Below are 72,089 nucleotides of genomic sequence, written 5' to 3' on the forward strand. Positions count from 1 at the left end.
TTCTGTAATGTTAGGATTAAGTTTTATTTGAACTTTTATGTATGTAACAGTATTCAAACACTGATATTATTTGGTATAATTTATAAACTCTATGGTGTTTTTCATTATTTCAAGACTCCTCAGTCTACGCTCTGTATCCTTTTGCTCTAGAACACCATATATACCTATCTTAAATCTGGGACAGGTAATGAGAACTAAGTGAACCAGCAGATGCCACTTAACAGTCCCTATCAGGAATAGTATCTGCTAACAGTAGAAGTTTCAGGAAGACATTTCCAATCCCTTACATCCCTATACTTAGTACTGGGAATATGGCTGCTGCTGTTCAAGTTTTTAACACAACTGAAAGTTTTTAATGGTGATCGCTATACTTCATTATCCAGTTATAGATGGCAGAAACCAGATCCAAACTCTCCTCAGATTCAACAGTTTTCTGATCCAGGGTTTGGGTTCTGCACAATATAGAGATCTGGTTCCTAATCCAAACTTCGAGAACGTTCAGATATGGAGTTTTGTTCCAGGTACATGTCTAATATTTTTCAAAACTCTACAGTAAAAAGGAAGTGATATAATTGCCTTAAAACGAGTACAAAAATCTAAGTAATCACAAGTTTTTTGTGACTTTAATGTTTTAGGCAGTACATATCTATAATTATTTTGAATATTTACTTGACATCTTTAGCATGCTGAAAACCCAGCTTGTTTTTCCACTATAGCTTCCCTCCAGTCCTCCTAATAATGGAAACAGATTTGTTTCGTCCTGCCATTGCCTCATTAAAAATGAGACTCATCCTGAAAATCCCAGAATACAGAGTAAATCATCTGCAATCCACATTTGAAGCCAATTATCACATGGTCCCCTGGATGGCTAATCATTTTCTTTGCGTGAAAGTGAGCATTTTCCTTTTGCAAATGTTTATTCCAGTCATTGAAAACCTTTCTCATTTACTTCTAGAGAGAACATGATTAAGATAACTCTGCAGCCAAGAGAATTTGTCTTTGAGAATGGCAACGCTTGATACCCGTTTATGCTAATGAATTGCTAATTTAATCCAGGGTACTAGCATCAACAGTCAAATCAACCCAAACATGTGTGCATGATTTTTTAAATCATTTCAATTAATGATATTCTACTTTTCTCCTCAAAGCAAAAATCCTTATGAGTCAGGTGGTCACACCGTTGAGATTTTCCCCCATGGTTTGTGGAGCTGCAATTTGTTAAATAATTCTGTCTGGAGGAATATGCATTCCTAACATTTCCCTACCTTGGGCCAAATCATGAATCTCTTTCCCATCCTTAAATGATAGATTTGTATGTGCACAGAATGAGGATGGAACCTTATAGTATTTTCTCTTTATGGTGATGCCATATGAACATCAATCCCAATGCCTGAATTGGTGGGAGGCTGGAGAAAATGATTTTGTCAAACACTCACTTGTTGCTCCTGCCACCAGATTTTGAGTCTGGCATCCTATCTCTTCCCGTTGAGCTCAAATCAGATACAGGTTAACCCTATCTAATTAGATGTCAGTACTCTGTATATGAAGAGTGGATATTCTCTCTGTTGGGAGAACTGGTGAGACAACAAACACTGAGGTATCAGACATAACTGGGTAACAACCAGCAGCTCTATTCAGCCAGCTTGCTTATGGTCAGTTAGAATCACTACCCGGATGTAGAGCAGCTGACTAACACTGTATTTGGGTGAGACTGAAGTGATGCTCCCAGGTAGAGGAAGACACCTTGAAGAACGTGTTTTAGCTATTGCATCTATTGAAGGTATCTGTCCTCAGACTGTAAACTTGGTCTGCAGACTTGAGATTGTTTGGCACAGTGATAAAAAAAGCCCACCCATTTCATTTCTATTAGTGACTGGCCAGAAAACTGCACCCATTCTACCTACTCATGGCAAATCTCATTCATACCTCCATGCTTGATTATTGCAACTCATACATAGAGATGAAACCATGCACCCAAAGAGTGCTAATTAGCACCCATGCTAATCTCATCACATTCAGAACAAAATGCAAAGTTTGCTTTCCCTCCAAAGTTCTTCTTGCTCCCAAACACAACGCAACCCAAAATATAACTATCATGTTCCTTTCTACTTCGCTGTGGAGGAAAGCAGAGATATAGTCATCTCTTTTTTTTTATTCTTGGGAGACACTCAACTATAATGGCATGGGCACTATGGGAGAACCTATACAGACAGACAGACTGGAAGGGTGGCTTTGGAAGAGGTAGGACTGCAAATCAAGTCTATGAACAAACCTGCTGGTGCCAAACAAACAACTGTGACTAAAGAATTCATTTCCCTTGTATGTAGAAACAGTAATATAGAGATTGCATTCCTAATATGACTCATATGAAAATATCAGGCAAGTTTTCATGGATTTTCTAGTGAGTAGACAAGGCTACAAGTGTGGGAATAAATCTGGATAGTCTGTGCATGGAGTGCTACTCTTCTAGATAAGAGGGATTATAAACTGCTGCTAATATTACTTTTGCTTGATAACCATAAATATTATGCTTCATTGCTTGGTTTATGTTGAGTTTCTTTATGCCAGACTTTAATGTCTTCATTAATAGAAAACTTTAGATGCTCTGAGATGTTTTGCATACGTATGTGAATTATAATTTCATTACCTTCTCCTTTTCAATCTATGTGGCACTTATGCATCAGCATGTGCTATTTAATGGTTAACATCATAAAATAGAGAAGCATTTGCATAACCCACAGGATAGAAGACGAGACAAGTGTGTTTGAAGTCCTCATTTAGTATTTCATTATTTTATTCAAATTATACTCATTCACTTTGTTGTTTAATTTTTTTAGTTTCCTTCAGAATCTTCTTCACTTTCTGTTTTTACACATATTTAATTATCATGTATTTGTATATTTGGACATTGAATTCACTTCTTTTTCAAATGGTTCATAGATAGGCATTTTCGTGGTACCTGGAGTGCATTCATAGAGGGAATAGTTAAGTTATTGGCAGATAGTCATTCAGAGACACTGCTCTTATTGAAGGACTTAATGTTTTGCTACTTTTTTATTTTTGAAGTGTATTTACAGGTAACTTTCATATGCTATGTTTGTACAGTGCCCAGCACTGTGGGGTCCTGGTCCATGACTGGGGCACCCAGGTGCTACTATGTTATAAATATAGAGGAAAGAGTAGCATAAAATTCCTCCTTGGCAGCTGTATTAAATTGCTTTACCTGTAACGGGTTAAAAAGATCAAATAACCTAGCTGTCACCTGACCAGAAGGACCAATGTGGAAGGAAGATACTTTCAAATCTGGGGTGGGGGAAGGATTTGTTTGGTCTCAATCCAGACGGAGGAAGAGATCAAGCAGGGACAACATCTCCTGAAAATATACCTGGAATAATCCATCTAAAATTACAGAAATTGTAAGTCGGGCAAGGAATTCCATTAGGTTATCTTTTGTTTTGGCTTGTGATATTTCCCATACTTTCGAGGTAGTTTTATTCCTGTTTTTGTACCTGTGAAGCTGAGTCCAGAGGGGAGTCCTCTGTATTTTAAAGCTTTTTATTACTCTGTAAAGTTACCTTCCATCCTGATTTTGCAGGTGTGATTCTTTTACTTTTTTCTTTATAATAAACTTCTTCTTTTAAGAACCTGATTGATTTTAGTGTCCTGAAGATAAAGGGGTCTGGTCTGTACCCACATTGCTAAGTTGGTATATCATTCTCAAGCCTCCACAGGAAAGTGGGTGAAGGGGTTTGTGGGGATAGGGATTCCAAGTGACCCTTTTCTGAATTTTTGTATAAATCACTTGGTGGTGGCAGCAATACCATCCAAGGACAAGGAAAGGAATTTGTGCCTTGGGGAAGTTTTAATGTAAGCTGGTGAAATATAAGTTTAGGGAGTCTTTCATGAGGGCCCCACATCTGTACCCCAGAGTTCAGAGTGTGTGTGAAGGGAGAAACCCTGACACGACAAAGGTAATAAGAAATAATAATTTAATAAATATATTTAAATATATAAAAAATTAATAAATAAATAAAAATTAAAGTATAGGGAAGGTTTACATTTGATGTCCATCCTGCTATGAGGAACAGATTTTCTCTGCACTATGCCCCTGATCCTGCATGCTGAACCTGTGGTTGGATTCCTGTATTGGTGCAAATCTCCACGGATTTCAGCCAGGCTCTGCCTGCACAAAGCCCCATTAAAGTTAATGCAGTTCTACCTGCAGATCATGATGTATGTGTGAGTAAGGAGAGCAAAAGCAGGTATTTAAAAGAATGGCATAGCAATGCTGTAAATGGTGGTTGACTGACCGTCCAATATTCTTAGGTGGGATTTTTAAAAGCTCTGAGTATTGGCTTAATTCTGCTGTAAAGTCACTGGAAGTTCTAGCACTGATTTCAATGGAACAGTTAGGCCAATGCTGAGTGTGACAGACTGACACTATCCTGAATGAACTTTACCAAATTATGTTAAACCTGACTGAATTAGCTTTAATACCTTTGGGGTCCCTTGTATTAGAAATGCACATGTGGGTGTGTTATTGTATATCTGGGACTTCTCCAGAATACTGACTAATGCAATCTCTCAAATGGCTTTTTGAAACGAATACCTGTGAAGCAGATTTACTAGGAAGTACCTTGGAATAAGGGGAATGCAAATGACGTACTGTACTTCAAGACTTTGGAAACAAAATCCTTTTGAAGCTATGCCCTGGGGTGTAAAACCTATTGTCTACTAATTACCTGCTCCTGGAAACTCCAGATCAAAGACCCCTGAGAACTGGATAAAAGGATGGACTAAACATATAATGAGTTTGCTTGTTCTGAGCTGACCTGTGATGAACTTATGACCACAAGGTGGAGTTTGGAAGGACTGCTCCAGCCAGAGCCCATGTTACAGTTGGAGTGCTTTCTAGTAAGCTTATAAGGATGTGTGTAGGTTATTTTATTGTTATCTTTGGAGTGTTTTATCTTCAGAATAAAATAGGCTTGCCTAGAAAAAAACTTGCTGGTAGCTTATAACAGTTGACAATCACTCCGTTACCAGTCTAAAGAGAAAGATGCAGGTGTGCTTGGGCAGCCTGTCTCTGCTGGGAATAATACAGTGAAGGCAGGAAATGTACAGCCTGGAACTATCCTGGTCAGCAGGGAATGAGACAAGAGTCCCCACCCAAGAAAGGTAACGGCTGGGAAGCTGGATGCCTGGGAGTGAATGCCCTTGGGCCATTGAGTGAAAATACAGGTGCATTTGCCTTGTACGGTGATACTGAGTATTTCAAACCTAGAAGCACTTCTGGCTTTTCAGCTCTGCAGTGAGCGTGTCTTTGGGTGCTCATGGATAGTGGTATGTACTCTTCTTGCAGTTTACATTCCACTATTTGTGCAAATAAGGTCTACTCAGTGCAAGTAATGGAGTCAGAATTGGGCCCTAATGCTAATGTTGTTACTTTTATATAGCACTGTTCATCAAAGTGCTTTTTAAACATATACATAGACTATAAACTGGGATTACTTCATTCACCTCTGAGAAATGTAGCAGCAGTTTAAAAACATACAACAGCTCTACCCAACATTCTAGGAAAGGAAGTGAAGAATGCCTTTTCATTTGAAACTGCAGAGGCACTTAAAGCAGACAGAATGCCTAAGTTTGAATGGGGTCAAAACACAAGTCCCTCATTCTTACAAAAGGGCTTGGAGTCTTTAGTTACCATAATGGTAATGATCTCAGTTTTATGTCATCTGAAAGACAGCTCCTCCAGCAGCAGTGTTCCCTTAACATCATGCTGAGACAATTGTGATTAAGAAGGTAAGGATCCACCTGCTGAATCACTAACTCCTTACAATATCACAGTGCTTCTTAGAAGTTTCCCATCCAGTGGTCCAGTGAGACTACACATAGTGTGTGACAGTTTGCAGGTATAAGTTACAAGGGCATCATGACTGCACACTAAAAGTGTAATGTATATAAAAAAGCAAAAAGAAAAAGGAGTACTTGTGGCACCTTAGAGACTAACAAATTTATTTGAGCATAAGCTTTCGTGAGCTACAGCTCACTTCATCGGATGCTCATGAAAGCTTATGCTCAAATTTGTTAGGCTCCAAAGTGCCACAAGTACTCCTTTTCTTTTTGCGAATACAGACTAATACGGCTGCTACTCTGAAACCTGTCAAAGTGAATTAGGTTATATTGTATCTACAAAGTCTGTTTACAGAGCAGAATAGGCAGGAATATCAGAGGGAGAGTAGCAGGTTTATATTATGACATATGGCAAAAGAGAACATTATTACAATAGATAGATAACAAAATAATGTTATACACAATTACTATATATTCTTGGTTAACATTTGAATATCTATTGTAGTTATTAATTTATGTACAGTATATTATTGGAATAATGAAGTTGAGAATATTAAGAAGTAAATAGTACAGTCACTTCTTATCAACTGTCAGGTAATGGTTATGTTAAATGGACTATAAAAATCACATTTCCCTTTATTTTCATATTTCTATTGAGCATTAAGACAATTAATAATCTATTGCTCAGTGATAAGTTGAATAAAAGATGTTGGGAAGGAATTTTCTCCCAGGTCAGGTTAGCAGAAACACCTTCTGCAGCATGGGGGCACAGATCACTTACTGGTTTGAACTAGAGTAAATGGTGGATCTTTGTAACATGAAGTCTTTAAACCAAGATTTGAGGACTTCAGTAACTCATCCAGGGATAATGGACTACTACAGGAGTGGGTCAGTTAGGTTCTGTGGCTTGCAATGTGCAGGAGGTCAGACTAGATGTTCACGACGGTCCCTTCTGGCCTTAAAGTCCCTATGTCAATTTGTAAAAGTTTTATATTGGGTTTTCCTAATGATTAATTAACCACTGTTTGCTTGTTTATTTTTGAGACTGATGTATATCATTGGCTAGAGATAGTTAAAGGAAATTAGCAATGCATACTATAGCATGAAAGTTAAATTTACCCATCCAGAACGTCGTCTTCATTTATATTCAAATCTGTACACAGATTCTTAGGATTTAAGACTTTGGAGAATACCATATTCTAAACATGGACATATTCATCAGTTTAATGTTCCCACATGAGGTGAATTAAATGAGGAAGTGAGCAATATTTAGGAATTGGTATTAACCACACGCTGGATATTATAGTTTTATAATTACATTTCAATCTGTTCTCCCCTTGCTAGCAAGTGAGCAGATACTGCCTTGCTTTGAATGAGATTACTGAGTCATGGCATTCCACTATACTGTGAAGAGCATTTAACTGAGTGAATCACTTAGACTATTCTTCAGTCAAGGTTGTCAACAGACAATGGCATCTAAACAATAAGGAACAACCTGATTGAGATGAATCCAGCAGTCTTCAGGTAAAAATTCCTATTATCTGCAGTGGGAGTGACGCCTAGCTATAGACTTCAGGATTTGCTTTGCAGTTTTAATGTAACAGCAGAGGAAAAGGTTTATTATGCAAAGAAACTGTGCTACAGGGTATGTGTTCAATAAAATAAACAATCCGGGGGCGTGGTTCGGTGCACAGCTGCACAGACATGCTTTACTCTGACTGCTTACTTCCATTACGATTTTTTAGTGGATTCAGGGGTTATGCTTACCTTGTTGGCTGCCAATTCTGGGATCGACCTTCCCTCTCTGCAGACCCCCATTAGGAGCAAAAGAGGCAGCAAGGGAAAGAATAAGCCACTGCAAGCAGAGTAGCAAATGATTTCCTGCCAGAAATGTCTGCCTCAATAGACTGAACTACTCCAGTTTCCTCAGAGCTGGCACAGGGCCAGGAAACACTGGAAACCACCAATGGTAGTATTCTGAAGTTTTTAGAGGAGATTCATTTAATACGAGACCACAGTAACAGTTATGGCTAATAAACTGCAGCATGTGGGTTACCCACATGGATAGTGATGAATAGAAACCTGACCTGCACTAGGATTCCTAGCAATTCTCATACTGTTGGTTCCTTCCGCTGGCTGACAAGCTCCAGTCTTGCAGGTAGTCTGATCTGGCCCTGAAAGCCGTTCCTGTTCATGCCTATATCTATATAACAGCAACCTCGAGTGAAGACAGCTACTGGCTTTTCCCTTTTGATTCCTCCCTACATGCAAGTACTCTGCCAACCTCAGATTGAGAGCTTCCTCCCCAACAAACCTGCACAGTGTCTTGGTGCTATCTTTTGTGCTCTCTCCTCAGTTGGTATCTGAAGCAGAAGTGTGCTTCAGAATGGAGAGACAATGAGGTAATTCCTGCAACACGGATACAGAAGTGATCAAGATGTGTGCACCTCTCAAGGTACATTACCTACTGCAAATGTTGAGAAATTTGCTGTCTCTACATCTCAGAGAAGATGGGGGAAGACTCACACTTAGGAGGGGCTGTACCCATTTGATATCAAAGAACAGAAATTATAGTCAACAGTGTAAGACTGGTTTTAATTGGATGGTATTTCCTAGTCATGTTAGTAATTGTACGCAGAGGGCTGTAGCTGACTTACTGGAGGTAGAAGTGCAGGGCCGTGTGTCAAATGGATACATGTTGCAATCATGCATGTTACTGGTGCCCATGGTAACTGACAATTGAATGGAAGCGCTGAACATTGCTTCCCTATTCTAGTTTTTTTATCAACATAATGGGCCTGATTCTGATCTCACTTATAGCAGTGAGAATCAGGAATATCTGAATCAGAGGAGCTACACTGTTGTAGATCTGTTGGAAGTGATAGCAAGAGTAGGCCTAACACTATGTATAATTATAAAACAAAAATCCATGCATAGCAATTTGGAGGGGTTTTTTAGGGCTGTCAAGTGATTGAAAAAATTAATCGCGATTAATCACACTGTTAAACAACAAAGGAATACCATTTATTTAAAAAATTTTTTGGATGTTTTCTACATTTTCAAATATTTCAATTACAGCACAGAATACAAAGTGTACAGTGCTCACTTTCTGTTTATTTTTATTACAAATATTTGCACCGTAAAAAACAAAAGAAACATATTTCAATTCATCTAACACAAGTACCATACTGCAATCATGAAAGTTGAATTTACAAATATTGAATTATGTGCAACCCTTCTGCCCATCAGAGTTGGCAGCGACAAGGGCCGGGTTCAGTATCTAGGGGTTCCGTTCCAATAACGGAATGCAAAACTGGCTTGAGCCCCCACCCAGTGACCTGGGACAAATATATACCACCCCCCCCCCGGTGCCTCTAAGAGGCAATACTTCCCCTCTCGCAAGCGCAGAGTCTGAGTGTAACAAAAGCCTTTTAATAACAAAGAAAAATAATGTAGAATTATGCTGGGGAAACACCAACAGGATTTATAACACAAGCCATGAGCAAAAACCCACCCAAGGCAAATTGGGCCGTTTCCTTTCCCCTTGGTTCTTGAGTCCAGCAACCCAAAAGTCACCCAAAGTTCCAAAAGTTCAACATCCCAAAAGTCTTTGACCCTGGTCAGGGCTGCCCCAGAGATCAAAAGTTTATCTGCAGAGTTTTACCTCCCAGCCTGGGTGGAAATGGGGCACTTTACGTGGTCCCAAGCCGACTGCCCTGCCTCTCTGTGGGGCTCTGCTCCGCTCCGCCAGCCATCTCACGAGTCGCTCTGCTCCACCAGCCACTCTGCTCCACTCCACCAGCCATCCCACGAGTCGTTCCGCTTTGCCAGCCATCCCACTCGACTCCGCCAGCCGTGCCACGAATCACTCCGCTTTGCCAGCCATCCCGTGAGCCGCTCCAGCCATCCCACAAACTGCTCCTCTCTGCCAGCCATCCCGTGAGCCGCTCCAGCCATCCTGCAATATATCTTCAGCCCCCCCACTACTTAACACAGTGCTCAGTGACTTTAGCTCTTTACTGATTTCAGCTCAGCAACCTGTAACTAGACTCTTAATAGAATCAAAATTAGTTCTGATATTCTACTAATTCTAAAGAGAGGAGACAGTGCAATTGGTATTTCAGACCCTCACCAGGGACCCATACCACCAGGTAATAATACTGTTTCTAGCCTCTCTTAGTTCACTGGGTTTTGGAACCCTTGCCTAGCAAGTGCTGCTTAGTTGATGGCAAGTCCCTCCATCATAACAAAAGGCCAAGTACAGTTCCACTGTCCTAGATTCACATAATCAGGATAAAAGCAGTTTATTCTTCCTGCCCCAACAACAGAGAAACTGGGGCTCCTACAGCAGCCAAAGTGACCACCTAGGTGAGGTGGGTGTCCCTATGCAAATGAGATCAGCCCCTGAAGTTCTTTTCCACAACTCGTCACCAGATGTCAGGGTAGAGCTCACCCTGACTCTGCTTACATATGTACAAAAAATAACTGCATTCAAAAATAAAGCAATGTTAAACTTTAGAGCCTACAAGTCCCCTCAGTCCTACTTCAGCCAATCGCTCAGACAAACAAGTTTAGTTATATTTTCAGGAGATAATGGTTTGTTTACAATGTCACCTGAAAGTGAGAACAGGTGATCGTATGGCACTGTTGTAACCGGTGTTGTAAGATATTTATGTGCCAGATGTGCTAAAGATTCATATGTCCCTTCCTGCTTCAACCACCATTCCAGAGGACATGCATCCATGCTGATGACTGGTTCTGCTAGATAATAATCCAAAGCAGAGCGGACCGATGAATGTTCATTTTCATCATCTGACTCAGATGCCACTGACAGAAGGCTAATTTTTTTTTGGTGGTTCGGGTTCTGTAATTTCTGCATCGGAGCGTTGCTCTTTTAAGACTTCTGAAATATGCTCCACACCTCATCCCTCTCAGATTTTGGATGGCATTTCAGATTCTTAAACCTTAGGTTGAGTGCTGTAGCTATTTTTAGAAATCTCACATCAGTACCTTCTTTGTGTTTTGTCAAATCTGCAGTTACAGTGTTTGTAAATCAAACAACATGTGCTGGGTCATCATTCGAGACTGCTATAACATTAGCAGAGTGCAGGTAAAACAGAACAAGGGATATACAATTCTTCCCAAAGGAGTTCAGTCACAAATTTAATTAATGCACTATTTTTTTTTAATGATCATCATCAGCATTGAAGCATGTCCTCCTGAATGGTGGCTGAAGCATGAAGGGGCACACGAACGTTTAGCATATCTGGCACGTAAATAACTTGCAACGCCGGCTACAAAAGTGCCATGTGAACGCCTGTTCTCACTTTCAGGTGACATTGTGAATAAGAAGCAGGCAGCAGTATCTCCGGTAAATGTAAACAAACTTGTTTGTCTTAGCGATTGGCTGAACAAGAAGTAGGACTGAGTGGACTTGTAGGCTCTAAAGTTTTACATTATTTTGTTTTTGAGCGCAGTTATGCAACAAAAAAATCTACATTTGTAAATTACACTTTCACTGTAAAGAGATTGCACTACAGAACTTGTATGAGGTGAATTGAAAAATAATTCTTTTATCTATCATTTTTAGAGTGCACATATTTGTAATCAAATATAATATAAAGTGAGCACTGTATACCTTGTATGCTGTGTTGTAATAGAAATCAATATATTTGAAAATGTAGAAAAACATCCAAAAATATTTAATAAATTTCAATTAGTATTCTATTGTTTAACAGTGTGATTAATTTTTAAAATAGCAGTTAATTTGAGTTAATCGCATGAGTTAACTGCAATTTACCAACAAGTGTTTGTGTTGTTTTTTTTTTTTAATATAAGACGACTTTGTGTGGATAGCATGAATATAGTCTTATCTAATTGTTTTGTTTAAAATTCAGAGGTTTTAGCCAATAGATTAGAAATAAATGTCAAAATTAAATAGGATCTAATAGGATCATTCCCCTCCACATTTTTATATTTATTTTCATTTTATTTGTCCTTTGCTTTGCACTCCATGTGGATTCAGAGATAGCAGACAGAAAATGTGCAACATAGATAAAGGTTTTAGGAGACTCAATGCTGTGATTTTGGACTCTATTCCATATAATTTCCATGCAAATTTCCTGGAATTTGAGCAAAATGCTGCTTAATATTGAGCTTCAAGGTTTATATATACACATTTGTTTCATGTCAATCTCACTTTTGATCTTTACAACAAAGTATTCAGCACCAATCTTAGTGTGTGTCATAAACAACATATCACAGCTGTTTTTGGTATGGGTGCAAATAGAATGACAGTGGTGAAACATATCTGGTGCAAATGCTTTATAAAGACTCTACTTTGAAAGTGAAAACATTTGCAGCTCTTTCCATTGTAAAAAGCACCACAGAAACATTCAAGGCTTTTATGTGACATTCTGCTTTCTGTGGGGTGCCATGGACATTCTGAAGCCTTTTGTGTAAAGAATGTGTCATCAGACCTGGTTATAAAAGTCAGCTGAAGAAAATGGCTGCTAATGTTCAGAAAGAGATAGAAGACCAATTCATTTTTATGAGGCTCGGTGATGGATCATGGTGTGACACACCATTGGGGTTGCAAAGAAATAAGCTCCAATCAGTTAGAATGGATTCAGTGATTATATATGACCTTGAAAATCCATCACCAAAGTGCCAGAGTAGGGTTTTTGGTACCGCAACATTACTGTGCTTATTAGAAATACATGAGAGTGGAGTAGTGGGCTGTCTGAAAGGAGACTAATGTACCGACTCTTTGAATGAATATTTAAAAAAAAATCTAACTGCATTGGCTAAAAACCATATTGCTCGTGTCTATAAAATTGTAGATTGTGAACTATAATTTACTTTGAAAGGAACAGACTCCATAGTCTTAAATAATGTTTGAACAGGACTTGCTAGGTATTAATGACACAAGCCCCCTACATCACCTATCCGCACCCTTCCACACAGAGTGTGTGTCAAGGGTAGGAGGACCAGCCAGAATGGGAGGGTGAGTTGGAGCTCACTGAACTTCACCAGGTCCCTCAGCTAGCAAAACAGCTAGCAGCAGTCAGCATAAATTAGAGTAGCCTTGAGGCTGTTTAAAGTTACAGTCCCTAGCCAGCCCAGGATCAGGAGAGCAGAAAGATGGCTTAGAGTATAAAGTCAGTGCGGCTGAGGAATCCACACTTTACATAAATCACTTGCTCTCGCTCTTTTTAAAAAGAGCTAATTTGCTGAAATTTTTCTTTATTACATTGTTACACATTGGCCCATACTTATCCCTGGCATAATAACACCACTGCTGTCAATGGTGTTACCTGAGGGATGAATTTTATTAATCGCTAATGTGCTCTCACAACACTGCCCCACTAATCTTAGGCATGTGTAGCTGACACCTCTGGGGGAGAGTCAGAGCCCAGTTCTTCAAGGGACTGGGCACCTTCTGAGATACACTAAGGGTCCTCAATTTTCACTAAAATTCACTAAATCACTAACTCAGTGAGAGTTAGGAACACTCAGGGTAACAGTAGCCCTGTCATGTATCGGGTATTAACAAAAGATCAAGTGACTGAGGCTAGGTCGCCATGTTTCAGAATCTTGATGACAGTAAGCACTGATCAAGAGGTACTCTGTCCTGCAGATCCAGGGATGTTACTTGGAATGGCTGAAGACCCCACAGCCATCTTTATGCCTGATCAGTTTCATGCACAATTTTTTTTTTAAATCAGTTTGTTTCCCATTTACTCTCTCAGGCAACCATCCTTATTGACAACAAATCTCTGAGGTTACTGTGATTGATCTGTAAGGTATCAAAGTGGACTGAGTCTCTGATGCAGAGGTGGGCAAACTACGGCCTGCGGGCTACATCCGGCGTGTGGGACCATCCTGCCTGGCCTCTGAGCTCCTGACCGGAGAGGCTAGCCCCCAGCCCCTCCGCCACTGCCCCCTCTCCCCTGCAGCCACGCCACTGTGTGGGCAGTGTAGCTGGCTCTGTCCAGGCTGAGAGTTCCTGCTGCTCTGAGTGGCATGGTAAGGGGCAGTGGCGGGGTTGGATAAGGGGTAGGGGGTCTGGGGGGGGCAGGTAGGGGACAGGGAGAAGGGGTTGGTCAGGGGACAGGGAATGGGGGGGTTGGTTGGTTAGAATGTGGGAGTCCCGGGGGGCCTGTCAGGGGGCAGGGTGGTCCCGGGGGCGTGGTTTGGGGCGGGGTGGTCCTGGGTGTTATGGAGACAAAACTATACAGGATCGTTTCAGGGCAAAGATGCCACGTTTATAATGGTAGCAATCTGATCTATATCCAACAGCTAATACCTAATACCTTTACACACAGACCCACATCCTAAATGTTTTGCAGCTGCTGTATAGTTACGAGTCCTGAACGTAGCTTGAGTCCGTAGCTTGATTTCGCAACTTGGGTTCATAGCTTGTGGTGGCTAACTGGCCAGGAAAGCTGGGCACAAGCAAGGGCTGGGTCTCTGTCGGGCGTGCACCGATGCCCTTAGGGGGTTTCACCCTCCTCCGCAGTGGGGGGCTAAGGTCACTTGCTGTTTTGAAGTAGCATAAAGGGTGGATTCTCTAACATCAAGTCTTGAAATCAAGATTTGAGGACTTCAGTAACTCAGACAGACATTATGGGCCTATTACAGTCTGGGTGTATGGGGTTCTGTGGCCTGTAAAGTGCAGGAGGTCAGATTAGATAATCATGACGGTCCCTGCTGGCCTTAAAGTCTATGAGTCAAACTCGAGCAGGCCATTTAAAAAAATAGGGATGAAGAATATGAAGCCAGATCTTCACTTCATATAAATCAGCATAACTCTATTAAAGTCAGTAGGGCTATGCTGATTTACAGCAGCTGAAGATGTGGCTCGTGAACTCTTACTACTCCCAAGCCACAACTACTTCTCTTACCTTCAGCTGCTGGATTTAGGATAAATTGATCTATCAGATGCCATGGAAAAATAGATTTAAAAAAAATCCATCATCAACAATGCAAAACCATATATTAAAAGTTTTAGCATTAGTATTGCAAATAACACAATCTTTTTATACCAAATGCAAGTAATGTCCATCTTCCCTGACTAAAGCAGGCCACCCACCTCTCCCATGTAAACATAAAATATTGCTCTTGTTGCTATGCTCAGGATCAGTAAACAGAGAGCAGGAAGAAGATGGCTTGGCAAAACTAATCAGCCAGTAATTAGTTTAAGGTAAATGACAATCTTGTATGGAAACCATTAAACAGAAGCCAACATTGCTTTGTAAATAGTGTCTTGTTGTTTTACAACTGGAAAAATCAGTCGTATATAGCAAGACGACGTACACAACTTAATAATAAATAACAATCCATTATAATTTGCAGGCAATGGCCAAAGGCCCCTAGACCACTTTAATAGAACTAGCAAAACAAAAAGCTAAAACAATGAGAAAGGAGAAGGCACAAAGGAAGAGAGCCTGTAGAAAAAGCCAAAGAGCCAGCAAACTAAACTTAACAAATATGTAACCCTTCTGCCAGGTGGAGCCAGCAGCAACAAGGGCTGGGTTCAGTATCTAGGGGTTCCTTTTCACCAATACAACACAAAACCAGCTTGAACCCTCACCCAATGACCTGAGACAATTACACAACACGTCCTGGATGCCTCTAAGAGGCAATGTTTCCCCTCTCACAAGCACGGAATCTGAGTGTAGCAAAAGCTTTTAATAAAAGGAGGGAAGTAACTCAGCACTGATTTGGGAAACCACCACAACTAGGCTATATAGACATGAACTGTGAGCAAAAGACCCACCCCCAAGTAAGTTGGGCAGTGTCCTTTTCCCCTCAGGTTCTTAAGTTCAGCAACCCAAAAGTCCCTTTAACATGCACCGTACAGTCCTTTCTCTGCACCCAATTCACAGTTGCTGTCCTTGGCCAGTGCAGCCCCAGAGTTCAGAGGTTCATCTGCAGAGTTCACTTCTCACCCTGGGTGGAAGGGGGAGGGGTAAGGATGCACCTTATACACTCCACTGTTTGGGCCCTCGCTCTCCACCCCACTGGCCAATTACCACACCTTTTTGTGGGGTTCTGCTCTGGCCCTCTCTGCCAGCTACCCTGCTGGCCACGCTTCTCCATCAGCCATCCAATGGCCACACCTCTCCAACTGCTGCCCAGCCACCAAGATTTCTTTAGTGCCCCCCCACTTAACACAGCTATCTGTGATTTCAGCTGTTAGTGGGGAAGTCTCTTACAATAGAGACACTGTCCCAAAGTAGGTCTAATATTTATATCTAGTGTGACAAAGTTCCTCCTCTACCTCGGTGGGTCTTGCGCTTATTGGCGGATTTGCTCGCCTTGGAGCTTCACAGCAGACCTTAGTTTGACCATTTTTGTGAACCACAGTCCAGGTCAACTCCTCCTGTGTCTGACCGGGAGTTGGGAGGTTTGGGGGGAACCCAGGCCCGCCCTCTACTCTGGGTTCCAGCCCAGGGACCTGTGGAATGCATTTGTCTAGAGTGCCTCCTGGAACAGCTGTGTGACAGCTTCAACGCCTTAGGCTACTTCCCCATTGCTTCCTCCCAACACCTTCTTTATCCTCACCATAGGACCTTCCTCCTGGTGTCTGATAATGCTTGTACTCCTCAGTCCTCCAACAGTATGCATTCTCGTTCTCGCTCCTAGCACCTCTTGCTCCCAGCTCCTTATACGCACACCACAAACTGAAGTGAGCTCCTTTTTAAACCCAGGTGCCCTGATTAGCCTGCCTTAATTGATTCTAGCAGCTTCTTGTTTGGCTGCAGGCGTTCTAAACAGCCTGTCTGTCTTAATTGTCTCCAGAAGGTTTCTGATTGTTCTGGAACCTTCCCTGTTACCTTACCCAGGGAAAGGGACCTACTTAACCTGGGGCTAATATATCTGCCTTCTATTACTCTCCTGTAGCCATCTGGCCTGACCCTGTCACACTAGGTATTCGTGATTTCAGCTCTGCAGCATATACCATGGAGAGAAGAAGGGTCAAATGGAGACTAGGGCCCAACCCCTAAACACAAGTACCTATCCCCACCCTCTCTCAACTGATTGGGATTTGGACCCCATGTCCCCTGCCTAGCGAGTACCGTTAGGGTGTGTCCCTCCATTGGGGTATGCCAAGTACAGTTCTGCTGACCTCGAGTCACACAGCAAGGATAGCAATCCTTTAATACTCCTGCCCCAATAACAAGGAGACTGGGGATCCAACACCAGCCACAAGTGATCATTTGGGCAAGCAATCCCATCATGCTGAGCACATAGACAGGGTGGGTATGCCCATGCAAACGAGGTCAGCTCCTGAAGTCCTTTTCCAGAGCTCACCACTAGATGTCAGGGGAGAGCTCATTCAGACTCTGCTTACAAAGACAAAATCAAACTGCATGAATGTAAGGTTTCTATTTATGGTTTAAGCTAGCTGATTTCTGAGGAAAATGTAATAAAGCCACTGGACAGGTTATGTGTGAGAACTGACCCCCTAGACCTCTAGAGCTAAAAGCACAAGCTGCTATTACTAGAGCTAGAGCAGAGGTGGGCAAACTATGGCCCACGGGCCACATCCGGCCCATGGGACCATCCTGCCTGGCCCTTGAGCTCCTGGCCCGGGGAGGCTAGCCCCCGGCTCCTCCCCCGTTGCCCCCCTCCCCCACAGCCATGCCACCGCATGGGCAGCACTCTGAGCGGTGGGGCTACGGACTCCTGCAGGCAGCACGGCAGTGTGTCTGGCTCTGGCTGGGTGGCGCAGCTCCCAGACATGCTGCTCTGAGAAGCATGATAAGGGGGCCGGTGCTGGGGGGCAATCAGGGAACAGGGGGCAGTTGGATGGGGTGGAGGTTCTCGGGGTGGTGGTCAGGGGATGGGGAACATGGGGGGGGTTTGGAAAGGCATGGGAGTCCCGGGGGGCCTGCCAGGAGGTGGGGTGTGGCTAGGGGTTGAGGCAGTCAGGGGACAGGGAGCAGGGGTGGGAGGGTAGGGACCAGGGGTCCGGGGAGGGGGCAGTCAGGGGACAAGAAGCGGGGGGGGTTAGACGGGTTGGAGGTTCTGAGGGTGGCAGTCAGGGGGTGGGAAGTAGGAGGGGGCAGATAGCAGGCGGGGGCCAGGCTGTTAGGGGAGGCACAGCCTTCCCTACTCAGCCCTCCATACAGTTTTGCAACCTCAGTATGGCCCTTGGGCCAAAAAGTTTGCCCACCCCTAAGCTAGAGATTCAGGCTCATCAATGTGGAGGCTGCAGCAGACTCATAAATCTCTATATGTGGTCTAGTCACCAGAGGGGGACAAAAGGTCACAGTCCATTAGCATGGGTTACACACACCCTAAGGTTCAGAGATGTATTGCAATTCAAATCGTCATATGGGTCACCCCTAATTGGGTCATCTGTGGTTATCTTTGGATCTAAAAAGCATGAGGCTCTACTGCTTGGTCCATTAGCTCAGGCAACAGGAGCGCATGGTTTTAGACCCAGTGGTCCCTGAGTTACATCTCTACGGGGACTGCACTGAGTTGGTTCTTACACTCCTGAAAAACTGCACGCTCTCACAGATAACTGATTTCGCCAAATCTTAGTCACAACCAGAGGTTACCACTAAAAAGCCAGGAATCACCAACAGTTATGGGGGCTGAGAAGCCAGTTTCCCCCTATATGAAGAGGGGTGAGTGTCGGGTAGTAGCTAGCTAATGCTCACTTTTTAATGGCTTGTTTTATGTTTGGAAAACAAAATGTTAACTCCATGGAACGAGTGTAGTGTTTGAGAGCATGACTAGCCAGAACCACACCTAGGAAACTTTCATTTTGAAATAAAAAGCTAGTAGTATGATCTGTTTTTTAGTTTTGCAATCACACAAACCTGAGTGAGTGAAGTTCAGTATTAATCCAGGCAGGGCTCTCTCTGAATGCTATACAGAGTGCACTATTGATTCCCTTTACCTTCCCACAGTAAAGTACCCACAATACAGATAACAGTATTTCTCTTTCCTTTCGTCATTAGGCAAAGTATGGTGTGTGATAAAATCATGATGGCCTAAGCTAATGTGGCACTGTATCAATCAGCAATAATTTTGAAATGGCTGCATGTGAGAAAAATGTCTGGTTCCTTATAGTGTTATTAGCTATATTACTATATTAGCTGCTAGTAGCCAGTTCTCTTAGCATGTACAGTAAAAGGTTCTTCTCTGTTTTGCTTTTAAAGCAGAATGAGGAAAATGGTCACTTTATATTCATAGCCTGCAACATTAAAAATATAAACTATATGCAAGGCAGAAGTGATTCCCTAGTACTCCACTGCTACAGACCTAACATATCTGACTGCCATGCACTATCTACTCAAGGATACTTATCTTTAAGTGTGAAGCAATGAAGCTTCTAGTGTAGTTTGCCTCCAGCTGTATTTTTGTTTGCTTTCTTTACTAATTGTTTTGGAATATGGGGACTGATGACCCTTTGCAAATGGCCTTTTTAGCAGATGATGGGGAAGCAGTCCTTGAGGCTGGTAAAAAGGGTTGCAGGAAAAGAGCTGTTTGAAGGTACATGGAAGGCAGTTCCGTCAGCTTCCTTGTAGATCAGGGTGAAGAAGGTGCTCACTCCTTTGACCAGGTAGCTCTCTGGATATAGAGTACAGTACAGCACTGCCAAAACTATCAAGACAGTGGTTTTTATTGGAGATCAGCCACAGTTTCAGTTTTCAGACCTGGAAATGCAGTTTACAGCAATTTGAGGTGTTTGGACCAGAGATTTGGCTAGACCCACTGCAAGGACAAGGTCTGCTGGGCAGATGGATTTGGATTTAGATCTGAACTTCAAAGTTTAGGGCTGTTTGTGTCAGGCTTATTACTAGATTTGTTTGTCTGAGAATGAATGAGTGAAGATGTAGTTTTGCTCTTGGCTGACCAATTTTCTTTCAGTATTCTTTCTAGTGTGCCTGAGTCATGCTGGCATACTCTATAAGCATGTGACCTCTTTAAGATTTTATGGGCTTTGCAAGTATCCTTGTGAAGAAGTTGTGCCACTAACCTTTGCCCTAAGAGGCTTTCAGCCACAGGAGTAGATTCTAAACACTATTGCCAGAATTCCAAACACTATTCTGAGTTACATGGCTGTAAGCCTAGAGAAACTGCATCCAGCTCACAACTTCTCATTCTCCCTCATGCGCCATCATCCCTGCACAATTCCAGCTCTCTTCTCCTCTCCCTCATGCTCCATCTTCTCCCCTGAACGGTCCAAGGAAACCCCTTTGTATCCTTCTTCCACTCTCACCTTCTACCACGCTCATCCTTGTGCTTTCACTGCCCCCCTCTTCTCACTAACTCAGGAATTCCCTTCTTCATCCATGCTATCCTGAAAACACATTTTTTTTCTTGTGGACTTTCTGACATGACATCTCGTAGACAGCCTCACCAATTTGACCATCTACTAGCAGCCAATGTATATTTGATCTGTATTATCTCCACCTGAATTAGACAGTGAGACAGCTTTGTGTCTATGTACAGCATGAATCAACTGTCATGCCTCAACAAATAACCTGTCCTGTTTCTGTAGAAGTTTATGACACAGATTTGCCAAGGCAGAAATTACAGCGGAGGGTAAAGACACACTAAATTACTCTCCTCCTGTGATACTCTCTGAATCCCAGATGAAGTGCTGAGAATTTCCACCTCTTTTCCCTCCAACCAGCAGTCATGCATTTATCTTAGAAGAACAGAAGACTCTCTACAGGCTGCACCTCACATTGCTTTGTGGGTGACTGCTATTGCTTTCAGCCCCATTTCCATAGTGCTGATTACCCCAGGAACAAAAGGCTGAGTCTAGGCATTAAAGCCCTGATCCTGCAATTGGCTCCAGGCAAGTACAAAAGTTAGTCCATGTGCAACATGTCACAGGATCAAGGCCTAAATCTAAATCTACCCTAGTGGCTTCACAGAGCACGCCCTGTAAGCCTATAGTCTTACCAGACTGATGAATGTAAAACAATAGAGGCTTATTCCACCTTGTGATAAATTCTGTGCAAGCTTTCTCTGACTCATTCTATGAGGCTCGCAATTCTATAAACAATTAATATTTTATTTACTTTAGCAAAAAAAAAGACAAAAAGAAGCAGCAGCAGCTCATCAAGTACAGCTTGAAATAAAAAGAAATGAGACATGACATTCATTTTATATGTGCTATTCTCTCCATAAAGGTAAATAAATGTTAAAAAAATTTATCTTTCCAGATTGCCAGTGATCTGCTCTAACATGAACAATTGCACACACCTACTCAGGGAGACTAGGGAAAATTCTCTCTCCCTTCATACACCTGTTTAATGGGATAAGATGGAAATGTTATGCTTTGATACCAGTTTCACGGAAAATACTGGAGGTGGACATAACAAATTCTATTTTAACTAAAATAGGACAAACATTCTAACACTGCATACACTGAAGAGAATGGGGGGAAATGCCACACAGTGTAGGAACTTAGGCCGTGTCTACACTAGAGCCCTTAAAGCAGCACAGCTGTACCGATGCAGATGCACAGCTGTAAGATCACCTGAGTAGCCACTTCTGTGCTGACGGGAGAGAGCTTGATGAGTGACGGTCGCTATATTGGCGGGAGAGTGCCTCCCACCAACATAACGCTGTCCCCGCCTGTGCTTCTGTAGGTGTAACTTATGTCGCTCAGAGGGGTGTTTTTTCCACAAAAGTGCTCATGCAAACATAGCCTTCGGTTCCTCTGCATGGAGTGATTTCTAGTGGTTAGAACATATGATTGGGAGTCACACTGTATGTGTGGCTTTTGTTCTTAACTCTGCACCTGCTGTGCGATTTAGGACTGATCGCTCACCCTCAATTTATTCATTTTCAAATGGTTGTGGAATGGCAGTACTACACAGGGCTTAACTAATTCATTATTAAAAAAGTCTTTAAATTCCTCAGTGAAATGCACCATAAAAGCGTTAATACTGAGGAACAAAATCTACTTCTTTTACTGTCACTAGAGCTGCTGAGACATCTCACTCTTCGTTTGTCTCTCCTGTGTCCTTTCCAGTTCTTTGATGTGAATTCTGTGGTGGGGTTAAATTGTGAATGATATTCAAGCTATGGTCTGACTAGCCCTTTGGGGTGATCTGTGCACCTTACTGTACCTAAGATTTTCCAGATGCTATTACAGTACATTGCACACATAGGAGTCTTAACATGGTAATTTATGAAAGGAAGGCTATGTTAAAATTTGGGCAAGTGGTTGAGCTTATGTAAGGTCAGAGATTGAGCCTGCATTTTGTGCACAGAGAGGGTTTTTCACCGCCCGGATACATTTGATTGCAATGCAAGATTTCCTTTGCTGCTAACCTCTCACTTAAGAGATAATTCTGCTGCTAACAAATCAGATTTGGGTCTCTCTTGGGAAGTGACTGCTAACTACGTCAGATTCTGTGGGATAGTTTTATAATGTGGCGTCCTAGCCAGCAGGGACTGAAAGGGGACCACCTAGTTTGTTTTGCATATGATTTTATTTTAAAATTAAACTCTGATCTCAGAAGTGAAAGCTTAGCGCTTAAGCCATGCAGCCCTCTGATTTTTTTCCCCTTCGTTTCTGCTTTATGTACTGGACTGCTTTGCACCAACAATCCTGTGGAAAACTTATGAAATTGCCTCCACAAACACAGTAATTTTATTAGGACAGGTTTCTTCAAGATAGCTTTTTGTGGACCGATGGTTTGTTGTTGCTATGGTGATTTTATAGTCCAGGCTACAACTGGCAGTTTTCTCTTTGGACTTGATCCTGGGAGGTACTGAACACCTTCAACTTCCACTGAAATCAATGACCAAAATCAGTATTAGCATCAGCTGGAATTTATGGCATTCATACTACAGATGTTCCGTGTATGAAAATCTCAGGAGGAAATAGAAATGAAATATTTGTAGAGAGCAGCTTTGGAGTGTTTTATTGTTGTTGTTCACAATCTGCTTAGATTTTCAGAGAGAAGGGGAGTCTGTTGCCAGATAAATGCAGCCTGAATTATGACTGTTAGAAGAAGCATTTCCAACTTCTAAATTACTTCTAGACTGTGGTGATAAAGAGAGACTATCAATATTTCTAGTTTCAGAGTAGCAGCCGTGTTAGTCTGTATTCACAAAAAGAAAAGGAGTACTTGTGCCACCTTAGAGACTAACCAATTTATTTGAGCATAAGCTTTCGTGAGCTACAGCTCACTTCATCAGATGCATTTCTGTCTATCTATCTCAATGTGATGTGTAACTATAAACGAATGAATCATGGGGTTGCCTGTTGCTCAATCTTAGAAATAGTAGTTCCACTGAAACAGAGCGCTCAAGAAATGAAAGATTAATGCTCTTTCAAAAATATATTTTTTATAATATAATCCTCTTGTAAAAAGAGAAAATACATCCTTCTGCGACTTGTTAGCCAGCATTTTCAAAGCTGAAATGAAAGAAGCTATTGGATTCTAAAACTATTTCACAATTCCATGCTGTTTGGATGAAACATGTGTTTATTGTACGTAAATGAACAAGACATTCTGTTCTTTTAGGAACTCTTCAAATGTACACTTATGTTAGTCAATTTGGCTTATACAGGAAGATCACCTCCTTCAGTAGAATTAGGGTGGATGATAGCGTGGAGATAAAAGGTTTCCAGACTAACAAAAATGTAGAAGAGGTACAACATTATCTTTTTGTCAAAAGTAATTTAAGAGTTTTACTTTGCTATTTACTAGATACAGATTATAAAACAGACTTGTCTATGAAAGACATGTGAAAGAAGAAGATGCTATTACAATAAATCTTTTCTCTGTTAACACTTCCCTATGTCAAGTAATACCTCCTCAAGATGCTAATAGACCAGATAGCTCAAAAATGTCAACTCCTCAGCATGTGAATTTCTTTTAATAGCTTGAGTGGCTGCACCCTGGTAATCCATGTGCTGAGTTCTGTATTGCAAACTTAAAAGAAATCTTTTTTTTCCCTATTAACAGGGACAATTCAGAATTCCATGTAGATCCAGTGAGTACGTTCCTTATTAAGTTTGCACAAAGCTGTTCACCTTTATTCCTTTCTATTCAGATTTAGCATATCAAACATTGAATTTAACGGGACTACAGTGCAAGTAAAAAATGATAGCAGATATGTTGGCCAATGTGGCAGGGATTGAACTGTGGACCAATTAATGAGCTAAAGCACTAAAGTGGAGCAGTATGAGTCATATTTTCTGTGGATTGGGCACAGAAGGGATCTGTAACTCACACTCACCAGTGGGTTACAAAAGCACTACTCAAAGTGAGTGAGGATTACAGTATTGGGCCCTTAATACAATATGTCAGTACAATGCTTGAGTGCCTGGTTCTTGGAATATTATAAGCCTATTAGGTTTAGATTTTGCATATGAAATTTTGCTGATTTACTCAAAAGTTCCTTGCTTAGTACTGATCTGATGGATGACTTTTCTGAACTATTTTGGTGTTGAAGTATTATGCCATGTGGCTAGTAATGGAGGGGGTAATTAAGATAGATTGTGCACCTTGAGCTTCTGGGATTCTGGTGAAACCTGGGTGGTGGGGTAAATCTGAACCTCAGAGCAGAGTTTACAGGATATCAATAATCCAACATAAAGAACACTCAAGCTATTAGGTGCTCTTGCCATCAATTAAAAATAGAATACTAAAACAATTACAAAGTGAAATGGCTACACGCTCCCCTACACTGGTCAACTAAGATATATTATCAATCAAATAAAAATCTCTCCACCCTGAAGTTTCCTCAAAGAGACATCAGCTCCAATTGCCTCAGCCCTCTCCTAATACCTGGTCTAAAAGAAGGGCTTTGCAGCATACTAGAAGGTCAACAAACTGGGCTGCTTTGGACCAAAGTTGGGGAAGAGAGTTTATGGGCCCTCATGGAGAATGCCTTGCAAGCAGTTCCGTCTCTCATACAAATGAACTGCCAGCTCAAGCATAATCTGCTTGACCTCAGCTAGGTCAGAGACAGGTTCTCAGATAAAATGCTGGAAAACTGGTGATGGATTTTGCTATCCTGATACACGCTAAAACTTCATGAAATTTGACTGTTGGTGAGGCACTTAATATATATTTTTATGGACTTCATAACACATATGCAAAGGCATCCATCTACCTCACTACAAAAATAGGCATATAGGGCTTAATTGCAAAACTGCACCTGCACTTTTAAACACAGGCTGGTATGCCATACTGAACGCATTCATGCACCTGAATATTTTGGAGGAACAAGAATCTCCTGATGTTACCATCAAATAATCTGCTGTTGAAGTAAAGAGGTAGCACCACTAATAGTAGGCAGTGGTGGAGCAGCAATGCCGGAGGTCATTGGTAAGTGGCCTAGTGGTGGCCCAGGGTTGAGCCGAGTACCAGACATGGAGCAAGCAGATAAAAATGTTGTTCCTCTAGTGGCAAGAAGTGTTTATAGTGTCTTCTGTAAAGGCTTAGTCCCTATTACATAATGGATTGTAGGCATCATCAGTCTAGAGAGGTTTTTTTTTAAAAAATTTTTTCACCTCTACATGTCTAAAAGCTTTTCCATCATTGAACATTTTGGCTCAAATCCTCTGGTTTGGCCAAACTGGGTTCAACATAAGACTATAAGGGTTGGCAGGGACAATGAGTCAAGTCAGCTTTATGGTCTCCTGATATTGGGGTTGGTCTGGTTTCGACTGTAACTTATAGTAGTCTCATAACCACACTCCCTGGCCCCCGGGGATGTAGAAACAGAAGACTCTTGGACAGAAGGTATCATAACAGGCCCTGATAGGCTGCCCCTTAGGTGTGTTTGAAGTGCCAGAACATCCTGAGCAGGGCTGAGGGTCTGGTACTTCTTTTCCAAAATATATTGGAGGCTAATTGCTATTCTGAGTAGAAAAATGGATTATTAAAATACCATTTTATCTGGTCTTTGTGATACAATTCTCACCCTTTGAACTGAGTTCACAGTCATGCAATTAGGCTTTTCCTGAGATTTTGCTTCATGCAGTGCAAAGTACTTTTTTTTTTTTTTTTAAGTTTTATGTGTCAGTTTTACTCATCCACCTTCATTCGGATACTGTCCCACACTCCTGGTCTTTGAGTGCCTAACTAGACATAGCATTTTCTCTTACTATCTGAGGACTGCTTTGAGGGATGCTATATGACCCCAAAAATTATATTTTAGACTAGCTCCACTGGCATATTTTTGCTATTTGAATACTGTACACAGAATGTCTTTCTGAGACTTAGCCCTAAATGCAATTACTGCGTGTTCAAGATAGAGTGCATCAGAGAAAAGCAAAGCAAAAAAACAATACCAATGCTCCATACAAAAGGAAGAAATATTCTTGCGAAGATGTTACACAATCTATAACCAAAGCAACAATTTTTCTGGAAATGTTTCTCATTTCAAATGCCCTACTCAGGAGAAATATTAAAAACATATACTGATCCTAAAACAGATATGTTGTTAATGCCTGTATACACCAAGGATATTATTAAAATTCCTCATTTTATCTATATGCAGAAAGAGCCTTATCCTGTAAGGTGCTGAACACCTGTTTCCCACTGAAGTCAATGTGGGTGCTCAACACCTTTGAAAAGAAATCACATACACATGTTCCTGAAACTCACATGCCCTTGTGAAATATTTCCAGTGGAGTTACTCTTGTAGAGAGTCCTTGTTCCACTTTACCTAGGTGAGAGTGTTATGAAACAATACTTAGGAAAATCAAATTTCTTATGTGACCCCCCCCAAGCCCCTTTGATACTTATTTTGGTTTAATAAGTAATTACTTTAAAAGCTATAATAATTTATTCTGGTCCTTTTGGTGCATGAGGAACTATTTGTTTGGTTGATTATCTAAAAGTCTGACATGAAAATGCAAAGCTATTCTGTACAGAAAAAAATGTAATAAATATATAATGAACATCATTTAAAAAATCTCAGCAGCTCATTAATAACTCAGCTGTTTTACATTTCTATTATAAGAGTGGAAGACAGGACACAATAGACTACCAGTTATTTTAAAATATCTGAATGTTTATTTAGTTAAGAGCCAACAATGAGATCAGATATTTGAGGGATAGGCAGCAGTCTAAAACGCATACAAGTCTGGAAATCCATTCTGCCACTGCTGTGCAGGGATTTGACACTAAACTCCCCTTAGCATGTCTGGGAAGCTCTAATGATTGAAATATTAGATACTTTAAGCATGTATTTATCTGTAGTTTAAAACAAAAATTTCAAACCAAGAGCTTGTCTCTTAAAACAAGTTAGTCTTGCTCTTTATATAATTTTATCTCTCTGCCCTTTAAACAACCCTCTCTCTGCTGTGATCAGTCTGCTTCTCCCTCTGTGTGTTTTGTTATTCATACTATAATTCAGAATTTACAGCATCTGGCTGTGTTGCTGAATGTTTCCTGTATTCTGCCTTCCCTGCCATGCAATTCTGTTTCTCTGCATACTCTAGATGTTTGACAATCTTCTAACTATGAGATATGCAAGCTGGGGCTGGGGATTTTCCTTCTGCAGTTAACTGTTGTGTATATAGTTTGTGGAATTACAGCATAAGGTTCCTTAGCTTCTGCTCAGTCTGGAGTTTCACTTCTGGAATGGTGCAGAAGGGGCTCCGAAGCATCGGCTGGAGTCTGGTATAGCTATTGAGGCAGACCCATTTCCTAGCACCAAGGTTAAGCAATTGTGTTTTGCCATTTCATGTATTCACAGGCCCCTTTCAGATGCCTGTCTTTGGGGAGTGTCCTTTCATTGTCCTTATCCTAACCTGAGAATGCCTGGGGGTGCCCCATCTCCTAACAAACCTTTGCACCTTCAGAGAAAATTGCAAAGTCCACTTTTTTGGTTTAACTTTCCCACGGTAATACTGTCAAAATTATACCCTTCCCCACCAAAATCCAGTCCCTGAACAGACAGGCAGAACTATGGGCCAGATCCTGGCTCTGATACAGCCTCTTGGGCTGCTCTAGCAGTGCAAACGTACAATAAAATCAACTCAAGGAGCCTAAGTACTGAGAGTTTCTTCAGTGGAGGGCATCCCCAGGTGACATACACCACAAGTCCTGTCATAAATATAAAGGGAAGGATAAACAACTTTAAAATCCCTCCTGGCCAGAGGAAAAATCCTTTCACCTGTAAAGGGTTAAGAAGCTAGGATAACCTTGCTGGCACCTGACCACAATGACCAATGAGGAGACAAGATACTTTCAAAGTGGGAGGGAGGGAGGGAGAAACAAAGGGTCTGTCTGTCTGTGTGATGCTTTTGCCAGGGGCAGAACAGGAATGGAGTCTTAGAACTTAGTAAATAATCTAGCTAGATGTGTTAGATTATGATTTCTTTAAATGGCTGAGAAATTAGACTGTGCTGAATAGAACGAATATTCTTGTCTGTGTCTTTTTTTGTAACTTAAGGTTTTGCCTAGAGGGATTCTCTATGTTTTGAATCTAATTACCCTGTAAGGTATTTACCGTCCTGATTTTACAGAGGTGATTCTTTTTACCTTTTCTTATATTAAAATTCTTCTTATAAGCAATTGAATCCTTTTTTCATTGTTCTTAAGATCCAAGGGTTTGGGTCTGTGGTCACCTGTGCAAATTGGTGAGGATTTTTATCAAGCCTTCCCCAGGCAGGGGGGTGCAAGGTTTTGGTGAAGATTTTGGGGGGGAGGAGGAAGAGACGTTTCCAAACAACGCTTTCTCAAAAATAAACCCAGACATTTGGTGGTGGCAGTGGAAGTCCAAGGGCAAAAGGTAAAATAGTTTGGGGAAGTTTTAACCTAAGCTGGTAAAAGTAAGCTTAGGAGGTTTTCATGCAGGTCCCCACATCTGTACCCTAGAGTTCAGAGTGGAGAAGGAACCTTGTTGACAAGTCCTTTCACAGTCTTTGGTGTATGTCATGTCTAGGGAATGACCATTTGTACTTTAGCAGTCTGTGACAGCGTAATGGCTTCTTGGTTGCGCTGCAACCAGTGTCATTTAGAGCAGCCCTGAGGCAGCTGATCTGGCCCCGTGCAGGCTCCAGGAATAGGGCATGAGGGTGTAAAAGTGTCTGAGTGCCACCTTGGTCCCCTCCCAATCAGCGCTAAGCAGGACTTGGCTGCAGCTGAGAAATGAGCTCTATACATTTTTATGCACATTTCATTTAACTGTGGTAGTTAGTTAGATACCACAGTGGATACAGAATACCTAAGAGTGTACTGTGGCATCAATAGCAGTGGATGCGAAAGAGGAACTTGGGCAGGCACCACATCTGTAAATCTTGCACACTAAGCTTATGCTGAGGCTACGTTCCCAGAAAAACCTCAGCAAGTTCCTCTGACAAATTTCTCTCGTTAGTCCATAAAATGCCTAGTTCTACATATAAAACACTTATGGATTTAGATGGGGAGTTTAGAATGTGCAAGGACAGCAGGATGGGATTTCAAGTGTATCTCCTTTAACAAAGAGTGCTGAATTGTAAAGCTTTGGCCAATGGTTCCTTCCACCCCCGTTCAGGGGAGCATTGCCCAGTATGTGATTTGTGCATCAGTCACAATAAGAAAACTGATAAAAAAATAGTGAAAATTGAATCATTTTCACAATCTTACGTTAAAGTTCAGCTCAGTGGCTCTGTAGAACATGGTGGGCCCAAAATAGATCTATAGCTGACTTCTACTTTTCAGTATGTGACTGGCAAAACCACACCCAGCTACCACATATTTTGGAGATTTCGTGTAGAGAAATCCATTAATCAATGTTGTTTGGCAAATAGAGCACATCAGTATTTTTTTACATGGACGTTTTTTTAAAATAGTGGTCCCAGTTCAGCTGTCGCCCTTGAAATGGGTCTATAAATGATTTTTTCACATGTTGGAGTGTGTTCCAAGCCCGCTATAGTTGCGCCTCTATTATAAAGCAGACTAATAAAGTAGAGAACTCATGTAAAAGGAATGGGTAATGAAATATCAGAGACCCTGGCCCATAACAGACAAAAATACTACACTGCTAGGTCAATCCTCACTTCAATTGATAGTTGCTGGGCCATGCTTCAAAAATGCAGTGAAATGAATAACAGACTGTTACAATGATCCTGCAAAATAAATAGCAATGCCCTGAAGACATACTAAAAACATAAGGAAATGGAACTTTTTTCTCTGTCTTAAACAACATTTTGCTCAATGGAAAAAAAGCCAAGGAACACATTTTTCTCGATGATTTAAGTTGCAGTATGCTGATACATTTCTTCCAATAGCAACAATTAAAATAACCTTCTTGTGTTCCCAGAGTGTAGGCGTTATTTTTACTAGTAACCCACATGTATTTGAACAATAGTAGCTGCCCACAGTTTTACCTTAATTTACTCAGAAAAGGGCTGGGTTTGGGGGTTATTTTGTTCCAAAAATCTAGTATGTGTATAGAAATTAGAAGTTCACACCAGAACTTGATCCATATTTTTCCAAAGTTGGGGGGACTTTAGATCTGGGATCTTTGGATAGGTCATTTTAAAAATAAGGGCTGGCCACAGATTCAGCTCTAAACTTTCCCAAAGTTTGGAAGGTTGTTCGGGTCTGATATTTTGGTTTGGGCCTGTCTTGTGCGGTAAGGTTGTTTTAAGGAAACAAGGAAAGGAAAGGAAAGGAAAGGAAGGAAGGTTGAAAGGAAGACTTAAACATGATAGTTTAGGCCAAAAAGTGTGCACTACTTTATACTGAAGAGTTCTTTGCACACTGAATATCTCTAACCTTTTCAGTGAATGCCACCTAATTTGCCAAAAAGTTATCTGGCCCATTAATATCATTTTTATATGATGCACACTTAAACAACAATTATCCTAGAGCAAGAGCATCGCTTGTATTTCTGCTGAAAGGATTAATGATGCTGATGCAGAAGTAAACAAAAGAAAACAAAAGTGAAGAAGTAAACAAAAGGAAATCATTCTGGCATATTTTCCATTAGAAACAGGGAAAGAACATTTTTGCCCAATTCAAAAATGGAAAATTATTAAAAACCCTATTTTAATTTCTAAATATCCTAGATTGTATTAGGAAGAACTGAAAGAGAACATCTTAAAAATAACTGCAGAAAACTCTATCCTTAAGAACAAGGGGAGTGACCCGATTGTGTGCAGATCAGAGTTTCTATACTGAGCAATCCTGAAAACAATTGCATTAGAGCAAACATGAGAACAGAAAAATGGCCATACTGGATCAAACTAGTGTTCCATCTAGCCTAATATTCTGTCTTCTGTATCAAGTCCAGAAATCTATACAGCAATTTTACAGTCCTACAGCCTGAGCCCCACGAGCCTGGAGTTGGCTGGCACAGGCCAGCCGTAGGTTTTTCTTTACTGTGTAGACATACCCTAGGGGACTATGGACAGTCAGAACGTATGTTAGAGCTGCCCAGTGGCTACTCTATGTTACACCTGTGACTGATTCAGCCCCAGAATTTGGGAGATGCAAAGGTACCTAAAGCTATTTTTGTTCTCTTGTGCCCAGCATAGATATGGAGGGCCTAGGAATTGGCCCAATTCTTGTAGAACTATAAACTGCACTAATTCTTATCTTTCCCATTAGTATTTTGGGTCTGATTCCGAGAGTGCTGAGATCCACAGCTCCCATTGAAATCAACTGCCATGATGGGCGCTCAGCACCTCTGAGTCAAACCCTTCATTCCCATCTGTGATGTTAGTTTGCATGTTAATTTAATGGTTTGTAAAGAAATATTTCAAATTGGATCAAATATAGGTGACCATATATCCTGTTTTGGCCAGGACGGTCCCTTTTTTAAGCCCTGTCCTGGCCTTTTTTTCCCCCCAAAAGGAGGCATTTGTCCTGTTTGCTCTTGCTGACTTGATCAGAAGAGCAAACAGACAAATGCCCACTTCTGTCAAAAAAGTGGAGTGTGGTATGGAGGGGGTGAGCAGAGATGCCAGACCCCCATGGGGTGGGAGGGGGAGACAGGGCTGTGGGGGAAGCAGTGCTCCAGCATGTGTGGGGGAACCCCAATTGCGCAGGGCGGCCCCTCAGGGTTCCAGCAACAGCCTGGCACGTGGTGGAGGGAGTGGGGGGGGGGGGGGAGAGACAGGATTACAGCGACTGGCAACAGCATGGGGGTGCCCTGTTTTCTTTTTGGGAAATATGGTCCCCTAATCAAATACATCTTATCTGTGAAGTTTTTACCAATTCCTAAGTCAGGAAAGACGCAACTGTTTCTGTAGATCCCATCCAAAGCTATAAAGAGGCTTTCCATTTTGCCAGAAGTGTTAGTAGGATGAGCAGAGACCATGCACAGTGTAAATGTGGTTCTGCTAAAGTACAAACTCTTGGGGGAATAAACACAGACAGTATTAAAGTGCTTTATCATTAGAAGTTCCCAGAGTACCATAATGATTGTGAAAGCAGACAGGCTGGCAACAGCACAGAAGTAGGGAATGTATTAAAGCTGAAAAATGCAATAAACATTTTAGTCTGGTTCACATATCTATGCTCAGCTGTGGTAATGTGTAACATGGGTTGCTGTTCTATGCAGAAACATGACTCGGAACTACTTCACTGGCTACTGAAGGAGAAATCTGTTGGCCTAAGGATCCCTCTCCATACTGAGAACATTTTCAAATGAATGTTCAGGGAAACATTTTTGTAAGAATATGGATAATTAAATTAAATTCTCAGGAAAAACAAAACAAAAATCCTTGCAAATAGTGGTGGCCCATTCTGAGCACTATAAATCTAGGGAGATTATAAGGAGAAAATAGGGGGCTTGATTATATGAAAAAATAAATGATATTTTTCCTTAGAAGTTAGAAAATCATTCAGTTGGTGAAAAGATGGTATTGTATAAGTCACCATGATCTTAGTGTTAATTCCTTCTCTTCTGTAACTACTGTGTCTTAGTCATGTAGGCCTCTGTGATGGAGTTCACCCACCAGAGCGGTGCCTCCTGCTGGCCATCTTACGGATGAGCTATCTTGCCCTCTCCTGGTGGTGCCTCTCCCACTGCCTTCTCCGCATGCAGACCCATCTCAGCACCAGAACCGCAATATCCTTTTCATGACTTGGCCTCCAGCTGTGTCACCATCTATGTTTTCTCCTGCTGGTGGAAGTATCTTCGAGTTCGATAGTCCAGCCACTTCCTCAGTGGCACGTGGGGGGACTTGGGCCCACACACTACTCCAGGTCCCGACCCTGTAGATGGCAGCCTCCTGCTGCCTCTCCTTAACTTCTCTGCCAATACTGCTTCAATTCCCAGGACCACTTTCCCACGGCCCTGGCACCTTATTCACCCTCTTCTCAGGGCCTCCAGTCAGCAAGTCCTAGCAGCCAGCCCCAGGAGCTCCCTCTTGCTTCCCTGGTCCCTGCCAGCAGCTGCTCTGTCCAAGGGTTACCTGCCTGAAACTGACTAGAAACACCATCTCTATTTCTTGGACTCCCTGCAGCAACTGACTATCTGTAGCTCTGCAGCTGCTTTTATGTGAGCCTGCTGGGCCCCGACTGGCTGATTCATACAGCCTTCCTCCATTGGCTGCTTCCTGCGCAGCCTCCCTAGGATGCTTGGAGGACTAAAATCCACTGCTCCTTTCTGGACAGGGTGTGGCAGGCCCATGAGGCCTCCATTAACCCCTTCCACTCTGGTGTGGGGCGAACACCCCATCACAGCCCCATATTAAACTACTTCTCTGAATCTGAGCGTTAACCTGATTAAATTTAGCATTGATTTACTAGGATCAGCAATTGAGAGGAGGTAAGAACAGTGCACTAGCTTGTTAGGTGACCTATGTCAAGTCACTTTACCTCTTCTGCCTTAGTTCCCCTGTCTGAAAAATGTGTATAATAATGTAGTGGAAATACTGCTGCCACATTATTTATCTAAGGCAAAACTGGAAAGTATTTTAGGGTGACCACATAGGCTTTATATAAGAACTCTATTGCTGTAAGACTTTTCCTGATCTTCAGAAATAATCTAGAAGTCAAAGCATCATTGGACAAAGTCATTTTACTTTTAACTTATATTCCACAGCTCTCTGTAATAGCTTCTCCAACCTCTGTATATAGGCTGAAACCTTGTCCGGGTCACTGATTTTCAAGGTGCTGACCATGTCCTAAGGTGGGCCCCTGAGATGCTCTACTAGACACTTTCACTTTTCTGTATCTGGTACCTGCCACTCTTGCACCAATTTGGTTTTGACTCCTAACTGACAGTCCACTCTTTCTTCACCAGGTGTTTTGACTCCCCGCACCCGAAAATAACCTTGGACTTACAACAGAGAGCTGACTCAGGATGGGGCTCCACCAGCTTTTCCACTGCTTGCCCCACAGCCTTTGCTCATACATCAGGAGATGCTGTGGCACCCAGGATTGGGGCTGCTGGCCCAACAGCCCCAGCATATCACCCACCATCTTAGTCTCCTTTTCTAAGAAAGCTGTCATTTTCTTTAGCAACTGTACATCTGAAGCAGGGTCGGGTGGGGAAGCTGGGTTCCACAGGCTACCAGTTTCCACATATCATCTGCCACTTGGAATTTGTGAAGGTTCCACTGCTGCCGGCAACTCACGTAATGCTGCACAGGCATCCTCCTTCCTCCTAAACATGCGCCCAGGCACCAATCTTCCAATATGTATACAGCCATGATGCAAATTATATTTCCCCAGAATAACTTGCTTTCCCAAATTAATGTTTTTTTTCAAGATGTGCTTGTACGGGCTACTAACCCAGGAACAATCCTAGGAACAAGCCCCCCCGCCCCAAACGTAACCCTTCTGCTAGGTGTTGTTCAAATATCTAGGGGTTCCTCTTAAAATTAACAAATACCACTGGCTCAAACTCCCACACCAGTACCTTGGAAAAAAACAAAATACCTGTCCTAAGTGCCTTGAATAGGCAATATGGCCCTTCTTACAAGCACTCAGTCTGTGTTTAAAACAAAGACAGCTTTATTGTGGGGCAGAGGAACAGAACATTAATTTGGAAAAACACACCAATAAATCAACAGTATGCTTATATGAATAGTAAGTAAAATGACCACCCATGACATCTTTGGCACCTTTGCCTCAATATCCCCACCTACCAGAATGAGCATCTGATAGACAACTGTCCCCTTGACACCCCACTTCCCCACTTTTCCTCGCTTAGGCTGGGTAGTCATGTGCCAGACTCAAGCGTGCACTCAGGCAGGGCCTGTATGAAACCTCCAGGGAGAAGGGCTGCCTGGCTCCTATGAAGTGAGCTGGTGCTGCTGGCTCTGTGTCATCTCTCACTGTTTCACACGTGCTGAAAGAGACAGATAAATATATTCATAGGCCAAATTGAAGTGAGCACAAAGGCACCAAATGAAAAAACAAAACCCTGATTCTTTGCATTTTACTAACACTGTATAGTATGGAATATTTCTTGCATGCTGTACAATAAAGTATATTAATCATTACAGATCTTACATTTCTGTTCCAGTTCGCATACTGAAGGATCCAAAACCCTTGACAAATTGATAAACAAACTAGACACCAGGATCATGCCATCCAGCCCTGAAATGAAATGCAACAACTCTTTAACAGTGCACAGCATCTACAGCACTAGAAAATAGGAAGTGAGGAATATCATACTACATTAAATTACTTGGGAAATCATGGATAAGACATTATGATCCAGGTTGTAAGTATCCAGAAAATAACAGTACCATGAGATTTTAATGATCATGTGGGGCAAGGACTGAAGTTTTAATCACCACTAGTTACACTAAGTCAAGACAATGTCATTGCATTCTCTGAAAAGGCACAAAGGGAAGAGTGCTACCTAATGATTAGGGCCCTACCAAATTAATGGCCATAAAAAACACATCACGGCCATGAAATCTGGTCTCCTCTCGTGAGATCTGGTCTTCTGTGTGCTTTTACCTTATACTATACAGATTTCACAGGGGAGACCAGTGTTACTCAAATTTGGGGTCCTGACCCAAAAGGGAGTTGCAGGGTGGTCGCAAGGTTATTTTAGGGGGATTGTGGTATTGCCACCCTTACTCCTATGCTGCCTTCAAGCTGGGTGGCCAGAGAGCGGCAGCTGTTGGCCAGGCGCCCAGCTCTGAAGGCAGCGCCCCACCAGCAGCAGCGCAGAAGTAAGGATGGCCATACCATGCCACGCCAGCCTTACTTCTGCTCTGCTGTCTTTAGAGCTGGGCATCCAGAGAGTGGCAGCTGCTGCCTGAGAGCCCAGTTCTGAAGGTAGCACCTCAGAAGTAAGGGTGGCAATACCATACCATGCCATCCTTACTTCTGCACTGCTACTGGCAGTGGCTCTGTCTTCAGAGCTGGGGTCATGGCCACCTGCCACCGCTCTCCAGTTGCCCAGCTCTGAAGCCAGTGCCGCCGTCCACAGCAGCACGGAAGTAAGAGTAGCAATACTGCAACCCCCTCCACAATAATCTTGTGACCCCCCCCACAACTCCTTTTTGGGTCAGGACTCCTACAATTATAATGCCATGAAATTTCAGATTTAAATAGCTGAAATCATGAAATTTACTATTTTTAAAATCCTATGACCATGAAATTTGACCAAAATGGACAATGAATTTGGTAGGGCTCTACTAATGATTTAACAACAACAATTCCTGTAGCTGCCAGGATACTCCTTAAAGCACTAAATGAACGCATCCAAGCACTAAATGAACCCAACACTTTGTTCTTTGAGATCCAAAATGATCACATGATTCTGTATGACGACAGGAGCAGCAATATGAGATATAAAACAACTCCAGACTGAGTTGAGTCCAACCTAAACAATTAGTAGGGTATGAACCAGAAATCAGAATTAGCCAGGTGTTTAACAGAAAATAATATTTTGGGAGAAGGGAACAGGGGCAGGACTGTAACTACTAATAAGGCAACTATCAGGTTTGATGGACTCTTGAAACTTTTGTCCCAGGGATTTTTCAGACTCCTCAGCTTTGGAGGAACTTTAAAATATTATTCGCATTTATTATATTGATTCAGACTAATAATGAATGAAGCATTTAAAATGTTTTGCTAGTAGGAAAACCTCTCATTAGAACATGAAGCATCTTTTGGGAGTACATTTTTTATGTCCTGGTATAATATGATCAAAACACTTTTAGAGATGTGTGCCAGCTGAAAAATGTTAAAAATGTCTATGCTTAAGACGTATTCTTGATATTATATCTACTACACATCTAAAACTGTCAGGTTACAGTGAAATCCATCACCTATATTTTACACTTGAATTAAATGAGAAAGTGAAAATTGACCACTGGTAATATTAAGTTTGACAATCCTGGTACATATAAATCATAGCAGAGTGATTTCATTCACCTATGCCATCAAGCACATCCTATTATAATCTATTGAGAAATGGAGTGTCGTACTGTATCTTAAAAGACATTTCTACTTACTAAAATTGGTTTATTTGTTTTGTGTAACAGATGAGCTAGCTGATTGTCAATCTGGGTTTTTTTCTACTTCAAGTTACATATACAAAAAAAATCTGGGCTATAATTAGTATCCATAGGTTCTTTGGAATAAAATATATGACCAAAGAAGACACAAAACCAAATACTTTACTAATGTAAGCTACCAGGACACCTGGACTATTGTGAAATTTAGCTACTAACCTGAAAAGACAGCCATATGGCACTAAAAACTGTGTATGAAACATTGAAATCCAGTCATATCCATTTCCCTTGCTTTCTTTTCTTGTTGATTACTGTAACAGGGTAGTCTGTCACCTTACTCAGCGGGGTTAGGGATCGGTCCATCCCCCCAAAATGGGAATGTTACAAACTCCTAAGGAAAAACACACAACTCTAGGAGAAATTTTCCAGTATATGTAGATGTTATCTGACACCTACTGAAACCGATGAAGAGACTCCCATTGACGTCACTGAGCATTCGATTGAACCTGCAACATGTATTTTATGCACCAATTAGATTTACAAGATCAGATGCAAACATCTTGTACTCCCACCCTGCTTTCTCTGGTTTTTTGACCTTCTTTTTGTACTGTATGTTGAAAAACGCTTTGCACTGTATACATGTATATTGCCCAAGAAACCTGAGATGACTGGAACTTGAAACTAGCTCCAGTCCTCGTGGAGTTACTCATATTTCACAGGGTTAAAAAACTGAAAAAATCAGTTGTTGGCACTACATGAAAGTAGTTTAAATATACTTGGGTTTCACCAGTCATTCATTTGAAGTCTGTTAGATAGGATCCTTTTTCTGTTGGTTGTATATAATTCAACATTTCAGTGAATTAATTGAGGGTTACATGCCAAAAAAAATGTAAGCCACACACTGCACTTTTGCTCTCTTTACTCTGAAGGGAAATGATTGCATCAATTATCTATTTCTCTTAGATCCTCTACTCTATGACATGTGGACAGTTTCAAACCCATCTCCTTAAGTAGGCAAAACTCCCATTGGCTTCAGTGAAAACACTGCCTGCATCAGGAATACTAGGATAGAACCCTTAGATTTCTTTCATTGTTTGTTAATGATATTATTTGATTCAGGACAAGGGATAACTTCACCTCCCTTCGTTAACTGATTCTTCCTAAAATATTCTGTATCCTACTCATGTGTATCTACTCTATACCAGTCAAACTCTGGTCTCTCGAATGAAATTTTTGTCTGTAATTACATGTTGATATCAGTATGCTCTTTGGAGCAATCCTTAGTTGATGTGAGCTCATTATCAGTGGGTTTCTCCTCTTCTTCCTCAAGTTCTTCTCAATACTGACATTAACTTTTCTGAGGTCGGCTGAGGTCCCCTTTCCTTTAGGGTCTTACACATCCCTTTGTGGTTAATCATCTCTCTTTCTCCAGTTCTTCTAATGGTGCCATCATCTCTTTTAATTTATTCACTTTCTAAATGACTTACCTGCTAACAGGCTTGCAGCTGCCACCATTATATACATAACTGCTATGTACCTGTTATTTCATTCATAGTCCAGTGGGAGATTTTTCTGTAGGAGTTCAGAATTGAATTCTGCCTGATTCTCTCTTTCTGAGTTGACCATTTGCTGTGGCCCATCAGTTTTATTATCTCCTTGTTAATGCTTATTATAATATTTTGCTATGACCATACTTTCTGTTTTGAAATAATTAGACACTGAATGTAGTTAGAAAACATAGAGTGTGCCAGCTGGAATGAAATGAAAACTTTGGTTCTATTTCAATGCCATTCAGGGAGGTGGTGCTACTGCATTGCCGTAACTTACATTAATGAGAGACACATGCATACATAGGTCGGTGCAAGGCGGCTTACATCAACCTAACTTTGTAGACCAGCCTGAGTCTGCTCTCCTGTTGTTTTTGGGAGCTACTGTCAGAGTGCCATACCCTTCTCAACCCCCTAGCATTCAGGAACATAAAGCCAGATTCTGCTTCCCTTCCTCCCACTGAATTGTACATTACTCCCATTGAAATCAGTGGGACTGCTTGAAGAGTAAGTTACTACTCAGAGTATTTGAGTACAAAATATATTGTAACGGATCTGCTCTGTACAATGCATCTTTTCTTCAAATATTGAATATTCCTTTTGGTGCAGATGAGGTAGGTAATTTGCATTATTCAGAACATTTAGCTACAAACACAGTTATTCCTGAAATTTGCCTCAAGCAATGGCACCTTGCCAGTCAAGTTAAAGCTCTAAGGTCACCTCTCCTCCTTCTGTCTGAGACTGAGTTAACCCACTCGAAAGTGCCTCCAAAACAAAGATATGGCAGATTCTGAGTGAAATCATGGTGAGATCCAAGGGAAGTTGTAAATCTAGAATGCTGATGACTTCATTCTTTACAAAAAGAGCTAATGAAAAAATCTTTCAGTGTACGGTTAGTAGGTACACTGAACTGAAACTTGGGCTCTTAGTTACTTGCCTAATTTGGAAAGGGCTCTCATTTTATATTTGTTTGGGATGCAATACTGGACATTGTGGCAAATTAATGACTTTACCAGGATGAGAGAATATTCATTGTTATCTTAAAATTGCATTAGCATTAAATGTGTGACTCATGGCCAATGATGAGTATGGCACTGAATTCTGAACGATGCCTCCAGGAATAGCAAGTTCAGCTGCAGTCATAAGGTCAGGCTAAGAGTGATGTATTCTTGCAATAAACTTCTGTCTTCATGAAGAAAAAAGTGATGTTTTCAAAACAGTTTGCAGAAATGGCTCCCTCTGACCTCCCCACCAATCCAGACATTAATGCCAGTGATGTGCTGCCAAAATATCAACACAAAGCTACCTCAGACAGGGATCAACACAACATTTAGTGAGTGAAATACTCTTCATTCCACTTCCTTCCTATTCCCCATTCCTACCCTTCTCCCCACTCCACTTGGGAGCAGGCAGGGACCAGCTGGGAGAAAGGTGGCTGCATTGGTTACAGGTACCCATGACACAGCAGCATCTTGGACCATCTTCTCTTCTCCGCCCGTGATGCATGGCTGAGGAGGGCTGCCAAATGGTAGTGTTTCATATCCACTTTGCATAAGTGACAATGGCTACAGAAAGAGGAAGGCAGTGGAGACCAAGACCTGGTCTACACCTAAAACGTAGTTGGACCTCGCCACATCACTCAGGGCTGTGAAAATTTTCACACCCCGTGTGACATAATTAAGCTGACCTAAACCCTATTGTAGCCACTTCTAGGGTGATGAAAGAATTCTTCCATTGAGCTAGCTATTGTCCCTTGAAGGGGTGGATTTACAACAGCGATGGAAAAACCCCTTCTGTCTACACTCACTCTGCATCGACCATAGTACATCCACCCTGACTCAATGCCATTCGGGGAGGTGGTGTTATTTCATTGCCATATCTGGGCACTTATATTCGTGGGAGACAAATTTTGAGTGTAGATACATTCATAAATTGGCTGGAGCAAGGTGGCTTACATCGACCTAACTTTGTAGTGCAGACCAGTCCTGAGTTTGCTCTCCTATTGCTTCTGGGAGCTACTACCAGTCTGCCACTCCCTTCTCAACCCCGCTCACATTCAGACAAGCTTAAAACCAACCATTTAGTCTTTTGTTTCTTGTCATGCCGTGGTTACAGTCTATATATCTCTGTACCTTCTCTCTGCTGATTAAAATGTGATACTAAAAAACTCCCAAAAGAGCAAAGAATAGCAGCAGCATGAGTCCTATTCCCACAGTTTTAACTATTGTCCCAAACCGCCTCACTGAGCTCCCAGGAACATGATGCATCTTTTGCTATTGCTCTGTTGACCTCTGACACTGAGCTGCCGCCCAGTAAACTTTCTCCTAAAGAAGAGCATGGTGTCACAGCTGGTTTAGAATCTAAACAAGCCAGTTCTTTGAGTAAATAGGTTCCATCTTTCCCTTGTCCTTTATAGAAATAAATCCAATAGTTTTTCTACTCTATCGTCCACTAGCCAGTGTACTCAAAGACTTATATTTAGTGTAAAATGCAATATAGCCTTAACACCTATATAAGCATTCAATGCACTGGAATATATTCTACTCATGCAGCTACTATACATACTGTTGCACTCAACTGAGCAGGTTAGGAGAAGTACAATAATTTCAGAAGAAGAAAACTTTTTATTTTTTGCTGCTTTTCCCATGTCCTCTCCCTATTATCCAACTACTCCCTCCTACAGCAGTCGGATATCGTAATGTTTTCAAAGGAGACTAAGGGAATCAGGTGTCCACAGCCCACTGACATTCAATGAGAGCTCAGGCTCTGGTTCTCAAAGGTATTTAGGTACCTGACTCCCACTGATTCCAAACTGTCTCCTTATCTTCTATGGTGCACCAACTCATCTTTTGCTCTTTGACTCTTTCCTTATATTTAATGATTCCAAAAGACCTGTAGGAAAGAGACTTAATGAATATAGTCTTTTTGTTTCCCTTTTGCTCATCAGTCATTATACCCCTAAGCTATGAACACAGCAGCCATTTCATCTAAAAATTCTCACTCTTTGCCTTGAAGAGTTAATTTATTCACAGTCTTTTGACTTTTACTTATGGGCACTTTTCAGGTTTTTGACACAAATTGATTAGCCCAGGTAGTTCTAACATTCAGCATGTCAGATTTTCCTTTTGAAGTTCACTAAGCTATAAATAGACTTGGAAGAAATCAATTTTTAATTTTTTTTTGTAATTTCGATAGATAATATCAATGTTTCTTTTTAGCACTTTTCCTACTTTTATTTATTTAAATTTTTACCCTTGTGGGAAATAATGGATGTGTGTGTCAGACAATGGGGAGGTCAGACAATAATAACATAATGGCAGTAGATGTTAAAGCTAAAACACTAAAACACACATTGTCAACCTCAAATGTCAAAATATATAAAGCAAATATCCTTAAATCAAACTCTAATAAGTTCTCAAGGGGCATTTTTCTTACTTTGCCTATACAGATACCTTTTGATTATTATTGATGGAAACATTTTATCATTGGTTTGTGTATGTATGATGAAATGGTGTATGGTTACAGACATTTACCAGTAAAAATCTAATCTTTCCAGGCCAACCTATAAAGTTTGTACTTGTGGTCAGTCACATTTTTATTTTAGAGACAAGGTGGGTGAGGTAATATCTTTTATTGGACCAACCTCTGTTGGTAAGAGAGACAAGCTTCTGAACTCCACAGAGCTGTTCTTCCAGTACAACATTACAAACAAAAATTTTATTTTAGTCATTTATATCAATTTACTGCTTCCCCTTTCCATGGCATGAGTAGCTTTTATTGATTAAATAATTCAGGTGACCTGACCTGAATTTTTGCAGGCAATTAGCAATTCCTATGACTCACCAGAAGGGAGTTTTTAATTATATCACTGCAGTAATGAGAATTCTACAGCTGCAAGCCTCTACTTTACTAGTGATTATCTTCTATACTACACTGCCATCTAGTGGCAGGTTCATCATAATGCATATTTTTAAAGGAAAGAAACTACTGTATCCAGAAAGAAAAGGAGTACTTGTGGCACCTTAGAGACTAACAAATTTATTAGAGCATAAGCTTTCGTGAGCTACAGCTCACTTCATCGGATGCATTTGGTGGAAAAAGCAGAGGAGAGATTTATATACACACACACAGAGAACATGAAACAATGGGTTTATCATACACACTGTAAGGAGAGTGATCACTTAAGATGAGCCATCACCAGCAGCAGGGGGGGGAAGGAGGAAAACCTTTCATGGTGACAAGCAGGTAGGCTAATTCCAGCAGTTAACAAGAATATCAGAGGAACAGTGGGGGGTGGGGTGGGAGGGAGAAATACCATGGGGAAATAGTTTTACTTTGTGTAATGACTCATCCATTCCCAGTCTCTATTCAAGCCTAAGTTAATTGTATCCAGTTTGCAAATTAATTCCAATTCAGCAGTCTCTCGTTGGAGTCTGTTTTTGAAGCTTTTTTGTTGAAGTATAGCCACTCTTAGGTCTGTGATCGAGTGACCAGAGAGATTGAAGTGTTCTCCAACTGGTTTTTGAATGTTATAATTCTTGACGAATGATTTGTGTCCATTTATTCTTTTACGTAGAGACTGTCCAGTTTGGCCAATGTACATGGCAGAGGGGCATTGCTGGCACATGATGGCATATATCACATTGGTAGATGCGCAGGTGAACGAGCCTCTGATGGTGTGGCTGATGTGATTAGGCCCTATGATGGTATCCCCTGAATAGATATGTGGACAGAGTTGGCAACGGGCTTTGTTGCAAGGATAGGTTCCTGGGTTAGTGGTTCTGTTGTGTGGTGTGTGGTTGCTGGTGAGTATTTGCTTCAGATTGGGCGGCTGTCTGTAAGCAAGGACTGGTCTGTCTCCCAAGATCTGAGAGAGCGATGGCTCGTCCTTCAGGATAGGTTGTAGATCCTTGATGATGCGTTGGAGGGGTTTTAGTTGGGGGCTGAAGGTGATGGCTAGTGGCGTTCTGTTGTTTTCTTTGTTGGGCCTGTCCTGTAGTAGGTGACTTCTGGGTACTCTTCTGGCTCTGTCAATCTGTTTCTTCACTTCAGCAGGTGGGTACTGTAGTTGTAGGAATGCATGATAGAGATCTTGTAGGTGTTTGTCTCTGTCTGAGGGGTTGGAGCAAATGCGGTTATATCGTAGCGCTTGGCTGTAGACAATGGATCGAGTGGTATGATCTGGATGAAAGCTAGAGGCATGTAGGTAGGAATAGCGGTCAGTAGGTTTCCGATATAGGGTGGTGTTTATGTGACCATCGCTTATTAGCACCGTAGTGTCCAGGAAGTGGATCTCTTGTGTGGACTGGTCCAGGCTGAGGTTGATGGTGGGATGGAAATTGTTGAAATCATGGTGGAATTCCTCAAGAGCTTCTTTTCCATGGGTCCAGATGATGAAGATGTCATCAATGTAGCGCAAGTAGAGTAGGGGCATTAGGGAACGAGAGCTGAGGAAGCGTTGTTCTAAGTCAGCCATAAAAATGTTGGCATACTGTGGGGCCATGCGGGTACCCATCGCAGTGCCGCTGATTTGAAGGTATACATTGTCACCAAATGTGAAATAGTTATGGGTCAGGACAAAGTCACAAAGTTCTGCCACCAGGTTAGCCGTGACAGTATCGGGGATACTGTTCCTGACGGCTTGTAGTCCATCTTTGTGTGGAATGTTGGTGTAGAGGGCTTCTACATCCATAGTGGCTAGGATGGTGTTTTTAGGAAGATCACCAATGGACTGTAGTTTCCTCAGGAAATCGGTGGTGTCTCGAAGATAGCTGGGAGTGCTGGTAACGAAGGGCCTGAGGAGGGAGTCTACATAGCCAGACAATCCTGCTGTCAGGGTGCCAATGCCTGAGATGATGGGGCGTCCAACATTCCACACAAAGATGGACTACAAGCCGTCAGGAACAGTATCCCCGATACTGTCACGGCTAACCTGGTGGCAGAACTTTGTGACTTTGTCCTGACCCATAACTATTTCACATTTGGTGACAATGTATACCTTCAAATCAGCGGCACTGCCATGGGTACCCGCATGGCCCCACAGTATGCCAACATTTTTATGGCTGACTTAGAACAACGCTTCCTCAGCTCTCGTTCCCTAATGCCCCTACTCTACTTGCGCTACATTGATGACATCTTCATCATCTGGACCCATGGAAAAGAAGCTCTTGAGGAATTCCACCATGATTTCAACAATTTCCATCCCACCATCAACCTCAGCCTGGACCAGTCCACACAAGAGATCCACTTCCTGGACACTACGGTGCTAATAAGCGATGGTCACATAAACACCACCCTATATCGGAAACCTACTGACCGCTATTCCTACCTACATGCCTCTAGCTTTCATCCAGATCATACCACTCGATCCATTGTCTACAGCCAAGCGCTGCGATATAACCGCATTTGCTCCAACCCCTCAGACAGAGACAAACACCTACAAGATCTCTATCATGCATTCCTACAACTACAGTACCCACCTGCTGAAGTGAAGAAACAGATTGACAGAGCCAGAAGAGTACCCAGAAGTCACCTACTACAGGACAGGCCCAACAAAGAAAACAACAGAACGCCACTAGCCATCACCTTCAGCCCCCAACTAAAACCCCTCCAACGCATCATCAAGGATCTACAACCTATCCTGAAGGACGAGCCATCGCTCTCTCAGATCTTGGGAGACAGACCAGTCCTTGCTTACAGACAGCCCCCCAATCTGAAGCAAATACTCACCAGCAACCACACACCACACAACAGAACCACTAACCCAGGAACCTATCCTTGCAACAAAGCCCGTTGCCAACTCTGTCCACATATCTATTCAGGGGATACCATCATAGGGCCTAATCACATCAGCCACACCATCAGAGGCTCGTTCACCTGTGCATCTACCAATGTGATATATGCCATCATGTGCCAGCAATGCCCCTCTGCCATGTACATTGGCCAAACTGGACAGTCTCTACGTAAAAGAATGAATGGACACAAATCAGACGTCAAGAATTATAACATTCAAAAACCAGTTGGAGAACACTTCAATCTCTCTGGTCACTCGATCACAGACCTAAGAGTGGCTATACTTCAACAAAAAAGCTTCAAAAACAGACTCCAACGAGAGACTGCTGAATTGGAATTAATTTGCAAACTGGATACAATTAACTTAGGCTTGAATAGAGACTGGGAATGGATGAGTCATTACACAAAGTAAAACTATTTCCCCATGGTATTTCTCCCTCCCACCCCACCCCCCACTGTTCCTCTGATATTCTTGTTAACTGCTGGAATTAGCCTACCTGCTTGTCACCATGAAAGGTTTTCCTCCTTCCCCCCCCTGCTGCTGGTGATGGCTCATCTTAAGTGATCACTCTCCTTACAGTGTGTATGATAAACCCATTGTTTCATGTTCTCTGTGTGTGTGTATATAAATCTCTCCTCTGCTTTTTCCACCAAATGCATCCGATGAAGTGAGCTGTAGCTCACGAAAGCTTATGCTCTAATAAATTTGTTAGTCTCTAAGGTGCCACAAGTACTCCTTTTCTTTTTGCGAATACAGACTAACACGGCTGCTACTCTGAATACTGTATCCAGACTATCCTATGAAACAATTCTCTGTAGCCTATTGGGGAAATGTTTCCATTTTCTGTACCTGCTCTAGAAAGAAAACTAGATCTGCAGCTTGAAGAGCCAGTCCAGCAACGGACCTGAACTGCATGAAAGATTTGATCCTGATCCAAATCCAAATTTAATGGTTGGCCCTTTTTTAAAAAATGGCTTAAGTCCTACTGTCATACCTGAACACCTTCCAATCTTGAGATAGTTCAGAACCACACTGCCAATGCTATTTTGAAGTTTGTGGGTCTAACTTATTTCAGATTCGAGCAGAGACCCTGCTAAAAGATGCAGTACTCTAGCCCAGGGTCCTGCTATCAGAAGGAACATAAAAGTGTTGGGGTTTGTTGTTGCAGTGGGTGGAGGAAGGAACAAGTTCCAACATATTTTGTAGGGGACCATTGTGCCTATCTAGGGACCATTGTGCCTATCTAGTCTGACCTGGGTAACACAGAACATAGAATTTCCCCCAAATAATTCAGTTTCCTCCCCTTTTATAAAATGGTCAGATAAACAGCCTATCCAAAGTAACAACTATTGAATTACTGGGCAAGTAGTAACACATTGCCCATGGAGGTTATCTTTCCTGCTACCTTCAGCCCTTGCACTCAGAAACTCAGTTAACGGTAGTCAATCTAGCAGTCCTTAGCCAAAGCTCATTGAAATCAATGATAGTCTTTCCATTGACTTTGTTAAGCTTTGGATCAGGCCCTTGCAGAGCTGAGGAGCAACTGAATCAACAGATGACATCACAGGAAGCTTATAGTTGCAGAATTACAGTTCATGATGGTATCTGAGTTATGGCACTGTGTTCTCCTGAGATGAGATCAGTATGAATTGGGGCAATACTGTGGTGCAAACATTCCAGTGAAACATCAACACATTGTGTGACAAGTATATTGTAGGTCTTTTCAGTTCCATCAGACACTATTTCCTCCCTGCTGGCTGCTGAAAGGGAGGAAGTCAGGTCACCTTTTTCCCCACTTGGAATAATGGCAAGAGATGCTGGAGGCTCTGATCCATTTGCTCAGCATTCCCTGTGTTGCTTTGTGTGTCAGGTCGTGTGACAAACTGCTTGAGATCTGATCCACATCTGAGGCATGGGACAACATTGTCCTAATAGTTGCCTACATAGTGGGGACTCATTCTGCATGTTCAGAAGGAGGATGTGTTGTGTCTCCACAGCACCACCCTTGGCCTTAGACAGACTCTCCACAGACCCAGGGAACCCTGAGTGGGAAGGGGGGTGGGGCTGAGAATAAAGAATGGGGAGTGGGTTTGGGTGGATTGTAGCCACAGCCATCACCAGCCCCACCCCAAGCCTCATGGAAGATACTTCGAAAAATTAATACAGCTCAAGGTGTATTAGCTTTTCTGTGGCAATGTCTCCACCCTATGGAATGTCCCCTGAAGGAGGGGTGTGAGGGAGGCTCACAGTGTGGGAGTCCTTGGTGGTGTACCTTCAGTGGAGCTGGGGTGGAAATGGGTAGCAAGGTGGCAGTAAAGGGCCTTCATGTTGGTAACTCTGTGTGTGGCACTTCTAAGATTGGCTCAATGGTGAGGGAGAGAGGAGGAACCTGTGCCTCATTGGAAGAATTCCAGGCAGATAGCCTCAAGGTAAATGACAGTCTTGAGCACTAAAACTAACAATTTTTGCTAGTTCAAATTTTGAGGAAATAAGATCATTTGAAATGGTAAAGAACTCTAACATAGAATTACCAGTGATATTTTCTTTATTGCCATGTAAAGAGATGATAATTAAAGAACTTCCTCTCAGAAATAACTCATCATGTACTTTTGGGCTTAAAGTGATTTTTAAGATATGACTTCAAAACCAGTAGCTGCTACTGCAAATATGCTCTTGTAATCATCTCTTTACACACATTCATAATATTGCAATATTGAGCATGCCTTTTTATTGCAATGATTTACAGTCCTGTGGTCAATACATTACTTCTCACTCACAGAATAAATTTGAATTAACTCTCAAAGTTAACAAATTAATAAAGACAAATTTTATATCACTCTATATCACACATACAACTATACATTTCATTCCACATGATATTTTATTGTTTAGAAAATATAAAGCCCTCAGAATCTATACTGTATATGAAACAGTCTATTTAATTCTGATAGCATACACAAAAGAGTGACTATCCTAGTAGAATTTTTTGAGGAGAATTTTAAGCTTTGTACCAGCTCACTATTAAATTTCTAAGAGATGTTTCAGATCTTGTAAGGCTTCAAATTAGATCTGAACTTTGCTGTAGCAAAGGTTTAAATAATATGTAATGTGTACGTTTCCAGGCCCTTTTAAATGCATTTTAGCTCATGCTCAGAGCTAATTAACAGAAACTGGCTGTTAAAAATAAAGATGTGAAGAATTACTAATAATTATCTTTACCTTTATGTAACCATAGAATTGACACAGGTGAGACATTTTAGGATAATTAACCAGAGGTTGCTGAAAGATAAATGTGTAGCCATGGTCCACAAAGCTTTTTCATTTAGCCAACATCAGTGACACCAATTCTGTAAACATTGTCTATTGCCTGATCTAATTATCCTGATGTCCATGGTGCTGGGACAAAATGAACTCACTTATCCAGTGAGTCAGTATCTTAGTAAGTCAGCCTGTCAGGTATCTTTGCTTTCCATATAGCATTTTAACTCCTTCTAGGAAACAACACCTTCTGGCATGTACGACAGCAGACAGACAGATATACACACATGTTTTCACTGACTTCAGTGAAGTTATCTATAACCGTACTTTGTGATGGTGTAAAAGGGGCAAAATCAGGCCCATAATTTATGTTGTTATTTTTTAGCTTTCTGGGGGTCTCTGACTGAACTCCCCATGTTATTTTTGTAGGTAAAATCCCCAGCCCCAACTAACACAGGTTCTTGCTAGAGTTGGCTGGAATTTTTTTGACAAAACATTTAATCAAAACCATAATTTTTTATCGAAACATATCAGTTTTGACGACATCTCCCCTATCCCAGGTGAGTGCTCATAAAGCCTGTCTGATTGTCTCTCTGTATCTCTCTCTCTCTCTGTGTCAAGGAATATTTATTATTTATATAAAATGGTACAGCTCCAACAGGAGATTCCGAGAAAGCTGCATCCTAGAGTAGTCAAATAGCCTGGTAGTTTGGGCATTCCCCTGGGATGTGGGAGAAGTTCATCAAAACTGATGTTTCATGAACCTAAGCTATTCTGGGGTGCGTCTGTTTTTTTCACAAAATTTTGGAAGGGTCTCAGTTTCATCTCAATGTGAAATGGAACCAAATGGCGAAACCTTGATGTTTTTCATGAAATGGAATTTTCTTTCTCTAGCCAGCCCTAGTTCTCACGTCATCACCTGAGTTTGGGGCCTGCCATAGCAGAAGGATCTACTTGAAGAGGTTGGTCCTTCAGGAAAGGACCAGAATGAAGTAAATCGGGTGTGGAGAACCTCACACTCCTTAATCCAACTATGGACAAAGTAGTTGGGAAGAGAGGAAGTGACAGGTGCTTTCTCCTAAGAGATGGGTGAGGAGTGGGGTCTGAATGGAAGAGGAGAGATGCAGGGTGGGGATGGGGTGAGTGATCATGAAGAGTTCATCTGTTGAGTACAGTGATGGTAGCTTTAAACTCCTTTCCTCCCACTCCAGATTGGACCTGGGGGAGTTGGGAAGGGATGATAGCTTGTCCAGGCAACATAATTCCTTTTGGATTTTCCTCTGCAGTGGGGTGGATCTATACAGTCTGTATCAATCTGTCATGGAACAGCCCATGTGTATGAAATATTTATGGATTGTAGCCCATTTTGCTTCAAAGGGAAACCTCCCCTCCAATATCTATCTTCAGTACTTATATGGCCCCCTTTGCCATAGTATGCAAGTGCTCAGACTCTTTAATGCATTTATCTTCACAACACCCCTATGAGGTAGGTAAGAGAACTGAGGCAAAGAGAGACTAAGTCACTTGCCCAAGGTCACACAGGCAGTCTGCGGCAGACCAGGAAATTTAACCCAGGTCTCCCAAGTCCAGTGGTGCTGGAACAATTCTTATACTGGGGGTGCTGAAGTCAGAAACCATGTACAGTAAAAGCTGTTTTATCTGGCACTTCACAAATAGGAAAGCTCTATAAACCAGCATTTCTGATCTTCATTGAAATTCCGGTTTACAGTCTCGTTGGTGCGGGGCAGGCAGGGGCGTGGGAGGGAGTGTGGAGTACAGGCTCTGGGAAGGAGTTTGGGTGCGGGTTAGGAGCAGCTGGGACAGGTCTCTGCTTGTGGGGAGCCACGCAAGGTGAGCATCCCCCAGATCTGGTACCCCACACCCTCTCCCATGCCCCAACCTGCTGCCCCGAGCCCCCTCCTGCAGCCAAACTCCCTCCCTCTTAGTTAACTGGCATTTTTCATTTACCGACACCCCCCATCTCTCCAAAATGCTGGATAATACAGCTTTTACTTATTACAACTTCGAGCCATGAGATGTGGCAGAACCCCCAGCACCTCTAGTTCCAGCACCTATCCCAAAATCCCAGGCGAGCATCCTAAACACTGCACTATCTTTCCTTTCAACAGCATCACATTAGCCACTCATCCCTCCCTGATACTCTCCAATAGGACCTTCTTATCTCTCCTCCCCCACATAATCCCCTAGTGATTCCCGCCCACATCCTTGTCCCCCAAGTCCTCCCTTAACTAGTCTAAAGAGAATTACAGGATTCACACATCTAACAGCCTCTCTTCTGGGCCCAACTGCCATCAAACTGAATCTCTCCTGATTTGAGACTTGCACAGTGCTATACAAACAGCCCTTCTGACTCATGACATAACTGACTTAAAAAAATAAAGCTTCACCGTCTGTTACTAAAGTAGTGGATTTAATTTCTGGCAGACAGCTTGAATTATACTGATGCCTGCTACAAAGGGAAGGGTTTTGTTCCTCACTGTGAGATTCTGCTGAGAGATCAGTGAGATCCCAAATTGAAAATAACTATAAGAACCAACCTTTTGTAAAGGAAATTCTCTCAGTTCTTATAGAATCCCCTTGTTGTGAATTCCACTTGCACCATTCTCATATAGTAAGTTTGTAGCTAGAGCTGTTGAATTATTCATTGTGAATAATATGTCCAATGAATTTAGCTCTATTTTGTATTTGTGAATTGTTCACAAACTGACCCTGATTTCTGCAGTGGCCTTCGCTCTGGAGTCCAATATCCTTAGTCATTCTGAACAGTACCAGTCACTGAAGTCAGTGAAGCTACTCATGGAGCAAGGTGCTTCCCAAAATGGGTACGGGTATCAGAATCTGCTCCATAGTTCTTGGCAGCTGTTCACCAAATAAATTTTAGCTTGTGGGGGGTGACATGATTTGGGGAATCTGTCTATGTACAGATTATGAATTATGTTTGAGACAATGAACTCTCTGTGTTTAAACTCTTACAATTATCTAAACTGTATTGTTGCCTCATACTGTTTGTGCTAAGGAGACAGGGATGGTCACCTGTCTGTCTCTGAATAGGATGGCTGTGAGAGACCATCAACACCTGAAAAGATCTTGCCTAAACACAGCAATGGGATGGCTGCAGCCTAGGTGAAACCAGTTTTCTCCAGCTTGTGTGCAGAGAGCTAGGTTGTTAAGAAGCAGAAAAATCTCTAGAAGGGGATAAAGAGGTGTCAGAGCAGGGGTTTAAAAACACAAAAAGAGGAAATAAAAAGGGGCAAATAGGGGACCTGTTGAGTGCAGGACAAAGCTAAGGTGAAATGGCTACAGGGGCAGAAAAGAGACTCCAAGACTGCTTATTCATTGAAGGATCACATTACCCCTTTTTGCCACAGAATCACTCTGGGACTCATGGTCAGCTGATTATTCACCAGGACCCCCAAATCTTTTTCAGAATCACTCCTTCCCAGGATAGAGCCTCCAATCCTGTAGTACAGCCTACGTTGTTTGTTTCTAGATTTATACATTTACATTTAACAGTACTAAAACACATATTGTTTGCTTGAGCCCAGTTTACTACGTGATCCAGACCAGTCTAAATCAGTGACCTGTCCTCCTCATTATTTACCATACCCCCAATTTTTGTGTCATCTGCAAACTTTATCAGTGACCATTTTATGTTTTTGTCTTTTATATTATCGTTAATTCAAATGTTAAATAGCATAGGACCAAGAGCCAATCCGTGGGGGCCCCACTAGAAACCCACCTGTTCGATGATGATTCCCCATTTACAATTACATTTTGAGACCTATCAGTTAGTCAGCTTTTAATCCATTTAATGTGTGCCATGTTAATTTTATACCATTCTAATTTTTTAATCAAAATGTCATGCAGTAATCCAGTCCAATAGATCACAGAAGTCTATGTACATTACATCAACACTATTACCTTTATCAATCAAACTTGTAATCTCAACAAAGAAGATATCACTGCAATCGTTTGCTCATTCATATCACACCTAGAAATCTCTTTTATAGCTTATTAATAATTTTTTTAAAACTTCCATTTATAATTAAAAATAAAATTGATGAGGCTGGAGAGCAGATGAGGACACTTTTACATGAAAGAAAACCTCATCTAATTGGAACTAACAAGATGGGTGCCAGTCACAATCCTGACACCATTGCCTATATGTAGATCTCTTGCCATCCACACTTCATCTGCTTTTTCCTTTGGTCACTTGGCTCTGAACCTGAAACTGAAAGCATGTGGCTGAACCAATGCATTGGTGCAAAACCCCTTAAAATCAGAGGGGGACCACATGGGTGCAGCAATTGCAGGATTGGTGCCTGGAAATGCAAACTCTCCATGGTTTGGACTAGATTTTCCTGTATGCCTGCTCATTTTTCATTTGGGGGCAGAGAAGCTATAACAAGAAAATTATAGCAATGCCAGAGAAATTCACACAGTCTTTCATTATGTGTGCAAGCTGGGAAAAACATTAATGTATACTATAACTGAACTTGGGTTATTTGTGATTAATTTACAGTTAGTCACAAAAGTGAGTTTTTGAAATAAGTTGCTGAGTTTAAAGTATCTGGGGAAGTGTTTCAGATTGCCTAAATAGACTAATGTATTCTAATGGGCCAAATGTATTCCCTGGATAACTCTACTGAGGTCAATGAAGTTACACCATGGCTGCATTTGTCCCACAGTTGCTACTTGGTCGCACTTAAAAAATAATCATGAGGATAAACATAAAAATCCATCATCTTTCACAGCCCAGGAAAGGCACCCAATGTGAAACCCTCTCAGTCAGGAAATCAAATTTCCAGAGCCTCAAATGTCTCCTTTTTGTTATTTCACTGCAGAGCACTAGCCTTGTTAGCTAACAGCATCACACCTAGTAGCTAATGTGCATATTCAAACAAAGATCTTCAATACATTAGCATCAAATGGAGAAATTTCTGTTAAAGAGCTGGCTTTACTTTAGCTTTGCTCGTTTGTCACACATAAAAGCTAAGAAGATCAATTAAAATGTCCAGGGATCCTCTTGGACAGATAATTGCACTATGTTAATGAAATATATGCACTGTCTGGATGGAGTTGACATGTTTGGTGTGACATTAGTAACTGAACTATGAGTCTAGCTGGAATGGAACTGTGAGCAGAATGCTTTATGCTATGCTACTGCCCTACTCTAAGACATGTATTTATACATCAGCCCACATAGTGGCACAGTAGATTAAGAAATCACTCTGCAGTTAAATGGCAACAGCTTCTTTCATGGATTTGAAATGGGTGGGTGTGATGTTCCCCTCTGGTGTTGTCTGGATTGGTGATCTGCTAGGTCACTCCAATCCTTGACTCTGGGAGCCAGCCTTACCCTGCTCTGCTGTGAGAACCCCCAGTCCTGGCTGTTTACACACAGCGCCTGGCATGTAAGCTGCTCCTTGGATTGTGCAATCGAATGACACTAGCCAATATCTCTGGTCCCAGACACAACCCTACGAATCTCTGTCTTGCAGTGTCCAGTTTTGCCCGCTGGACACTGCAAGCTTATATGAGTTTGTCAATTTAACAAAGAAATTGATATGTAACAGGCTTGTTATCCCAAAGGGACTCTCTGACACTCTTCAAACCCAATGCACTGCTTCAGGTAGAATAAACAAACAAATTTATTAACTACAAAGATAGATTTTAAGTGACATTACGTGATAGGCAACAGGTCAGAGTGGTTACCAAAATAAAATAAAATAAAATATAAGCATGCAGTTTAAACTCTCAACCCTATTAGACTGGGCAACATCTAGATTAAGCAGTTTTTCTCACCCCACTGGATATTGCAGTCCTAAATATATAGGCTTCTTCCTTAAACCTGGGCCAATCTCCTCTGTTGGAGTCTTGTCTTCTCAGTGTCTTAGTTGCTTGCAGCGAAGGTGGAGGCAGGAGAAGGGCCCAGTATGTGTCCACTCTGTCTGTTTTATACCCTCTGTCCATGTGCTTGGGGAACACAAGTCCAGGCATGTCTGGGGGGCATTGCTAGTCTCTCCAAGCAAGGTTCAGCAATTCCTCTGGTGTGGCCTCATGCAGGTGAGTCATTGCATTGAGGCTCCCTTGCTGGACAATAGCTGTTGATGGGTTGTTTGACACCCTGCCCAGACATTGGTTACTTTCCTTGCTGTTGCCTCTGGGGAGCTAATATCTGGCTGTTTCCCCAACTTTACTGCAAGTTTTAGTGACCACCATACAACACAATTCTCATAACTTCATATGCATTAATGATACACGTATATGGATAGAAAAATGACTTTCAGCAGATCATAACCTTTTCCCTGATACCTTACAAGGCATGCTTTATATATAAGATCATAATTATATGAAAATGAGGAATATGGGGGTTACAGTACGCTCCCCCAAGTTATAGAATATCACAGTGGGAGTCTGATCAAAGCACATTGTATGTTGCAGAGTGCGTTGTTGTGGTTTTATAGGCAGACAGCTTCTCTTGCACCCCCTCTACTAAACATGCCACAGAACATCCAATATTTACCTTAGATGTCTTCAAGTGGTGCTCCTTATTGGGTGACACCTACTGAGACTGGGTAATCCTCATTGTTCCCCTCCAGTTCCACAAGGGGCACCAGTGAAGAGATCTGTTCCCTAGATATACTTTAGAAGGAGAGCCACAGCCCTCCCAGACTTTTAAAGATCCTGGAATTCAGGATATACCCTCTTTCTCTCTAATGGGGCAGCTCAGGGACAGTGAAGCGCCATTTTTCTTAGACTGGTAGGAATAAAGCCAAAGGTGTATTTCTCACAATTGCATACTAGGAAAGAGACTGTAATCCACACTGTATGTTGGAGCTATTGGGATGGTTTTCCATTTGTTTCCCTAGCTGCTGTACTAAGATTTATCTCACTTCCACAGCTGGTTCACTGAAGCCTAAATTTGATGACCTTCTGCTGTGAAAGCCACCAGTTTTCATAGGCTTGCCCTAGATGGAGAAGGATGATTGGGAGATGACCAGGAGACTGGCTGAGCTGCTGGGGTACTCTGAGGTAGGAGGAGGGAAGGTAGGAGGTGAAGCATAAGATCTCTTATCTGTACTTACAGCAGGCTGTGGGAGTAGTTGGTCTGTGTGGGATCGGGTATGTTAGTGTTGTTCATTTAGAGACTTTTGAACTATTGATTATAATTAGGGCCCTTCATTTTTGGTTTTTATTTAATTTTTCCTGGGAATTTATCAGTGTTTATTACTACAACAACAAAACACAGGTGACAATCGATGGAAAAAACTATTAATAATTTTTTGGGTAAATATCGGGGTTTATTTTGATGGACGGAAGGACGGAAAAAATTAATTATATTAATTAGATTAGATTAATTAATTAGTAAATTAATGTTTTGATTAATGGAATTCAATGTGGTTTGCTGCAGAACTAAAAGAGAACTCAAAACACGTCACCTCTGAGTTTAAGAAAATAATATATCTCTAATTCCCGAATAAAACTTTTCATTTGAATAAGCAGTTTACTGTTGTAGACCAAGAACTATTAGCCTATAAATATTTACATGTAATAATTGGGCCACACAATTTGCAGCACATCACTCAACTTCATCCTTTTCTCCTGTTTTTGTTTTTTTTTAAACTTTCAAATACTTCTTTGTGTTCTGAAATGTATTTTGATACAGATTTTTGTTTTCTTCCCATTTTAGTGTGTCAGATCTTTAAACCATTATCTATTAACATCTTGACATGTGTATGTGGTGGGCATGAGATTCATAAGTACATTCAGATGCGCACACACTTCGGAGCTTGAACTTGTGCCTGTTTGTTTATTGGGTGTATTTTCTAAATTAACACATAGCCTAACTTCAACAGGCAGCTTTGCATATACACACAGACTAATGTATTATCGTAATACATATCTCATGCAATGTATTGTATTTTCCTAATTAAACAAGTTATTTTTAAATATTTGAATGATATAAATGTAGAGTGAAAATTGGAAAAAAAACCAAATACTTTTTGTAAAACCCAGGATTTTTTTTGGTAAAAATCGGTTTAAACTGAAAATGAAAGGGCTTAATTATAATGTATTTATCCATTTTTCGCAGCTCAAAATAGACAAACGTAATGGTTCAACTGGGTTTTATCTGGGGTCATTTTCTGAAGCCCTTACTCATATGGAGTGGAGCTGGTCCAATTTTCTGCACAATTTTTATTTTGGAAAAAACAAACAAACAAAACCAAACTCACAAAACAAACAACCAGAAAAATGTTGAAAAAAATGAATCCCCTCCCCTAATGCTAATGTAGCATCCTGCTTAGTCCCACTGACCCAAAAGCCAAAGCAAGATTCAGGGTGTATAAAACCCACTCACACTGCAATCTGCTCAAAGATTCTGTAAAGATGAACCAAAACTATCCCATTTCTGATGCATCCAGCATCAAAACACCCTTCTTGCGTGCAAGCCATTCTCACAGATCTCTATTTTCCACACCTGAAATAATTTTTAAATAATAAACATTACAAGTGAATCCTCAAGGTGGAGCTAAATCCATATTATTCACTACTTTATCTTTGAAGAAGCACAATGAAAAAGGATAATTCTAGCTTTCAATTAGTGTGTTTGTGAATTAAAGCTCCAAATCTAGAGCTGTGTATCCTTTCAGTATTCATTTATTCATAGGTATACCTATAGTCCTCCTCACTGTATTAATGAAAAGAAAAGGGCTAAATTCTGCTCTTAGATGCATAGACATAACTCCCATTGAAATTTAATGCAGAATTTGTTCCACTATGTGAAATGAGTGTGGTTGTTTCAGCCTAGTTTCTAAGGGACGATTCATTCATGGGAATGAAATGTTATGTTGAATGGTGCTCATAGCTGCGATCAGGTGAGTCTTTAATCCAAAAACAATAACAGATCTTGTTAAAGTCAGTGTGTGTACCAATCATTCTTTCAGATCCAATTCAAGGAGCAATTAAACCCAGTTATATAGCAGAGACAGCATAAACAATGCAGGGACTGCCCAAGGCTCATGGCAGGTCAGAGCTATGTCGAGTGGCTTGAGGAGGCTCCCTGATTGCAAGCATGGGTGCTAGGATATTGGTTTTGAAGCCTGTATGTGTTTAGAGACAGAAAGCTTTGCAGGAGTTGAAAGCTGTGAGTCCCCGAGAAGAAGCAGAGAGCGTGAGCTTTTGGCACAGAGCTTGCTGGAGTGGTAGATGTTCAGATTTTTGAGCGAAGAAACTAATTGCCTGCTGTTATTTGTTTCTACTGTGTTCAGGGAAACAGGACTTCATGTATTACTTTTGTAAATAAAAAAGATTACATCAAAGAACATAACTTACTTGTAAGATAAATTTCTCATCCTAACAGAAACAACCCTGCAAGTTCCTGAATACTGGTTAAGCATTTGGGCCAAACAGAAAGATGTAGGCAGTAAAATTATGTGGACTTCTAGCCTAGATGTATCTAGTATTCAGAGCAGAGAACAGGGTTCTGTGTTCTAGTCTCAACTATGCTAACAACTCCACCCATTTAGGTAAATCACTTTATTACTCTGTTGCTTGGTTATCCATTTGCAAGATAGGTATATGGATACTTCTCATCAGGTACTGTTAGTCCGACGGTGCTTACGTCATGTTTGTAAACATGCTCTGAGATCCTTGGGTGAAAAAAGTGTGACATAAATTAATATTATTTGAGACAATCACCTAAAAGGCTTCTCTTCTGGGTTTACATTGTATACAATTGTATGGTTTCTTCTGTGCAACACAAAAATAATATTTGTAAACATCTCCTTGAAAAACAGGAAATCTATATGACTGCAATGATCCCCATATCAGCAGACCCAACTGGACAGGAGGTGAAGTGGGGCATGAGAGATCAGGGCCTTAGCTATAATATGACTTGCGTAATAAACCCTTTCTCTTTTCATAGATTTGATTTTTTTTCTCTCTCAAGTGGTTTGGCACAGGGCCTGCTCCAGGCACCAGCGTTCCAAGCAGGTGCTTGGGGTGGCAGTTCAAAAGGGGCGGCAGTTCCTCCGGCTGCGGCGGCAATTCAGCGGCAGCTTCTTCCTTTTGCCATCCATGGTGGCAGTTTTTTTTCACTGCTTGGGGCAGCAGCCAGCCCTGGCTTGGCATATACAGTATCTAGTGTCAAGCTTAATTCCAGTCACGCTGGCGTCATACAGTGAAATGTATGGGTGAGGCAGCATCCTGTATTCTTTGGTTTCTAATTGAACACAGTCAAAGACTCAGTGTGGGAGATTTACAACACTCTGAAGTCTAATAGTACAAGAACCTGTGCTTTATTGAAAAGACCAGGAGCTTTGATTTTCTGACTGACTTGCAGGCATTTTCTTATTAACAATACATCTGTCTCAATGACATAAAATCATGGTGGGGAAGTGAATGCTGCTCACATTTTATAAAAAGCAATGGTCTTCATTTTGTTAAGGCACTGCTTTTAAGTGTTAAGATGGTACTGTAGATATGATGCCTGGATTGCTTTTGCCAAAATTAATAAGATAAAACACATTTCCAGCAAGGGATCAATATCTTAGGTAAGTCTGGAAAAGGACAACTAAGGCATTATTTTATTCAATAAAGGCCGGATACTGATACTTGTGTTGACAAGTAGTTCACTCCTTGCATAGACCCATTGAAAGGGTCTACTTTGAAAGGAATATGTAGTACTTAAAGACACATTTTACAGAGCAGATATTAGAGGCAAATACTGATACTCTTATTCACTCCGAGTAAGACTATTCAAGCATTTCCACTCATTTCAATGGGAATAAAATACTACTCAATGTGAATATGGGTGGCAGAATCTAACCCAAAAGCTATTTACTTTTGAAGTTCTTTACTTCTTCCTTCATTATTCAGAACAAATAATATAGCGGTATGGGTGTTACTTTACACGTCAGTCACCTCAGGGAAGTCAATGGGATTACTCACAGGAATACAATTATTTGTGTGCTTAAACGTTTGCAGGACTGGGGCCTTAGTAGCTGGCACTCCTCTCTCTGAATGAGTAAGGAGTCTGATAAGTAAGAGGTGACATTGTGGTCAGGTAGCTAAAATAAAACTCCATTATCTGATGTGAGAGAAGGGGATTTGTAGGGATTCTAAGTGACAAGGCCTTCCAAGTAAAAGAAAAAAGTATATAACATATTTAGCTGACCACTTGAACCCCAAGAGTGTGAGTGTATGGGGATACACAACAGTGCCACCTTGAGTGACAGGTGGATTCTCTACAGCTTTTCACATCTTTGAACTTGACCATCAGTCTAAAAAAAATACACATTATTGGCATGTAAATAATTGGGCCAGATTTTTTGAAATGTGTGCACATAAACCTGGATTTATAGGTCCATAAAAATGTGTGGCTTGGATGTCAGATGTGCTCAAAAGTACATGTTCTATTGAAAACATGGCCCTATTCTTTGATACAGATAATCAGGAAAATGGAGAAAGACAGAAAAGTGATGATGAGGAGGAGGAAGACTAGACCTAATAAGGGCTGGAAATACACTTAGATTAAAAATTATTTGAACATAATATCTAAACTATTGGTACAATAGATTAGGTGGTTTATAGCTCTTATTCCCAGTAAGTCTAGTTATTTTGCTATATACGTATGCACAGACAAACGAAGTAGTGGACAATTGGGAGATACATGGAGAAAAAGAAGGAGCTCAAGAATAGGGGAAAAGGACTCAAGAGAACAGGGAAAAGAAGGAAATCCAAGGAGGAGGCATGGACAAAATTCCACAGTATTCCATATATCTCACAGTTAGAAGCTGTATGCAAAATAACCTTCAAATTAAATCACATAAATAAATTGCTGCTCTTCTTATCACCTGCACAGATGTTGGTAAAAAAAAATGAATATATAGTACCAACAACTCACAAATGGATAGCTGAGAAGAGGACTAAAAGGAACCTTCCCTCTGGTTTAATTTGTAGACCAAACCTTTATATTAAGTAAAATGAAAATATGAAAATTTAGAACAAGTTCTCATACGTCTGAGGTTTTCAGTAACATAAATCACTTAAAGAAAGAAAAGGAGTACTTGTGGCACCTCAGAGACTAACAAATTTACCTGTAGCTCATGAAAGCTTATGCTCAAATAAATTTGTTAGTCTCTAAGGTGCCACAACTACTCCTTTTCTTTTTGTGGATACAGACTAACATGGCTGCTACTCTGAAATAAATCACTTAATTTCCATGATTTGTTATATCACATAACCCACTAATAACCTCATAATTTACCATTGCCCATTAATTATTGTGTATACACCCAATGACAAAAACAAAGGACAAAAAAAATTACCAATCATCAGAGTGTGTGGGTTTGATTTAGAGCCACTCATAATATTAAACCTAGAAATTTCATTCTTGGTCATAATGTGTGAATTATACATTAACTCATTTCTTTTCCTCTCTTTGGTACACTTGAGATTGAAAAAAATCACTGATTTATTTTACACATGCAAGCTGAAATCATGCCTTTCAATATCCACAGATATTAGGTCAACTGTATAATTTATGAATATCAATGTAAAAACCACACATCACCAAAAGCGTCCAGTAATATATTGTCTCTGGTTGATTAGAAGTGTTCCCGAGCAATACCCAGAGGCCTGCATACTCAAATATTCAAAATTACAAGTACAAAACCTAATGCACAATCTTTCATTTTTGTAAGCTGAATCACATGAAATTGGACAGTTATCAGATACAGATTAATTTCAATAATATCTATTCCCCTTTAGTTTGAGCAGCATCCATTATACTGTCACATTAAAAAGAGTGAACAACATTCACTATGGATTAATAACTATATTTAAAATTACATTAATTTGAGCAGCAGCAGCCACAAGTTATCATGTGATGGCTGTTTTGTAATCAATGTGAAATATATTTGGTGCTCTCAGTAAAGTGGCCACAGCACAATAACCACCATCACCACAACTGGCACTAATTGCTAACCTAGTTGGCCATCTCATGAATGAGTATATATACCAGGGAAGCACAGGGGATGTTTGCACTGCTATGGACTGTGCTGGGCATTTTCCAGAGGCATGGAGGTGAGTGGTGTAGGAGTCCACCTTTAAACTGGAGTGAGACTCTCTGGGCTGGTGTTGTGGAGTTTGCTGGAGTCTAGCAGTGCAGGATGAGCCAGGAAACCATGCATAATTCCATCAGAACCACAATTTTGTGCACGCAGCAGGCCTGAAGATTTTGAAGAGGGTTAAGCAAAATGATTCTTTTTTACACCTTCCCTCCCCCCCGCAAAATATTTTGGTCCCACCAGCCTTCTGCTGCAGAGTTAAAGCCCAAATGTTTGCTTTTTTTTGCACCATCAATCAGTTTGCATTTCAAGATTACCTTCACCACTAGAAAAAAGGTTAGGGGTTTACCGTTTTGTCTAGTGAAAGCTGAGGTTCTCTGATATGGTGTCCACTACCAGCCCTGTTAACAAGGCATTGAGGATCCACAAACCCCTTCAGTTCATAAAAGCAGTGCTGAATTTTAACAACCTGTTTTCATGAGATGTTGGCTCCCACTAGTGGAAATCATGCAAGCATCATAGAATCATAGAATCATAGAATATCAGGGTTGGAAGGGACCCCAGAAGGTCATCTAGTCCAACCCCCTGCTCAAAGCAGGACCAAGTCCCAGTTAAATCATCCTAGCCAGGGCTTTGTCAAGCCTGACCTTAAAAACCTCTAAGGAAGGAGATTCTACCACCTCCCTAGGTAACGCATTCCAGTGTTTCACCACCCTCTTAGTGAAAAAGTTTTTCCTAATATCCAATCTAAACCTCCCCCATTGCAACTTGAGACCATTACTCCTCGTTCTGTCATCTGCTACCATTGAGAACAGTCTAGAGCCATCCTCTTTGAAACCCCCTTTCAGGTAGTTGAAAGCAGCTATCAAATCCCCCCTCATTCTTCTCTTCTGCAGACTAAACAATCCCAGCTCCCTCAACCTCTCCTCATAAGTCATGTGCTCTAGACCCCTAATCATTTTTGTTGCCCTTCGCTGTACTCTTTCCAATTTATCCACATCCTTCTTGTAGTGTGGGGCCCAAAACTGGACACAGTACTCCAGATGAGGCCTCACCAGTGTCGAATAGAGGGGAACGATCACGTCCCTCGATCTGCTCGCTATGCCCCTACTTATACATCCCAAAATGCCATTGGCCTTCTTGGCAACAAGGGCACACTGCTGACTCATATCCAGCTTCTCGTCCACTGTCACCCCTAGGTCCTTTTCCGCAGAACTGCTGCCGAGCCATTCGATCCCTAGTCTGTAGCGGTGCATTGGATTCTTCCATCCTAAGTGCAGGACCCTGCACTTATCCTTATTGAACCTCATTAGATTTCTTTTGGCCCAATCCTCCAATTTGTCTAGGTCCTTCTGTATCCTATCCCTCCCCTCCAGCGTATCTACCACTCCTCCCAGTTTAGTATCATCCGCAAATTTGCTGAGAGTGCAATCCACACCATCCTCCAGATCGTTTATGAAGATATTGAACAAAACGGGCCCCAGGACCGACCCCTGGGGCACTCCACTTGACACCGGCTGCCAACTAGACATGGAGCCATTGATCACTACTCGTTGAGCCCGACAATCTAGCCAGCTTTCTACCCACCTTATAGTGCATTCATCCAGCCCATACTTCCTTAACTTGCTGACAAGAATGCTGTGGGAGACCGTGTCAAAAGCTTTGCTAAAGTCAAGAAACAATACATCCACTGCTTTCCCTTCATCCACAGAACCAGTAATCTCATCATAAAAGGCGATTAGATTAGTCAGGCATGACCTTCCCTTGGTGAATCCATGCTGACTGTTCCTGATCACTTTCCTCTCCTCTAAGTGCTTCAGGATTGATTCTTTGAGGACCTGCTCCATGATTTTTCCAGGGACTGAGGTGAGGCTGACTGGCCTGTAGTTCCCAGGATCCTCCTTCTTCCCTTTTTTAAAGATGGGCACTACATTAGCCTTTTTCCAGTCATCCGGGACTTCCCCCGTTTGCCACGAGTTTTCAAAGATAATGGCCAAGGGCTCTGCAATCACAGCCGCCAATTCCTTCAGCACTCTCGGATGCAATTCGTCCGGCCCCATGGACTTGTGCACGTCCAGCTTTTCTAAATAGTCCCTAACCACCTCTATCTCTACAGAGGGCTGGCCATCTCTTCCCCATTTTGTGATGCCCAGCACAGCAGTCTGGGAGCTGACCTTGTTAGTGAAAACAGAGGCAAAAAAAGCATTGAGTACATTAGCTTTTTCCACATCCTCTGTCACTAGCTTGCCTCCCTCATTCATCCTGTGACTTTTCAGCCATCTTTGATTGCCTCTGAATCAGATAGTAAAGGCAGCCCCTACCAGATTTGCCGATGGCTTAGAAGTGGGTTTGGATGTTAAGCTTTGTGCCATCTCTAGTTTTTACTGGCTATTGCTGGTGATGAATTGTTAGTTTGTAAATGAAGCTTCAGCATTTTCTTCTAACTTAACTTGCAGTGCAAATTAATTTACATTTTGCACGGCACACTACTTTTTGTGTGACTGTACCATCTCCTCGGGAATACAAAGGAAAAAACAAAACAGGAGCTAAGAGTACTCATCAACTGGAAGAGAGAAATTCCGCAATCAGTGGTAAAATGACGACTTTAGGCTGCAGCTTCTGGTCTCTGACAGTCTTAAAGGGCCAATTCCCTGAAAGGCATACTGGCAACTAATATTCCTGTAAGAGGAGAGGTTGCACAAAACTGAACACCCCTTCCCTGCCTCTTCCCCGAGGCCCCACCCCTGTCCTGTCCCTTCTCAGAGGCTCCACTCACCACTCACTCCATCCCCCCTCCCATCTTTGCTCACTCTCCTCCACCCTCACTCAGTTTCAGTGGGCTGGGGCAGGGGGTTGGGGTGTGGGAGAGGGTGAGGGTTCTAACTGGAGATGCAGGCTCTGGGGTGGGGCTGGGGATGAGGGGTTTGGGGTGCAGGAGGGATCTCCAGGTGAGGGGATGGGGCTGAAGGATTAGGAGTACAGAAGGGGGCTGTGGGATGAGGCAGGGGGTTGGGGTGCAGGAGGAGGTGAGGACTCTGGTGGGGTCAGGGATGAGGGGTACAGGGTGTGGGAGGGGGCTTGGGTGGGGCCGGAGATGAAGGGTTTGGGGTACAGGAGGGTGCTCTGGGTTTGGGGGGGTTCAGGGCTGGGGCATGGGGTTGGGGCTCGGGGTTGGCTTACCTTAGGGGGACTTCCAGTCAGCGGCACAGTGGGGAGCTAAGGCAGGCTGCCTGCCTGTCCTGGCATCGTGCTGCACACACCCTGGAAGTAGACACTAGGTCCGGGTTCTAGGCGGGGGGGGGGAGGTCAGGAGGCTCTACGTGCCCCTCTCGCCCGCAGGTACCACCTCCCCCAGCTCCCACTGGCCAGAAGCCGGTGTTTGGGATAGGGGCTATGCGTGGAGCCCCATAGCCCATCTGCCTAGGAGCTGGACCTGCTTGCCGCTTTTGGGGCACAGTGCAGTGACAGCCAGGACACGTAGAGACTAGCCTGACTTAGCGCTGCAGCACCACCGACCGGACTTTTAATGGCCCGGTCGGCAGTGCTGACTGGAGCTGCCAGTGTTCCAGTCAAAAACTGGACATCTGGTCACCATAAGTCATGAAAGAAAAGGTCCTGAGAAAAAGGCTACTCCTGTGCGTTGCATATTGCCACTGCACACCCTTCCAATGTCAGATAAGGAGAGTGAATGAATATGATACACCACAGTAATATTTTACACTTATTTTTCAGAATTTTCAATGTCCTGTCTAGCTTTAAATTGCTTATGTGATGGATCAGCCACTAAGTCTTTTGAAAAGCTATTGCAAACTCTTTCATGATTAGAAAGTGTTGCCTGATGTCACAGAGTGAAATGGGCACTAGGGGACTAATGTAGGTTCATGAGCCCTAATCCAAAGGCCATTGAAGTCAATGTGAGCCTTTCCATTGACTTCAATAAGCTCAGGATGAGGCTCATGAACAAGAAAGGTGGAGATGTTCAGATAACATTTGAATAAGCATCTGAATTTTTTGATGCTTGTCTATACTTCTGGCCCCAATGGGTATGTCTACATGGCAATTAAACACCTGCGGCTGGCCCATGTCAGCTGACTCAGGCTCATGGGGCTTGGTCTGTAGGGCTATAAAATTATGGTGTAAACATTTGGGCTCAGGCTGGAGCCCAAGCTCTGAAACCCCGCAAGGGTTGGAGGGTCCCAGAACCCAGGCTCCAGCCTGAGCCCGAATGACTAAATCACAATTTTACATCCCCATATCCCAAGTCCTGTGAGCCTAAATCAGCTGACACAGGCCAGCTGCAGGTGTATAATTGCTGTATAGGCATACCCAATGAGGTTCATCTATCTCTAGTCACACCCCAGACTGACTGATTACCTTCTATTGCTGTAGCTGTCACATTTATCCAACAGGCAGATACTTTATGATACCTTCATCAATGCTAATCAGTGTGGTTGCTGTTAGTGACATTACAGTAGCGCCTAGGGGCTTCAACAAAGACTGAAGCCCCATTGCACAAGGTCCTGTACAAATATAAGAGACAGTTCCCAACCTGAAGAGCACACAATCTAAATAATCAGTTGAAAGGAATAAGGACGGGAATGTTATGCTCATTTTACAAAGAAACTGTAAGAGAGACTCTTCAAGGAGAACTGAAGCACAGTAGATGAAATAACTGTCCCTAGATCACACTGGAAATCTGTGGCAAAAGTAGTAACTGAACCCAGGTCTTCTAGTCCCAATCCATTGCCTCTACCACAAGACCAACATTCCTCTCCTAGAAGGTTTTAACTTAGTTGTGAATATTGTTTTAGCTAGGCCTAATCTGACCCATGGTGGTTTATCTACCATTTGAAATATCAAGAACCAAAGACTGTTTTTTTAATACAATAAATATTGAGTAGTCCAACATTGTACACTTATTTATACTGCTGTACCTCCCCTGAATTTGAGAGTATGGCAGGCAGAATTTGGTTCATGGTATTTAGCACTTGACTATCTTTGCATATTTTTAAAACCATTGAAGTGTACATGGTGCTTATTACAATGAGTTTAGTAGTTCAAAAATTAAATTTGGCTTGTTAGAACATTAGCAGATTATCATATTAAGAATAACAATAATCCTACTCTTCTGATGGATATGTGTTCAGCAGGATATTTCTGAGAAAATACCACTATATGCAGGTCTAAAGCACCTGATGGTCTTTCAGTAATCTTCTACTACCCACATCAAACTCAGAATTTGTTGACTGAATAATGCAGGATAGACATCTGATCTTCCCAATGTCACTCTCTGAAACTCTTAGGAGATGGTCTGTCTCCATTTGCACCCAACTGCCATATGCACTGTGTGTTGAAACTTGCACTGGACACAAGGAGAATTTTAGATCAAAATACAGCACACATTTTTCACGACATAGCATACTTAATAGAACCACTAACTTTATAAAGGCAATCAAAAAAGATTTTGAAGGAAATTGACAGATTACAGGCTGGTGACACTACTGTGGCAATCTGAGTGGAAATCTGGCTTGATTTTATGAACAAAGAACTGGAGCTCCAAATAGACAAAATCATAAAAACAATTCAGAGAAGCTAAAGAACCGTTCCATTAGTCAACATGATGGATCTCAAATACAAGGTGGAAGTCTGAGCCCAGAAAAGGAACAAGAGGCTAAAATGTGGCTGGTTGACTATAATCCTTCTTTCTCTTCTAGCATTTAACACCGAAGTTTGAGAGAATTTTTGTAGAGAAAATTGTGTCACAGTTCTTTGCATGAAAATGATGGGAAATTATGGAAGTAAAATAATGAAAAGTAGGACAAGAGAATTCAGAATTTTGTCACCTTTTAAAAGCCACACACACCTGTCAGTTAGGTTCACAAAGTGAATCAGGGAAAATTTTTGAAACCCTTACTCATTATGGAGTTAGGGCATCAGAATCTGGCCAATAACATCAGTTTAGGTTTAATTTCACCAGGGCTTTTTCAGGTTCAACAATTCTGCTTGGAAATACCTACAGGCTTCTATAAGCTTCTTCTCCAATATTTAACCTAGACGAGAGTTCAAACCAGGATGAAAGGTTCTCTTTGCACTACCTCATTTTAAGTATCTTCTTTGTTTTTGTTTTAATAATGTCATATGTATTAAATGATGAAGAATGTTCTCAATATAATATGTAACAGCAGCATCTAATAAATGCAACTAATTATATGTACAACAGCCATGGTATTGCCAGCCTCTCCCTGGAATCTCACGATGCTATTATGTGGTTTCTGCTGCATATGAACCAAGTAGGAAAGAACCTTTGATGAGCTTCTTCTGGACATGAAGAAAAAGGAACATTGAAAATAAAGTCTGAAGTATTTTGCCACTTTAATTGGTTTAATTATATGAGATATACAATTGTAGGAGATAAGAAAAGGTCACTGACTCCCTTTCTACCTGTTACCTCTTTGAGATATACAGGCTTTGCTCTTTGCTCAAGATATGGCCCAAAATGGCCTGTACACAGATTATGGCATTGATTCACATGTGGAAGAATGGCTTGAAATCTAACCTCAGAAAACTATTGCCCAAAGAACTGGGCAGTTCTACTGCCTTGGGAACAGAGTTCTAATGTATTGTTAGGCCTAATAAACAGAGGGTCAAAGTCCAACTTTTGCTGCTCAGCTGATGCACTTCCATATACTACTTGGAAATGATGATACCAGATTCCATGCCGAATGCCTAAGTGCATTAATGAATTAATGAAGCCCTAGAAATGATTCTGCATTATAGACTATATTACTGGCTAACCACAGATGAGGGCTAATGAATGCAAGGCTAATAATTCCACCACCACTTGCCCACAAGTATGTTACAACTGCAGGGTCAAAACCATCCAAAAAAGTCAATATCCTCCTACACTGTTCTGCTTTTCACTAGATGTAAGTGTCTAAAGTGATTTGCTTTTAAGGCAAGGGTGAGCAAATTATGGCCTGCGGGCTGAATCTGGCCCACCAGCTGTTTTAATCTGGCCCTCGAGCTCCCACTGGAGAGTAGGGTCTGGGACTTGCCCTGCTCCGGCACTCCAGCCGGGAGGCAGGGTTGGGGGCCACTCCACTCAGCTCCCAGAAGCAGCAGCATGGCCTCCTCCAGCTCCTACACGTAGGGGCAGCCAGGGAGATTTGCTCTGCATGCTGCCTCCACCCCAAGCACCACCCCCGCAGCTCCCATTGGCTGGGAACTCCATGTAGGAGCTGGAGAAGGGACATGCTGCTGCTTCCGGGATCTGTTTGAGGTAAGCGCCACCTGGAGCCTGGACCCCTGAACCTCTCCCTGCACCCCCACCCCCTGCCCCAGCCCTGATCCCTCTCCTGCTTTCCCAACCCCTCAATCCCAGCCCAGAGCACCATCCTATACCACAAACCTCTCCTCCCCAGCCCCACCCCAGAGCCTGCACCCCCAGCCGGAACCTGCACCCCTTCCTGTACCCCTGCCCCAGCCCTGATCCCCCTCCCACCCTCTGAACCCCTTGGTCCCAGCCCAGAGCACCCTCCTACACCCCAAACTCCTCATCCCCAGGACCACTCCAGAGGCTGCACCCCCAGCTGGAGCCCTCACCCCCCCCGCACCCCACTCCCACACCCCAGACTGGAGCCCCCCCGCACCCTGAACGCCTCATTTCTGGCCCCACCCCGGAGCCCTCACCCCCAACCAGAGCTCTCACCCCCTCCTGCACTCAAACCCCAATTTTGTGAGCAGTCATGGCCCGCCATACAATTTCTATTCCCAGATGTGGCCCTCGGACTAAAATGTTTGCCCATCCCTGTTTTAAGGGATACTGTAAACCACAACTGTTTTTTAAAAACCATTGGCTTTTGGTTTGTTTTTTTTCCCTTTCTGAACTAAACTTTCGTTATTTTAGAAAGTAAATACATACATACACACACACACATCAAATCTCTCTCTCTCTCTCTCTCTCTCTCTCTCTCTCTCTCTCTCTCCTCTTTGGCTGAATCTCCATTGGGCTATAAATATGAAAACTGAGATAGTTTTGTCAGTATCCTAGTATTGTTCATTTTGGTCCATGCATATTACAAGGGGAGTTTCCAGCAGCAGCATGCTTATGCACTATGATGCAAAATTATGGTATGTGCAATCCTTTTCTCTCTGCTTTTCCCATCTTAAAGCCAAATCCAGGTCTTGGATAAGCAAGGAGAGAGCATTAGAAAACATTTCTTGGTGTCATTCATTTCTTAGTGATTCACCAGCACTGGAAGTTTGGGAAACCCAAAGATAAGGCCCAGCTCTACTGGAGACTGAAATCCTCTATTTATGCAAAAAACAAATGTGATGTGATAGCAACACAAGTCTCCCCCCGATACCATCCGACTCATTACATAGGAATCTGGCCCTACCAATTCTACATCCCAAAAGTGCAAATGACATTCACAATATAATACAAATATGCTGATGCTGGGTATAGAATCACTCAGCACCACCTTTCTTTCCTTAACAAAACACAGAACATGCTGTGACTGTTGCTTATTACATGAATGAGAATCGTCTCACACTTACTTTGTGCTATCCCGTCTGTTAGTTGTAGCCTGTCTCTCATCATATAGTGCAGCTGTAAGCTCTTTGGGCCAGAAGCCATCTTTTCATTAATGTATGTGCACAGCACCAAGTGGAATGAGGTCCAGGTCTCTGACGGGAGACATTTAGGCACAATACAACCAAACAACATAAATGGCAACTCAAAGCGTTAGAGCTAAATACAGCAGCCTGGCCAGCTTCTTTATCGGCTCAAACTCCACTCTCGTTTGCACTCGTTTAACTTCATTGACTTCCTTTGTATTGCCTGGGTATGACTGAGAGCTGAATTGGGGCCACTCTCTAGCAAAATCTCAGTGTGCTACAGCTTTCACCTGTAATTATCCATAGATGCAAGTTAGAAAAATTGTTGCAACAATTCAATACGTTACTAGAAACATAAATAATCCAAAATAACAATGGCAAAATATGGGATAGACTGTAGATCCAAAGGCCATTGCTATCTCCAGGATGTATGTTGCATATTTGAAAACACCAGAACTGTTAAAAATCATTGATATTTTTGCTCACAATTCTACACTTCCCTCTTCATCTATTTTAAAATATACTGGATTTCCTCTGTTTAATTCTCCTTCTTTTCCTGCCCTCAAGTCTTGTTTATTGAGGGCCTCTGTGCCAATCAAATTTGACAAGTTTCAGAGTAGCAGCCGTGTAAGTCTTTATTCGCAAATCAGCAACCACACACCACAAAACAGAACCACTAACCCAGGAACCTATCCTTGCAACAAAGCCCATTGCCAACTGTGTCCACATATCTATTCAGGGGACACCATCATAGCACCTAATCACATCAGCCACACTATCAGAGGCTCGTTCACCTGCACATCTACCAATGTGAAATATGCCATCATGTGCCAGCAATGCCACTCTGCCATGTACATTGGTCAAACTGGACAGTCTCTACATAAAAGAATAAATGGACACAAATCAGACGTCAAGAATTATAACATTCAAAAACCAGTCGGAGAACACTTCAATCTCTCTGGTCACTCGATTACAGACCTAAGAGTGGCTATTCTTCAACAAAAAACCTTCAAAAACAGACTCCAACGAGAGACTGCTGAATTGGAATTAATTTGGAAACTGGATACAATTAGCTTAGGCTTGAATAGAGACTGGGAGTGGATGGGTCATTACACAAAGTAAAACTATTTCCCCATGTTATTTCACTCACCCTCACCCCCCACTGTTCTTCAGACGTTCTTGTCAACTGCTGTAAATGGCCTACCTTGATTATTACTACAAAACGTTTTCTTCCTCCTCCCCCACCCTCCTGCTGGTAATAGCTCATCTTAAGTAATGACTCTCCTTACAGTGTGTATGAGAACACCCATTGTTTCATGTTCTCTGTGTATATAAATCTTCCCACTGTATTTTCCACTGAATGCATCCGATGAAGTGAGCTGTAGCTCACGAAAGCTTATGCTCAAATAAATTTGTTAGTCTCTAAGGTGCCACAAGTACTCCTTTTCTTTAATCAAATTTGATGCTCATCAGCCTAGCTGTTCTTCATCCATTCATACCCTTGAAGTGCCCTCCACTTGGAAAGAAAGCATCTTCACATTCACAGG

The 72,089-nt window shown here is 41.8% G+C and overlaps 1 long non-coding RNA gene across 1 annotated transcript; it reads right to left on the reverse strand.

Annotated features, from left to right (window-relative positions):
* Positions 1-21,948: 21,948 nt before the first annotated feature.
* On the reverse strand, positions 21,949-33,259 carry LOC122455831. Its single transcript, XR_006274322.1, has 3 exons — positions 33,020-33,259; positions 32,762-32,925; positions 21,949-22,636 (listed from the first exon to the last, which is right to left on the reverse strand). It is a non-coding gene; the product is annotated as an uncharacterized LOC122455831 (long non-coding RNA).
* Positions 33,260-72,089: the final 38,830 nt, after the last annotated feature.

This window comes from Dermochelys coriacea, chromosome 9 (genome assembly GCF_009764565.3).
Source record: "Dermochelys coriacea isolate rDerCor1 chromosome 9, rDerCor1.pri.v4, whole genome shotgun sequence".
Lineage (NCBI taxonomy): Eukaryota > Metazoa > Chordata > Testudines > Dermochelyidae > Dermochelys > Dermochelys coriacea.